The 71,635-nt window shown below is 44.8% G+C and overlaps 1 protein-coding gene and 1 long non-coding RNA gene across 2 annotated transcripts; one reads left to right on the forward strand and one right to left on the reverse strand.

Annotated features, from left to right (window-relative positions):
- The first annotated feature begins 11,848 nt into the window (after positions 1 to 11,848).
- On the forward strand, positions 11,849 to 28,172 carry Gdf6 (growth differentiation factor 6). The gene is made up of 2 exons (NM_001013038.1): positions 11,849 to 12,365; positions 27,114 to 28,172. Exons 1-2 carry the CDS (start codon positions 11,957 to 11,959, stop codon positions 28,061 to 28,063), a joined length of 1,359 nt encoding a protein of 452 aa, NP_001013056.1. The 5' UTR covers positions 11,849 to 11,956; the 3' UTR covers positions 28,064 to 28,172.
- Positions 28,173 to 30,238: 2,066 nt separating this feature from the next.
- On the reverse strand, positions 30,239 to 37,629 carry LOC120102824 (uncharacterized). The gene is made up of 3 exons (XR_005504631.2): positions 37,424 to 37,629; positions 35,315 to 35,392; positions 30,239 to 30,833 (listed from the first exon to the last, which is right to left on the reverse strand). It is a non-coding gene; the product is annotated as an uncharacterized LOC120102824 (long non-coding RNA).
- Between the last annotated feature and the right edge of the window lie 34,006 nt (positions 37,630 to 71,635).

Below are 71,635 nucleotides of genomic sequence, written 5' to 3' on the forward strand. Positions count from 1 at the left end.
AGCCAGAATACAGCAATTACAGAGGTGAATGCCAGCAGCAAACCACTGAACTGAGAATGGGACCCCCGTTGAAGGAATCAGAGAAAGAACTGGAAGAGCTTGAAGCGGCTCGAGACCCCATATGTACAACAATGCCAAGCAACCAGAGCTTCCAGGGACTAAGCCACTACCCAAAGACTATACATGGACTGACCCTGAACTCTGACCTCATAGGTAGCAATGAATATCCTAGTAAGAGCACCAGTGGAAGGGGAAGCCCTGGGTCCTGCTAAGACTGAACCCCCAGTGAACTAGATTGTTGGGGGGAGGGTGGCAATGGGGGGAGGATGGGAAGGGGAACACGCATAAAGAAGGGGAGGGGGAGGGATTAGGGGGATGTTTGCCCGGAAACCGGGAAAGGGAATAACACTCGAAATGTATATAAGAAATACTCAAGTTAATAAAAAATAATAATAATAAAAGCCTTGTGGAAGATGAACGTTGTTCTCCATATTTATTTTTAGTGACACTGTGAGGATATAAATCTATCAAGGGTTACATTTAAATAAAAGAAAATGTGTATCTGTTTCAAGGGGCGGGGATTACTTAATTTTAAGCTGAAAATAAAAGCTTCAGCCCCTTTGAGCCTGAAATTAAGACTAATGTAAACAGAAAAGTGTTTCCAGATAATGTTTTGTTTCTTGGGTTTGTAACACAATTGCATCATTTTCCCGTTACCTTTTCTACTTTCAGCTCTCCCCTGTGCACCAACTCTTTCTCTGTTATTACATACACGCACGCGCGCGCGCGCGCGCGCACGCGCACACACACACACACACACACACACACACACATGCATTTCAAAACACATAAATACAACCCATTTGGTCTGCATAACGTTACAGTGTGTATATGTTTTCGGAGCTGACTGGTTGTACTGGATAACCAATCCCTGTACTCTTCTCCAGGGAAAACTGTTTCTCCTACTCTTAGCATTCCTTAGCTGCCTGTAGGCCAACAGAAAGATTTAAAGTGTACTTCTGGAATTCAAGGAGAAGAAAATAGGAGAGATGGAATGATGAAGGAAAGGGGGAAGGCAACGAGACAGAGGAGGGGTGAGATGAAAACCGAAAGGCTGGGAAAGAAAGCAGTGTGAGCAAGGCTCTGAGCAAAGCCCAGGCAGATGCAGAGGGACCCAGTGATGAAGGTCTCAGGCATTACGGGATCTGAAATACCAGAGCAAGCTACAACTGGCGTTCCTGCTTCCCTGACCTGCAGTAGCCTCGGTTTGACCCTTGATTCTCCTTCCATTTTGAGCTGTTGTGTACCCACTGTGTGCGGCTTGGATTGAGTCTGTTCCTGAGTATTGGAACAGCCAGGCATTCCTGCCCAGAGACTGGCGTGCTCTGTGAAAACTGGCCACGATTAGAACCAGGAAAATTCTCTAGGATGGATTAAAGGAACGAGGCTGTAAGTGCAAACAGTTAACAGTTCTGCAAATTATCACTGGGATTCTTAATTTTATCAAGAGTGAAGGCATACAAAGAGCTACTCATTTGAGAGGCACATAAGGAAAGGACCACAGGCTCTAAGCTCTCGACCTCAATATGGGTGCTTGACTAAGTTCCTTACTACCTCTTGGGCCCTAGGGCCTCGTGTGAGGAGAAGAGATTGGGATATGTGAATCTTCACTGTGCTGCCTTGCCCTAACCAGCTGTGACTATAACATTTACATGGGAAAAGTGACAAGAGCCCAAAGCAAGGACTACTGCAGTGGGGACGCATGAGACTTGCCGAGTGGCTAGGTCAGTACCCATAAGAACTTGTCATTTGAAGCCTAAGGATTTGAAATGACAATATGCCAGCTTGGGTGGGTTGGGTAGATAGATGGCTCAGTCAGTAAATCAATTGCATGCAATTTCAACAACTTGACTTTAGTCCTCTGCATCCACATGAAAAAGCTAGGTGGTGTCCTGTGTGCCTCTAATCCCAACACTGAGGAGGCAGGGACAGGCAGATTCCTGGGGCCTTCTAGGCAGTTGGTTGAGCCTTATTAGTGAGTTCCAGGTTCCATGGAGAGATCTAGTCCTGAACAATACGGTGCCTCGATGCGAGGAATGATGCTCTCAGGAATGACACACAGCATCCACGGGCATGCACTCACGTGCATTCACACCCACGAGCGCACAGTAATGTACCACGTACACACAAACACCTGCTTCTGGACTTCTTTTTAAGCCTGGAATCACTCGTCTCTTGTGCAGTTACCGTATACTAATTGGGAGTTAAGAGAAGAAAGAGAATTGGTACCGTTAGAGAAGACAAGAAAGAAAGATGTTTTTCACAGAAGTCTGTTCTTCCTTAGGCCTTTGCTAAGCATTGAGCAGGGCACACCATGTCAGAACCAACAAAGTCAGCTTTTCGTAAGTGCATAGAAATGTCCTTTACCTTGCAAGCTTCCACAGAAAAGAAACTGATGTAGAGAATTCCAATCTTTCCTGAAACAGTCTTGTCTAAAAAAAAACAAACCATCAAACAAAAGCAAAACGAGCCATTGAGGGTGCTTCGCATCCATAGAGTTGGGGAGGTGACAAAGGGGTCGGATTTTAACTTCCTTAGGGAAAACAAAAGTTTCCCTTGACATTCCTGTAGCTAGGCAGAAAACCTCACTTGTGCCTATTAACAGTTGTCGGTGAGGGAAAGCCCAACAGTCAACAAAACGACCAAAAGCTTGGCCTTTTAGCACATTATTTTTACAAGTGGACAATTCTGTTTATTTATTTTATTATTTTACTTTTAACCTTATTGTTAAAAAACATTGCAAATTAAAAATCACCATATACTAAACTGAACAATATGCTAAGACTAGACCACTAGGTAAGCATCTATGTGCTTAGTGTAGCCATTTGAGCTGGAAGCTACAGTGAGATCACATGAGATCTTACATTTTCACTGTCAGTTACACTTTTATACACTTATCTCGTGCCACAACTGAAACAGCCACAACAGAGTTAAAATGAGACAAGCAACCAGCTTTAATATCCCTTTCCTACTTGTGTTTATTGTCTGGCAAGATGACCTTTCTTGAGCTGTGTTTTATTAAACCTTTGTACTTTTTGGTTTTGTTGGTCGGAGACCAACTCCCTATAAAGCACAATCTAGCCTTCAATAGAAGATGCTCCTGCCGCAGTTTCCAAGATGACAGGTCTGTTCCACATGTCCAGCTAGAATGTCATTCTCTCTCTCTCTCCCTCCCTCCCCCTCTCCCTTCCTCCCTCCCTCCCTCCTGAGGTAAAATATAATCTTCACTGATACATCATAACCATTTTAAAGTGTCCAGGCAGCATGAAGCATGTTGCAGCCGCCACCGCTACCACACACTTCCAGAACTTTTTCATCTCCTCAAATAGGAGGGTTTTTTACCCATTAAACACTAATTCCATGTTCTCTCTCTGCATGGCTGCTGGCAACAAGCAGCCTTCTTCCCATCTTTGTACTCTGTGTTTGAGGCCAGTTCATTACAGTTCTCAGCTGTGGCATTTCATAATCTTAGCATTTGAGAAGCAAAGTCATGAACAGAAGAATTTTTAGAGCAACGTAGGGTTTATGCTAACTTTTCAAACTTTTAATTCTCGTGTTTATTCATTTCAATATGAAATCCCAACCTTCTGTTTAGATCTAAAGTGCTCATTTCATTAGTAATGAATCCATCCGCAACGTTTCTGACTTTATTTTAATGGCTTCTGGAAACAGATACATTGAAGCACTGTTTTCAAAAGCAGGTGGAGCTTTGGTGCAAGACTTTAATTCCGGGTCTGAGTGGCATCTCTGGGACATAGACCAGTCAGGACTGCATAGTGAGACTGTCTCAAAAACAAACCAACCAAACAAACAAAACAGCAACCATTTGTGATAAATAGGATATATTAAAATTTGTCAATGCAGACCTTTGCCTTAAACATTAACATAATTTTTTCGTTGTTGGAGAGCATTTCACACTTTTAGAAGTTAGTTGCATTGTGAAACTACCCCTATCCCCATCCCCTACTCCCCATAAAACCCAATATCCTAACAGACAAGACAACATAAATAACCCAGGAGCTTCAGCTAATTCTGTTTAGAGTTCTGAAGAAAAACAGGTTGGGAGGAATTGATAGTAAACGCTGGATTCTCAGTGCATGTAAATAAACCTGAACCTGAGAACCTCTGTTTTCCCAGAGCCCTAGTAAATAGACTTTTTAACAGCAATCTCATGTAAAGTAGCCATGTGCTTATAATTACCCAAACATTGTAGATCCCCTGTGTGGAATTTTACATCTTTATTGCTTCTATTTTAATGTTTACAAAGTTAGTAGTAATTTATCAAACCAAATCTGATCCAAAACAGGAAAGACGACTTCCTATGTAATTGCAATTTTTCGATGCAAGATTTGTCGAGAATCGGGCTATTCCCAGAATTGAATTATTTCGACTTTCCTAGGAACCCTGCATGCTCATTTGGGGAGGTGCTTTACCCGACTCCACCAAAGTATCCCCATACCTATTAGCAGGCGGCAATGTGTTTTTAATCTAGAATATTTGGACAGACATAAAACATGTCAAATCATTACACACAGAGAGTGTTGCCATGAATTCACAGTGAAATACAGTAAAACTCCTTGCGTCAAACAGACTTAACCTTTGTAGAGACGTTACTTATGGAAAGGAATGTTTTTAAGAGAAAACGAAAACTAGATCAATGAAATAAAATTGTACAGGTAATTTCAGAACAAAGGCAGAAAGATTGAGAATGGCTAAAATTAACAGAGAACTCTGCTATTTAAAAAAATCAAACTATTCATCTACTTAATTATTATTAACATACGCACATCTGTGAGATTTACACAGACTGATTTATCTAAGTCATTTACTTCATGCATGAATTGTATGAGAGGTTTCATCCCTGTTGTACGAGAGGTTTCATTATGACATCCTGTATGTGCTTTTGGTGCAGGCAAGGTGGGGCTTACACTAACTTTGCAAACTGCTCAGAGGGTTAATTGTACAAAAGACCTAATCTAATCTGCACACAAGACCAAGGGCGTACATATTTTCTCTCCCGTCTGGGTGACGAAGCTTGCTAGGAGTTGTTTAAGTTTTACTTTTGTCAATGGCTAAAAGTTGTAGCTATGGGGCACCATAGTGAGAGAGAATGTGTTGAGTTTAAACAACAAAGATATGACAGAGTTAAAGCTCCAGGTCCCTCTGTCACCATCACAGAGAACCAGCACTGGATGCACCTGCAGTCTACTCCCCCACCACTCCTCCTTCAATCTCGAAGCAGACTCAACCTCAGACAATTTTGGAGATCAGTCTGAATTAACCATTTATACCTTGGAATGCTTATAGACCACTAAATCTATCTGGTTCACATAGGGGATGAAAGTTAGTTGCTCACTAGGGATAAGAATCATTAATTGAAAATATAGTTTCACACTACAGATTTTCCTGAGAGTTTTTCCTTAAAAGTTGGGGCACTTCTGGAAGTCCTGGCAGGTCACTTATCCCTACCTGATGGTGTAGGTCAATGCTTCGCCAAGCTGAAGGTGGCTCAGAATACACCCTTGTGCTCTCAGCAGGGCATGCTGAAAAGGGAGATTTCCAGGTCTCCGCTTGGGCTTCTGACTGAGCAGACTGGTGGTAAGGCTGATGCCTTCTGGTCAGGATCACCTCCTGAGGACCACTGGGATGGGCAAGCTGCGGCATGACTGAACGTGGATTGCCTGCAACAGAACAACAGGAGAGCAAAGCTAGGTTGACCTGAGGTTCCCATAGGGACCTTGTCTGTTCTGCAAGTGCTTAAGTGCAATACTCTAACTTCCTGCCCATCTCAGACAGTCATCAGCCGCATGCTACTCAACAAATCTCTGATTCCCCATTGCTGTGGTTTGAGTAGTTATAGGCCCCTGTAGACTCATGGGTGTGTATGCTTAGCCCATAAAGAACGGCACTACTAGGAGGTGTGGCCTTGTCGGAGTGGGCGTGGCCTTGCTGGAGGAAGTGTGTCACTGGGGGCCGACTTTGAGGTTTTATAAGAGTGTCAAGGTCTCTCCTGGTTGCCCGTGGACCAAGATGTAGAACCCTCAGCTCCATCTCCAGCACCATGTCTGCCTACACATTGTCTTGTTTCCCACCATGACTAAAGGACTAAGCCTCTCACCATCCCCAATAAGTTGCCAGTGGTCACGGAGTCTCTTCAGAGTACTAAAACCCTAACTAAGACTCTGGTTAGCTAGCAGGGCAGGAGAACCACGGTTATGAAGTGAATACTTTGTCATCCAGCACAACTCCAAAGTCCGTCTCATCTGCGTTTAAATCATTCTGTTAGAGAAAGCATCAGATACACACGCAAAAGAAGTTAGATTCTGTCTAACAGATAGGTGTGTGTGTGTGTGTGTGTGTGTGTGTGAGAGAGAGAGAGAGAGAGAGAGAGAGAGAGAGAGAGAAAGAGAGAGAAAGAGAGAGAAAGAGAGAGGAAGAGAGAGAGAGAAGGAGGGATGGAGGGAGGGAAGGAGGGAGATCACTTCATATTTATTAGTCTGTGCAAAAAAAACCTCTGGATTTCTGGATTTTTAAAAAGAAGTGGGATGATAAGACTGTATAAGATTGTGTAAAGCAAGAAGAATCGAGGGACTTGTGCTTCCTCTGTCCTCTCCTCCAGGGCCTCAGCATTCTCCACCCACTCAGGACATCGATGTCTATCATCTTTGACCTGCCCCAGGGAATACTGTCCTTCCTCTATGCTAATAGCTTTTATTTCTCTCGCCTTGTTTTAATTAAAGTTTGATGTGTATGTGCTCCTGCTTGTGTAATGAGCTTGCACAGGTGTGGAAATTGGAGCCCCGTTTTCCTCTTCCATCACTTGCGGCACTATTTGTGTGTTTGTGTGTGTTCACACGCATGGGAATAATGTGTGTCCTCTACCACTCTTCATGCTACTTTTCGAGATTATGTCTGCTGTTGAATCTAAGCTTCCGTCTACCTTCTACACATTCTAGGGATCAAACTCAGATCCTTGAGCCTGCATGGCAAAGGTTTTACAGACTGAGCCTTCTTCTAGTCCTCGATTTCTGCACTCAAATTCTGTCTAAAAATATTTTAAAGATGTACGTGTATCCCTATGTGAGTTTACGTGCCTCTTGTGCATAGACACTCAAGGGAGGAGGTCAGAGGGTAGCAGATCTCCTGGAACAGGGGTCAGAAGTGGTCGTAAGTCACCTATTATGAGTGCTGGGACTGAACCTGTGTCCTAGGTGAGTACAGTAAATGCTCTTTTTCGTTTGTTATAGGTAGGGTCTCACTAAGTAGCCCTGGCTGTCCTGAGACTCCCTAAGTAGAACAGGCGGGCCTCAAATATCCAGAGATCCATCCCTCAAGTAGGGGGATGGAAGGGGTGTACCACCCAGCCTCGGGATGTGCTCTTAATTGCTGAGCCATCTCTCAACTCCTTTTTACCTTTTTAAAAATACCTTTTCTAAGATGGGATTTTATGAAAATGTCAAAAACAGAGTAAAGCAGAAGCCCTGGAGTTGACGGAAGTGTGGGGGACACCAGCTCTGCCTGGGCTCCAGGAACACAAAGAAACTGAATTTTAAGTCCACAACCACAGTCATTTGTGTAAGGAGCTTTGTTTTTTCATCAAAACTTACCCATGTTAAACATGTCCTATTAGCTGGGCCGCCTCGTCTGGCCTCAGTGGAAAGGAAGTACCTAGCCCCGCAGAGACTAGAAGTGCCAGGGTTGGCGGATACCCAGGGGGACCCGCCCACTCAGAGAAAAAGAGAAGAGGAGATAGGGGAAGGATTGTGGAAGGGTATGACCAAGAGGGGAGCAATGAGTGGGATATAAAGTGAATAAGTACAAAAATAAAATAAAATAAACCTTGCCCATGTTAAATCTCATTTCTTTAAGACCACTCACGGGATATCTAATCTTACCAGACTGTCGGCTCAACGATTTATTTAGAAGTGTCTGACGGTAAAGCACAAACTCAGAGCCTACCAGATAACGTTTATATTTCTTTATCCTGTCCTCATAAGAACCCTGCCCTAAAGAAAAGATTCTGTTTAGAGGCACATTCCTCCTGACCACTTCCAGGGCTGTATTTTCAGGGCCTCTTAGGACATGGGTTTCTTCCTACAGAGTCTCGTGGGTCAAACACTCCTTAAAGAGGTTGCTTTTCCAATAATACTTCAAATATTAGCTGATTAAAAGGAAGGGTGTTTTGTTTCTGTTTTGAACCAGAGTCTTACCATATAGTTCTCTACATCCTGCAACTTGTTACATAATGGAGGCCGGCCTCAAATTCTCAGAGATCTCCTGCCTTTGCCTCCATAAGTGCTGAGGTTAGAGCCTTTTATCACCTCCCCTCACCCTCACTGGGAAAAATCTCTCTTGTTTACTTGAGAGAAAATGTTCTCCCTGATCCAATATGAAATAATCCTTTAAAAACTGTTAAGAGCAAAAATTTAAGACAGTAATAAATGTGGCAATTTCATCTGGTATTGGTCTTAAATTTCTGTGTAGAGTATCTATAACTTATGAATGTTTGGTGTCATATTCTACATACGCTTTAAGGGTCATCTTCTAAATCATTTAAATAATTTCTTTAAAGAAATTAATTGGAGTTAGCAGTCCTTGTTCCGGCAGTCTTGCCTTCCAGTAGCAATTTTCCATGTGTCCACAAGGGGGCAGGAGATACCACAGATGTCTGTAGATGTGTGAGTGTTTGATCCTGGTATAAAAGCTATGAGGGCCAACCAGGGACCAGAGTTTTCTCAGTTCACATCAAGAATCTCTCACTGCTTCAAAATGTTCCTCCCAGAAGAAACTGCCAAAGAAATGATTAGAGAGTCTAAGTACAGTCTGGGAACTCAAAATTCCCCAGCAGTGTTTCAGAGACTCAGTATATAGTGTGGAAAAAAAGCAAATCTAGTGACAGTTGTTCCTTATGTCTCTACTATCATAATAGGCACATGTGTGCATGAGTGCATTCTCTCTCTCTCTCTCTCTCTCTCTCTCTCTCTCTCTCTCTCTCTCTCTGTGTGTGTGTGTGTGTGTGTGTGTTTGTGTGTGTGTGTGTGTGTGTGTGTGTGTATACAGAGAGAGAGAAAGAGGGGAGAGGTGAGAGAGAGGAGGTGGGGGAGGAGAGATTTGGAGTAATGGCCTTATTGAATTACTGTTTAAAACACACTTTAGAAGGGTAGTTTAAACTGTAGGAAATGTTGGGTTACGAGTCTAATGGCTTGGATTCTGGTTATATTTCTGACTTGCTTGTGACCTCCAGCCCTGTGTTGGTTTGTCAGTCTGTTTCCTCACCTGTAAACACTGGACCCTTTTTGGCAAACAGAACTTTCTTCACACAGATCTGAGGCTGGTAACAAAGACAGCAACACCTGCCCTGGGGTGATCCTGAAGACAGCAGCTCACGTCTTTTTGGTCCCTGTCTTCTGCCTATCTACTATCTAGTCTGTTGAAGGGTTGTATGCCATAGGCAATGGGACCTCTTCCTTGTTTCCTATTTACTGGTAACTCACAACAGATAACTGCTGTGGGCAAAGTGAACAGAGATGAAGGCCAGCAGGAAACATGGTACTGGGAAAGAAGGATTCAGACCAGGGAGTCATCCTTAACAGAGCTGCGCAGCTGGAAGCGTAGAGACTGACAGCAGGAAATATAAATGTTCATTTCCCAGAGGGACAGGATAGAGACAAGCCACAGGATGATGACCCTCCTGGATGTCACTGCAGTGACGGGAAGTGGGGAGGTAGATATTTTGAAGGCAATTGGTTGGGTAGTAGACATTAAGAGATGAGGGTGTCATCTCTGGATAAGAGTAATGTAAGAATGACGAAGGAGAATGAACAGGGAGATCTTTTTGTCTAGTGGGCTAAATATCTGCTAAGTATTATTTAAAACTTCTGTTCCTCTCCTTTCTCATCCTTGAGCTGGTGAATGCTAATCATCTAAATCCCAGAAAGAGGAAGAAGCTGGAGTCCAAGACAGTCCATGGGTTGGCAATCATGAACCTAAGTATATCTAAGGGACATAAAATAGCTTGGGGTAGAATCAGAAACCCTGGTGATCAAGAGCAAAACAGCCACTACAGCAGCGTGATATGGGCCTCAGTTTCTGTCTGTAAAGTAGAGATAATGCAGCCCTCCTCTCAGGCTTGTTATGGAAATTCAGTGAAACTGTTTGCAAAGGCCACAGAGCCAGGCCTGACACAACAGGTGTCCTGGGTGAAAGTCGTTCCTCAGACCTTAAGGAAGTCAGAGTAAAGGGAGGGGGAAAGGGGATCAAACTGCCTCTCCTAGAGCCTGCAGGGTCCCAAAGAACACAAAAGGGGGCAGGGCTCAGAGAAACCGCTGAGACACAGCCAACTCTGATCAAACCAGGACAGGAGCGGAATGGCGGAGCCACTCCTGCCTGGGTCTATCCGTGGCTCTATACCTCTTGGTTGAGTGGCCTTGGGAAACCCGGTTATTTCTGACCCTTTTGTCTCCCCCTCCCCCTGTTTTAAACCCACGAAGGTGGAATTACAGGAGCACGTTTACAGTTGTTGCTTGAGTACCCCGTCAAGACTCTAGACAACTTCTGTCTGCAGCGCTGTGGGAGAAAAGCAACTCTTCACCGCCAAATCTAGCAACTTCCAGGCTCCGAGAACCCGCGGGGCGGTGGGCGGGGAAGACACTGGGAATCTGGGGACAGATAAAGGAAACTCGTGATGGGGCTAGGCTGAGCTGAAGAGAAACAGATTGGGGTAGAGTTGCGCAGGGAGGGGTCTGGTGGAAGGGGGAAAGAAAGGGTGCGGATCAGAGAGTTGGGAGGCCACAACCTAGAAAGAAAAGCAGACTTAAGCGGCAGAGGCAGGGGTGAGGTATCAAATTGGAATGGGAAGGAACTTGGAGGAAGGAGGAAGTCCTGAAGACAATAGCAAAGAGGAAAAGGGAAGTACGGGTGCAGAAGAGGGAGTCAAGACCCCTATGGGGGCAGAGAAGTGTGGTATCCCAAGAACAAGAAATGAAGCATCTGGAGCAAGCGCCAGAGACTGAAGTCTGCGAGAGGAGAGCCTGGGGCCTGCAGGGGAGAGCCGCAGCTCTGAGCACCGGTCCAAACTCTGAAGACTGGTGGCCTTTGCCTGACCTCGAAGGTCGGGAATAGACGCGGGTCTTTGTGGAAAGCAGCAACCTATGGAGAGAATGGGGCTGTGAAGGACTGGCCCCTGTGCCTGGCTTCTCGGGCTCAGGGATGAACTTTACTGGAGGGAGGGGGGTGCTAACCTCCCTCTGGGAGGGTAGGAAGGCGAACAGAGGGAACCATTGCCAGAACCAGGGCGCAGCCTGCGGCAGCAGCAACCACTCTGAGGGAGCCAGCGGCTGCCGCTGTCGCTCCCAAGTCCCTGGATAGCCCGACCAGACTCCTAGGAAAATGCGGGCAGCTGGCGGGGACTGACCGTCTAAGGATCAGGCGGCGGAGGGTTGGCGTCCCTGCCCTTGCCAGCCGGCCCCTGTGCTGCCTGAGGGCTCTGGCTCCCCAGCTCTGGGACAACAACGCTCGGTTCCCGCTCGCCCGGCTCGCGCTCCGGACCGGCGGGGCGCTCCCAGCTCTCACCTCGCATGCTTCCCGCGGGGGCGCTGCGTCTCGCCACCACCCCAGCCCACTGCCGCCCCCCAACTCCACACCTCCTGCCCGCACTACCCGCCGCCCTCCCCATCCCCGCAGCGCTGCTCTCCCCTCCTCTCCCCACCTCCCGGCGAGGGGCGGGAGGGGGCGTGGCAGGGCCTGGATTTGTGTAGCTGCTACCCGGCTCCCCGCACTCGGAGTCTGCAGGAGGAACGCGGCCCCCGCCGCTGTCCAGCTGCTCCGTGCCTTTCGCGCCCGGCGCAGCCACCGCTGTCGCCGCCGCCTCTCGGAGAAACTCAGCCACTCTCTCGCCATGGACACTCCTAGGGTCCTTCTCTGGGCGATCTTCCTCATCAGCTTCCTCTGGGATTTGCCGGGTTTCCAGCAGGCTTCCATCTCCTCGTCCTCCTCCACCGAATTGGACTCCACCAAGGACGTGGAGAACCGCAAGGGAGGGAAGATGCAGCGGACTCCCCAAGAGAGTGCCGAGGGCCGGACGCCCAAGGAGCACCGGCCGCGGCCGAATGAGCTCAGGCGGCGACTGCCGGGACAATCTCTGGGGCAGGAGCCGCCGGGCAGGGGGCCGCGCGTGGTGCCTCACGAGTACATGCTGTCAATCTACAGGACTTACTCCATTGCCGAGAAGCTGGGCATCAATGCCAGCTTTTTCCAGTCTTCCAAGTCAGCTAATACGATCACTAGCTTTGTAGACAGAGGACTGGGTAAGTGGCAAAGAAAGCGCCCGACTCCTCTCCGGTTGGAGCTCCGTTGCCCGGGCTCTGGCAGGAGGCAGCTTTCGCGAATTCCCTTCGCATTCTGGGCACCTCCCCTTTTTTTTCTTTTCCCAAGCCCCAAATTCTGAGTGCAGCTGCAGCTTTTGCTCCATTCCTCAAGCCTTCCCTGCTTTCTTACTTTTCTTCTCTCTTTTTCCTCCCTGTTCTCTTTTTGGCCGAAAGCATCGCAGAGGTCACTGGTCTGGTCGCTAGCAGAGGAGAGAAGGGGTGAGCACAGGAAAGCAGACGGAGAAGGGTCAGAGAAAGGACTGAGAGACCCTGGCTCCAAAGCTTGTGAGGGTCGCGGGCCCTAGAGCATCTGTGAGAGCTTTAGAGAGCCTCCTGTCTTTCTCAAGGAAAAGCCGGCACAAGGTAGTTAATCGGTCAAGGCAGTGAGTGTAGGATCGGTGTCAGGCAGTGCCTAGATCCAGCAGCCTTGTGCGTTCTCCCGGGAGTCCTGCGTAGGGTGTGGGGGAGCATCAGCAAGGTGGGCACCCAGTGCCTTGAGGCACCGTTTTTATTTTTCCTCCGCCCACACCTGATAGTTTTCAAGCCACGGTCCACAGGGTGGGCTGAAATTGGGACTGCTAAAAGTGTGGAGTTGTCGGGGCTTGCAGTACGACAGGAGGGTACCCATCCACCTTTCTCAGCCAGACAGCCCTTCTTTCTATGAGCATCTCGGGGACCCAACCCTCACTCCCTGTGACAGACAGGATGCACTCGTGTCTATAGGATTCTGAGCTTCTCCCTCTTGCTATTCTGGCTGATCCGCAGCAGGGGCAGTGCCTTAGGGAAATCTTCAGATATTCGGGAAAGTTCCACGGGCTCCTAAAGAAGAGAAGTAACTCAGCAAAAAGCACGAAAGGAGAGAAAGAAGGAAGGATGGTAGACAAGAGAGGAAGGTATAGAGAAAGTAAGAGGCGCTTCCCAGACTTCCAGACTTAGCTTCCACTCTATTCCTAGACCCAAGGGTTTGGGTTCAATAAAAAGTACCCAGAAACTCTAGAGTCCTCGGGACTGGGCAGAAGGAACTGCTCATCTACATCTAACTACCGAGACTGTTCGCACATTCTCCACTCTTCCCAGCGTAGGCTAATGTCCCCCTCCCCCACCTGGCCCAAGCCCTATTCAATCTCTAGCCTCCAGCCTTCCCTCCAAGCTGTTTTCCTCGCAGCCAAGGTTCTGGCCCAGCCAGGTACTCAGCTACAATCCGAGGTCAGCTGGGTTATGAGCTGCTGAAAGGTCCCGACGGCAAATTAACGCCGCCGTATTTTATGACGATTTTAGGAATAATAAAGTCACCTTGACAAAGACTTCTTCGTATTGCTGCTACTAGGTCTTGGACCTGGGTACTCAAAAGCAGCGTCAACTTCTTCCTATCGCGCTGCAATGCAGTTTCTCTCCCAGCAACTTCTCTGTTAACCTCCTAGAACCTCTAATACCGTCGCCAAAGGAGAGGTGACTGAAGATCAGAGAATACTGCTTTTTGGCAAGAAATCCTAGAGGCCTAGGCTATCAGGCAATTGGGTACGTTTTTCTTTCCACTGGAAGTAGCGAGCTCTCTCATTTTACCCCAGGCAGACACCCGTATTGGTTCACTACTCCCCGAGAATTCCTAGGCGCAGGGCTAAGGGACAGTGTGGGCTATCCTTAAGTATCTATAGGAGACTTTGGAATTTCAGAGAGCATGAGAAGCTGTCTGTCTCTAGGGTCCCCTGGACCTTGCATAGACTCGAGCACCCATCAACCCTTGTTTGTCCCGCAGCACACACACACACACACACACACACACACACACACACACACACACACACACACACCCATGCTGAAAGAGTCCAGGCACCATGCTGGAAAACCCAGGAGTTCTTTGAGCAAGAGCACCAGGTGAGGTTTGGGAAAGGGGAAGAACGCTGTTCCCTACTCAGGGTGGTAAAGCCAGGAAGACTGTGAATTCAACTTAAGAATGAGTTGGGGACAGGAATGCCAGAGTTCCCTTATCAGAGGAGATGGCAAAAGCAACGGACGCAACTTCACGGGCTCTGTCTCTTCCTCGCTCTCCAAGTTCGAAGAAAACTGTGAGAAGGCAGCTAAGATACTTGGAAGACTGCGATGCTAGACTCAAGCCTCACGGGTGTAAAGGAGCTCGGAGGTGGGGGGGGGTGGAGAGAGAGACTGGAGGGGCGTGCGGAGGAGGGGCTGAATTGCTGGCTACAGCCCCAGCTTGATAAAGGGAAAACCTCACTTTCCCTCTCACTGATTTTGATTTGATGTGTCACCGGCGGTGACCTCGGGTTGGACCTTCCGGGGCTTGCTTAGCATTGGGCCCCTCATTGGAGTGTTTCGACTCAGCGATCTAATTGAGGGTTCATGTCATAACACATCAAACGGTGTCTAGTCTCCCGTGATGGAAGGGACCCACTAACCGCGCATCCTCAGCTTCTGGCGAGGACTTCTGCCCCTCTCGCGCGGGGTTCTTAACGTGCCAAACTCTTCAGCATCCCCTCCCCCCAACCCCTGAGTGGGCAGGCAAGAGAAAAAAGGGGCCAGCCAGGAGCTGAGCGGGTCGTGCTAAGTTGGCGCCTTGCCTAGGGGAGGTTTAAATCACCGCGGAGTGATGTGGTAGGCTGGGCGCTCAGAAGCCAGGGTCCCTCTAGGGGGAGGAGCCTCGAAACTCGTTCACAGGCTCCAAGACACAGAGAATTGGCTAAAGGTCTTGCTCACATGGGGATGTTATACCTGAAGCTGGTGTTTGAGAATGGGAGGGCTGGAATAAGCAAGAGAGTTGTGATTTCATACAGATATCAGCCGCCTTCTGTGCAGTTTCAAGTGCTACTCCCTGTCCCACTCGTCCCGAAGGAGGCCTTGTTGCAAGCTTTGAAAACTCCCTGAAAGGGTAAATACAGTAGCCAAGATTGATTGACCTTTTACTGTAGGCCAAGTACTGTGCTAAAAGCTATGATGACGAGAAGCATCTCGTTTCCTTCTCAGCTACTGTTGCTGTGTTACTTTAGAGGTGAATTAAGAAAGGCAGAGAAATTAAGTCGCTCAAGGTCACACAGCTTGTGAGAGGTGAGACTGGCGCAAGATTCTAGACTCCGAATGATAAACACTATTTGTATGGATGGGACAAGGACAAGAAGGATTTTAAGAACTATGTTGAGATGCAGAAGTTTAAAACAAAAAGAAAAAGAAAAAGAAAACGTGAGAGTTTGCTTTCTGGTTTGACGTATTTCTGTGGTACTTAAAGACCCAATTAGTAGTTCTCTTGGAACTTTGGGTGCAAGGGTCTGGATATGTGTTGCCTGGCTTCCTCTTGTATTTATTTAGCAGAGGCACAAACTACTCTATGGGCGATCTTTTTAACACGCTTTCATGCTGTACCTCGAAAATCAGTTTAGGTAGGTAGAGATGAGAAAGTGTGTTTGTGTGTGTTGGTGGGGAGCTGTGAGCACAGGATGAGAGTGAACCAGGTTAGATATGAAATTACAAAGACCGATAATTCAGGGACCCCGGACTCCCAGCCAGCCAAGGGGGTGGGGGTGGCGGGAATCAAGATTAAGAGAGAGAGGTCCTGATTTGCAATTTATGTGCTAAGTGCCAAATAATTACACACGCACATATACACACAGAGACAGACAGACAGACACATACACACACACACACACACACACACACACACACACACACAGAGAGAGAGAGAGAGAGAGAGAGAGAGAGAGAGAGAGAGAGAGATATCAAAGATGAGGGAGAGAAACAAATTGAGTCTAAGGTTACCTTAAGGTTACCTCTGTGGGTTAGGTTTCCCAGAGACTTTGAAGTGAGAACAGTTGTTATTGTTGTGTTGTTGATACAAGCCTGCTTCCAGAAAGAAGACAGCAAAGAACAGATAACACCAAAGAAGAGGGAAGCCTCCTTTGGAGCTGGGAACCCTTAGATTCCAGTCAAGGAAAGTCTGTTCTCATCCTCAGTTCAGAGATTACAAGGAGGCAGAAGGATGCTAGGAATAGACAGGCTTTGGAGAGAGGGGGGCTATCTAGGGCTTCATAGGTTTCCTGCTCTTGAAGTTTACCTGTTACATTGTGTTTATGCAGAACAGTGGGTTTCTGCATAGAGTAATCAACAAGGCACATAGAGTAATCACTAGCACTTTTGCCTGTACCCTGTTGTGGTTGGCAAACGGAAAATGAAATACAAGCAGGGAAGTATTTTAATGGGGACGGAGGGAATTCGCAACTGTTAATTATTTGGTGACCTTGTATTCGATTTGTTTGAGTCCCTTATAAAAACACTAATTCATACCAGACGTCCAAGTGAGGAAGCTGGGCAGAAGGTTCTAATCTAGGCTTTATTTCCCCGGAAAGAGAGAACAGCCTTGGAAGGGGCTTGCTAAGCGTGCAAGTGAGTGTGTGTGAGGGGCGCAGGCAGAAGACTGGGCACAGAGCTGGCTTTGTGGTTCAGGCTGAAGGATCTTCCTAGTTGGGTTAGTCAGAGGTTCTGGGGAAAGCCCCAGGTAGGACAAGGACAGCTTAAACTCCAAAGTTTGTCCACTCTTCCAGTTGGAATGATTCAGGTACATTTAAGGCCAGAAACCAATTCCCAAACCCATAGGCTTGTGGCTCAACACCAGCTGCTGTCTTTAGATCTTTAAGGGGCAGCAAAAGGAAAAAGGCAAGATGCTAAAAGGACTGGGGATCTTGTGCAGTCGGAGTGCAGGTAGGAGGAACAGTCTTAGCCAGGAAGGCTTATCTGATGACATCAAAGGTTATCCTCTTCTCTGGATGCCCTGGGAATTTGGAGCTTTTGCCCAGGGTGTAATTGCTAGTGGGGGAGGGGAAGGAAAACGTGCTCAAACACCCCCTTTCGTTTTTTGCACGTTAGGGAAAACAAAATTCATCTGAGCCACGGATGCTGGATTCTGTCCGTTTTGTGAATTCTCCTTTTCTTAAATGTATCAGGATTGGAAAGCCATCTGCTCTGACCAGACAGCACCGGTATCCCTGGATCCTCTGGGAGCTCGGTCTTAGTATAACCGCTTTCCTCCACCTGGAGTTCTTGGGTGTCACCACATCTCTTCCATAGTCAGGAGCCTTCTAGGGACTTTGTGTTTGTGGGGGGTGATGGTAGGAATGTGTCAGATAAAGAAGTTTTGCTTCCTGACAGACTGCCATTTGCATCAACCTTGATCAATTCAACCATACCTCCTAGGTGCCTTTAAGATCAATAAAACATTAGATAACCCCTTCGCTTTTTAACAACCCGGCACCAACTGTGCCAGGAATGGAATCAAGGAATAGTCCTTTTGGTATGGAATGTGGGAATAAGGACCTATTGCAGATCCTTTGACAGCCTCAGTTGAAATCCTGTATGTTTATTTTTAAGTTTAATTTGAGTTAAATTATGTCTTCTGTTTACTGGAATTAAATTGATCCCCGTTGACCTAATGGGTTCCAGGTACATTTTCTGCTCTCAGGTACTGCCCCGGTGGAGAATTAGGTCCAATGGTGGGGGAGGGACTGCAGAGCTTAGAAAGGACTGCAAGCTGCTTGGTGGAAGGAGGCCCTGACTGCACAGTTAAAGACTGGCCTCCGGTGCAGGGCAAGGCTTACCGACCACAGTAGGCTGTACAAGACCAGAGAAGGGAGGGCTTATGGCACTAGTTGGTGGCCTCTGAGCTTGAAGGGCATAAGGAAGGACAGGACAAGAAGAAATGATGTATGTTCGTGTTTTGCATAGCAAGTTTCTGAGGGAGAGGGGTATACAGCAGCTGTGCACTTCCCAGTAGACTGGAGCTGGGAAACAGTGGGGTAGGAAATGTCAGGGTGGGAGGACCTCTGGACTGTGATCTGCAAGGGATACCAGGAATCTCATTTTGTTACATTGTTGCACCTCGCCTGATACACAAAAGAATATTCTGGAGACTTGTTCAAAGCAGGAATCTTGGGAAATGGGAACTGAAAAGTCTGCCCACCAACCAGTACCCTCTTTGAACCTTTGCCTTCTGCTACTATAGAGTTAGTTGGTAAGAGGAGCTGCATAAACGTCCACTTATCTTTCTCCTCTTGGGCTGATGAGGCCTGAGTCAAATTGCAGATTCTAGGAGGGCTTTAAGACTCAAGCATCCCCACCACTCTTACCAAGACAGGTGGCATCACTTCCACTGGCTGAGCTTTTTATAGATTTCATTCCCTACATTTCTGGAAAAGCCACCTTCAACAAATCCACTTAGTTCTGGTCCTTAGGAAAGAGGTGCAACTTGGGTCCTTGTGACACTGGCTACCTCTACAGCTTGCAGAGTATAGGAAAGTTGGTTTTGATCTCCTGTATGTGGTTAAATTAAACTTTAAGCTTCTGTAGTTGGAAGCCCAAGGTAAGACCCAGCTGAAAAGACAAATGCCAGGGCAAGTGTCCTTGATCTTGGTTAGTCCCTGTCTCCCCAACAAAGTCTGTGACCAGAACAGATTTTAGGAATTTAGCTCCAAAGTAAAAACTTCGTCTGTCCAGACAAAACTAGGCTTCCATTTGCTGTATTCAGTTCTCAGGGGGAGCTGACTCTTTTCCTTTGTAGCTACCCAGAAATTAGCAAGGCTGAATTTGGAGTTACCACATTTTGAGACTGGACTAAGGATAAATGATGCAGTTTCGGTCAGGCAAGGGCAGGCTCCCTTCTGAACTTCACCTTTCCCCACTGAAGCAGACCCTGAGGTACCAGCATTGGGAGTTCTCTGCAGGGTCCAGACAGGTGACAAGACCCTAACTAAGGAGCCTACAAGACCCAAGTTCATTCAAGAAGGAAAACATAGATCCACCATGCAAAGGAAAAGAAAGGAAGAAAGAAAGAAAGAAAGAAAGAAAGAAAGAAAGAAAGAAAGGAAGAAAGAAAGAAAAAAAGAAAAAAAGAAAGAAAGGAAGGAAGACAGACAGACAGGAAGGAAGGAAGGAAGGAAGGAAGGAAGGAAGGAAGGAAGGAAGACAGACAGACAGGAAGGAAGGAAGGAAGAAAGAAAGAAAGAAAGAAAGAAAAAAGAAAGAAAGGAAGGAAGGAAGGAAGAGAGAGAGAAAGGGAAGCAAAATCAGACAACCCATGAATGATTCCCAGGTCATTCTTGGGGATGGAAGGGACCAAGGAAGCTTGATAAGGCAAGTTGTGAGTGAAGGCACCAAGAAAGTCAAGAGACTCTGAGAAGTTGGACCAGTTAGTGTGTGAGCAGGATATATACCCTGACAGAGCCACCATCTTACTACTGACAGACGTAGCTTACCGCCATCCTCACTGAAACTCAGGTGTTCATTTCTATACCTCCTTCCCTCCACATAGAGAGTAGCGTTTTGTTTTGTTTTTGCTTTTTTAGGTACAAATAGGGAATATCCTTTTTTTTTTACTACCCACGCTTGCTTCTGTGGACAGATCACACCTACAAAACACACCCGAGAGAGGAACTACAGCTTCCTCAGGGCTGTACTTGCTCAGTGACTTATGGGTTAATGCATAAGCTAACACTGCCTTACTGCCTGGTGGAGACGTACAAGAATGGTTTCATCTTTAATGACTGGGATTTAATGAGGAGGGCATTCATCATCTGGCACTGTGGTGGTGTAAATGAATTGGAAAGACTCTATAAAGAAAAGTCAGAAATGTCTCTATAACAGATTTCAAAATTATTGATGCAGAAGCCTTGATTGTCATTAGAACTCAGATGGGTGGGAGCCAGTAGTTTTTCCTATTTTTTTTTACCTGTGTTGCCCAACAATGTTTTTCCTCTACTCCTAGAAATCTATTGGAAAAAAACAGATTATGACTGTTCAAGGAGGTCAAGAAGGTGATAAACCTTTTCCTACCAAATTGTAGATAACTGTAGTAAGGTTGTCAGCAAGCTTCCCTGTACTGGGCAAGGCACCTTGATTCTGACCTTTACAGAATGATTCTCCCATTTTGATACAGGTGATTCTCCCACTTTGCAGATGAGGTACACCAGTCTAGGAAGTCATGTGATTAAGATACCAAGTCACAGATAAGGACTGGAGTAAGCGGCATCTTTCAGACTTTAAGTGGCCATGCTTCATCCCGCATTGTCAGTAGCTAGCATGTGTATCACATTGTCAGAAGTTACTAACATCACCTATGTGTCCCTGTGAGCTGGCACACATAGGTCTCCACTTCATAGAAGAGACACAGATGCTTTTCACATTCTCTCCCAAAAGTCATAGTGTTGGCAATCTTTCCGCTACATTGCTTAGGAAATGGATGGGTCTTAGAGACCAGGTACCGGAGCCATCCCTCCATCCTAGGATGAACAGTGAAGAAGAACCTAGCACCGTCTCAGGGGTTCAAATGCAAACAGAGACCAAGGATTGTGTTTAGAGCGATGGCGCAGGTACAGGAGCCAAACTGCCAGCTCTAACATTTACTGGAGAGCCTCCTGGATTTTCATTTGTAACAATCGTTTTCTCGGAGGTAAATTTTATATTTATTTACAGTAAACATTATATAATACTGTGCAGAGTAATGGACTCGAGGGCTCCCTGTGACACTTTCATATACGTATCATTGCATTTTGCTCAACCTTGTTCCCCTTGTCCTATGTTTCCAGTGGTTGTCCCCTCCATATAGCCCCCTTTCAGCTTCCGTGTCATACACACATTTTCGTGTATTCTGCAACTGTAGAAAGCATGGGATATTTATCATAGTCTACAGGTAGTACCCTCTCCTGCTTATTGTTCTTCCTCACTGCTGGGTTTTTTAAATATGTATTTTTAATTTTTAGTTGACATGGTATTTACATACACTTATGGAGTACAATGTGAAATCCTAACTTACGCATGTACACACACACACACACACACACACACACACACACACACACACCAAGGTGTAATCATTAACTCACAAGTGGCTGTGAGAATTACATAAGCTAAGGATTTATATATTTATATTTTTCCCAGCACATAGTAAATACTACACCACTGTCTGATATTACAGCCAGTGTTCTGGGTAGTCAATCATGGTCCTGGGGTCAAGCAAGAACATGCAGGGGTGCTGTGTAGGATGCTCCCAAAACGTTTTCTTAATGAAAATTCTTAGCAAAAGGCCAGACTTTGCAAGGATGGGCCTAGGAGGTACTGTATCCTAGGGGCATAGTAAATAATTCAGTCATAGATTGTCCCCACAAACCTTCACACCCCCCATAGGAAGGGGCTTATGGAGTATACCTGGAATATTCTGACTTGACAGACTCTTGACACTCAGGGTGGTGATGGATCTAAGACCCCACCACTGTTCCAGACACATCCATGAAGTCTGAGCTTTGAAGTTTTCCAGTAAAGGAAAAGGTGACCCAGCCTGGGGAAACTGCACCACAATCAAGTGTTGATCAGATTGAGGACCAAAAACTAAGTGGTGGCAGGCTTCCCCTTTCTTCTCCTTCACTGCCCAGTCAGGGCCCATGTAGAAGAGAACTGAGAGATGGGGCTCTTGGAACTAGTGTGATCCATCTCTTGCAAGATGCTAAGTTAAATCTTGGTGCTCTGAAGTTTCTTCCCAGTAAATGACTATACCAGTGAAGCTGAGCTTGAATGCTTTGGTGAAGGGATCTGAGAGAGGCCATCAAAGCTCTCAGTTTCATGAACCTGGCACAAAGGCAGTGTCCAGTTAACACCCAAAGCTACTTCTAGGTCCATACTAAGCTAGGGGTCAAGAAGGAAGCTTGGTTTCAAAGAATTCTGGAGTGTTCTTTGCAAAGGTGGGCCGTTGATTATCTTTGCACTGCACAGCCAAATCCTACTTGGGGTGTGTGGGTGGGAAAGGTCACGTATTCTGAACTTCAGGAGCTGTAGGCTAGCTACAGATTCTGTGCCTCCCAAGACACAGGAGACATGGCCAGGCAGATGGAGTTTGACCAGCATCTATTCAGAGAATCTCAGTTAATTTAAAGAATGAGACACCAGTCAATGTTTAAAGGGCCTGCTGATCCATTTGGTTCTGGTCCCTGGGAAAAAAACAAACCCAAGTTGAATCCTCAAGAAGGACATCACATTAACTGTATAGGATCCCAGTGATGTTTTGGGGATCCAGTTTGGTCCTTTTCCCCTGTGAGTTTCAGATTTTTAGAAATCTTATGGAGGCTTGCTGGCTGGCAACCCCTTAGGTAGGAATAACTCTATGGACTAAGCTGGCTTGTATCCTAAGCTCAGAATGCCTGGGGGCTCCCTGGTCACATCTTTTCCTCTCCATTTTAGTGTTTGCCTCTAGAGTCCTTCAGCCATTTACTGTGCCCACCAGAGCCTCGCGCACTTGCCCATCTAAGAAAGACTGTCTCCATAATTGCTGTCGGTCCTTCTCTAGTTAAACCCTCATCTTCTTAACTTATACTCTCTGACTGAGACGTCTTTTGATCAACGCCCTCCTATTTGAATTTTTAAAACTTCTGTATTAAGAGCTCTGGATGATGTAACCATAGTGCCACAAGGAGAAGGTAGGAAGGCCTTGGTTTTCAGACAAACAAGTGAAAACCAAGACACCTTACACCAAAACCGTCAGGATTTGTATCTTTCCCACATTTGTATCGTCGCCGGTTCTAGATGTGTAAAGATTTTCTTCAGATGTACCTGTTATGACTCTTCCTCATCTCCTTCCTCTTCTCTTCTCTACCCATCTTCCTGAGAAAAAAGAAAAAGCAAAAAAAAAAAAAAATCCCCACAGTTATGCCTTGAAATGTGTATGAGTCAGATGCTCAAGAGAGCTCAGTTGACTGAGGAGAGAGTCATGTTGCAAAACAAATTAGCTTGATGCAGGTAGAAGTCTTTCCCCATGGATTATTGATCCTATCCAGATCCCAAGTGCCTAGAGCAGACAAGCGTTTTCAGTATGCTCATGAGATGATTTATGAGGATATGCCATAGATTTAGAAGCCAACAGTGGACATTTTTTGCAAGAAAGGGAGTCATGCGCTGACCCATATTTACATAAGACTTAAAGAGAGGGGGTTGGGGATCTAGCTCAGTGGTAGAGCACTTGCCTAGCAAGCGCAAGGCCCTGGGTTCGGTCCCCAGCTCCAGAAAAAAAGGGAAAGAAAAGAAAAAAAAAGACTTAAAGAGAGGAGGGCTATACAAGGCCAGGGATGGCTTCCTGGCCACAGGTGACCCATGGCAGCTGGGCCAGGCTTTCATTTGCCAGACCAGCTGGTAAAGTGTTTGGAGTAGTCTGTAACTGCTACTTGCTGGTCTCTACATTCCAGACCTACGGTATGCCTCTTCTTGGCTATGTCTCTGTTGCATAGGGCTCCAAAGCAGGTTCAAACATGTGGGAATGTGATCTGGTAGGCATCTCTAGAGAGCAACTACCTTCTTGGGTCCTGTGATTAGGAGTTAGACACTCTGGAAACCTGCTGAGAAGGCATGTGGATGAAATTCCCCAAAAATATCAATGTTTCAATGGACAGAAGGAGCCTAGAGAGACGATGACATGGTTTAGGGGTGGTGTCTTGGATTCTGCCCTGCATCTGGGTGCTTTGCTCTGTCTCTACTGCAGTGATCCTTCTCCTCACAAGATGGGGAATCCAATCCCTACCTGTATCAGTGATTCCCTGAGCCAACAGAATAAGCATCATTTGGACGCTCCTAGAAAGGCAGACCCCTAAGCCACTGGAATCTGAAATAATTTTTTGTCTCTATCAAGTTCCTATGATTTACCCATGATCCTAGGTTGTTTTTATTGTTTGGTGTGTATAGTGTGTGTGTGTGTGTGTGTGTGTGTGTGTGTGTGTGTGTGTGTGTGTGTCAGTGCCCTAGACTGATCTCCAGTTTCCTGGGCTATGGAGTTCTGGTCCTTAGCCCAGTTCAATGGCCCAGGTAGCTTCTTTAGCATCCTGTCTTCTCATGTGTGTGTTTACTTGGGACGCTGAGGTATGCTCACTGGGGAGGCTGTAAGTGTTCAAGTAGGACTCCTACAACCATGAGGTAGACTAGGGCAGGAAGAAAAGGAAATAAATGGAGGCTGAAGGTCATACGTGCATTCTTTGAGTTCTAGAATAGTAGTGTGTGTAGAACAGTCTTATAAGATAGGTCACCAAGTGACTTAAGGTTGAAGGATCTACAAGAGCCTTTCTCTACAGATGACTGTCTCAATTATGATTCAGATGTGCAGACTATTTATTACTTTACTTTTAAAAAAAGAAAGGAAGGAAGGAAGAAAGAAAGAAAGAAAGAAAGAAAGAAGGGAAGGAAGGAAGACAGAAAGGAAGGAAGGAAGGAAGGAAGGAAGGAAGAAAGAAAGAAAGAAAGAAAGAAAGAAAGAAAGAAAGAAAAGAGCAGAGCCAGGTGGTGGCTACACCAGCATTTGGGAGGCAGAGGCAGGCAGATTTCTGTGAGTTCAAGGTCAGTCTGGTCTACAGAGTGAGTTCCAGGACAGCCAGATTACACAAGGAAACCTGTCAAGCAAATTAAAAAAAAAAAAAAACCAAAAGAATGGAAACAAAAGAATGATATCTCCATGCTGCAGGAGCGATAAGTAAATAGTTTATTCTCTATCTGCACAGAGAACCTGTCTATGTTCTCTGGCTAACAACCAAGTATGTCACGTTATGAAAACAGAGATGGAAATGATTTCCCAAGAGAGGCCAGGATTTATTCCCAGCAAGCTCCACAAATATAGTTTGGTCTGCAACCTCCTTCCTGTAGCCCCTTGACACTCTTGGTTGCTTCTAGAATTCTCTATTTGGCCTACAGTGCCAAGGCTATGGGACTTGCTGCTGAACGCTCAGGTGCTGGATCTCAGCACATCTAAGTGGCATCCTTGATTTCATCTCTTATTTAGATTATTAATCCCCCCATCTTCTTTTTTCCCACCATGGAAATGGGACCAGTATCTACCTACCCAATTGAACTGTGCAATGAAATCAAGAATAGAACTGTTGGCAGTTTGCCTGTCCTACCCTGAACTAGGGACAGAGGGAGCAAGGGAAGTCCAAGGTGACAGGTACACCGACCTGGGTAGTGGCCAAGCACCACCATCAGCCAAAGCTTTCTATGAAGGAAAAGAAAGTGTGTTGAATCCCCCCCGGGGCTGGTTTGAAGGTCTTGGCTTCCATAAATCAACTTCCTGCGGCAGCTCTTCCCTTTTCCCCTCTCCAACCCTTCCCACACTACAGTACCGGTACTGGCATGCGCCTTAGAGGCAGCCGGCCAGCAGTTAGCCCGGAGAGCTGGCTGGGTGTGGCTGCGGTTCCAGAGTCAGTGTCTGTGGGCTATATGTCCCCAGGCTACTTCTGAACAGGCAGTGAAGGTTGGAATGGACGTGGCCATACTTTTACTATTGAAATCGACCCAAACTTTACTAGCTTCTGGGGAAGGCAGGGGGCTTTGGGGATTTTTGTATTTGCAGGGTTGTAAACATTTTATGGGAAGGCAGCCCAGGAAAATCTGCTTAGCTTTCCGCCTTGCACGTTGAAGTGATGTTGGCTGCGTGCACAAATGTGTCAGAAAAAGAGGTCTGATATTCCACTCGTCCTGAAGAATTTGCCTTGGAGTTTTTAAAAGTCTGCCTGGCTGTGTGGCTTTATCTCTTTCACTTATAACCAAGAAATGAACCTTTGGGATTTATTGAAGAACAGAATATCAGATTGGGTGGTGGAGAAAAAAGGGGCGGGGCATGTCCCTGCCAGCATCTAGTTATCCCCTCGCTGAGGTTTTCTCTTCCCTGGGATGCCTATTTCCCATGTACAGACAGATCTCAATAGACGGAAGTGCTAGCTTGTTCATGCCCATCTCCACTTCTTAAAGCTGCATCATCCTTTCACTTGTTGGAAGGAAGGAAGAAAAAGATTGGAAAAAAAGAAAGAAAGAAGTGAACCAGTAACTCTCCATTCTGCCTGGGCCTAAAACATCCCAGCAACACTGTAGTGGCGGTGGCAATATGTCCCTGGACTAGTGGGTTTGTAGAATGACTGAAGGAAAGAGACTCATGATAATCACCCAAAGCCTCACGCCCAGGTCCTGTTTGTAGATTTCGATTAAATTAGACAAGCAAACTCTGACACTGATAATTTTATGGGCAGATTGAAAATCATGGTTCTACAAGTTTTGCACCTATTAACTTGTGTGTATCCTAGGTCTCCCAGGTTTCCGGGTCTGTGGTAAGCAGACTTGCCATTCATCGCTTCTATAGGTTGGTAGGAGGTGTCCGGAGCCTGGGAAAGACAGATCTCGTGACAAATATAGACGAGATAATTGTAGATAATTTCAAGTGCCAGAAAGATGATAAGCCAAGGTCCTGTGATAGTGGCCCAGAGAGGCTGTTTTGGACCAAGGTGGTTTGGGATGACATCTTGGAAGAAGGAATATTTGAGAAGTCATTGATGAGAGCTCCTGGACAGAAGGGGTAGGGAAGGCCCAAATTTGTGACCACAAGGCCATATTAGTGGTTACGCAACCTGCTGACAGGGAGCCCAGGGAGGTCGCCTCAATAGAAGTACAAACTTTTGATCCAGGCAGCAGCTGAGCTGAGGCGGGGTCCTCTCTGGTGTGGTTCCTCACCACACAGTGTGTGTATAGTCCAAGCCTGAGCCTGGAGGGGTGGTTGGGCAGCCGAACGGGACTCCCAGGCTGCTTGCCCCCTCCTTCCCACTTCCTCTTGGGGATTGCCGAAGAGCACCGGGCTGATCTCCCTGTAGGTGAAACTGACTGTAATTATTTTTTATCTCGCAGACGATCTCTCGCACACTCCTCTCCGGAGACAGAAGTATTTGTTTGATGTGTCCACGCTCTCAGACAAAGAAGAGCTGGTGGGCGCAGAGCTGAGGCTTTATCGCCAGGCGCCCCCAACGCCCTGGGGGCCACAAACCCGACCGCTGCATTTGCAGCTCTTCCCCTGTTTGTCCCCATTGTTACTGGACTCTAGGACCCTGGATCCTCAGGGGCCAACAGAAGCTGGCTGGGAAGTTTTCGACGTGTGGCAGGTCCTGCGCCCTCAGCCGTGGAAGCAGCTGTGCTTGGAGCTTCGGGCAGTCTGGGGTGAGCTGGACGCCAGGGATTCAGGAGCGCGCCCGAGGGGTCCCCAACAGTCACCGCCCCTGGACCTGCGGAGTCTGGGCTTCGGCCGGAGGGTGCGGCCGCCCCAGGAGCGCGCCCTGCTTGTCGTGTTCACCAGATCGCAGCGCAAGAACCTGTTCACTGAGATGCATGAGCAGCTGGGCTCTGCAGAGGCTGCCGGAGCCGAGGGGTCATGGCCAGCGCCGTCGGGCGCCCCAGACGCCGGGTCTTGGCTGCCCTCGCCCGGCCGCCGGCGGCGACGCACCGCCCTCAGCAGCCGTCACGGCAAGCGACACGGCAAGAAGTCCAGGCTGCGCTGCAGCAGAAAACCTCTGCACGTGAATTTTAAGGAGTTAGGCTGGGACGATTGGATTATCGCGCCCCTAGAGTACGAGGCCTATCACTGCGAGGGCGTGTGCGACTTTCCGCTGCGCTCGCACCTGGAGCCCACCAACCATGCCATCATCCAAACGCTGATGAACTCCATGGACCCGGGCTCCACCCCACCCAGCTGCTGTGTTCCCACCAAATTGACTCCCATCAGCATCCTGTACATCGATGCGGGCAATAATGTGGTCTACAAGCAGTACGAGGACATGGTGGTGGAGTCCTGTGGTTGTAGGTAGCGGTGCTGTCCCGCCTCCTGGGCCAGGGACCACGGAGGAAGGCCTAACTGCTGAGAGAGAAGCAGGAGCTGTCCTGGAAGAGGCCACAGGTGGGGGACAGCATGAAAGTAGGAGCACAGTGGGAGAGGAGGCCGCCCAGCCTTTCCAGAACCTTCCACCCCAGAAGCAGCTAAGGGTTTCACACTTTGCCTGGCCACCCTGGAAAGACTAGACAAGAAGGATTCTTTCTTTTATTATTTTATTATGCTGTTGTTGCTGTTGTTATGTCTCCTTGGTTTTGATAGAACATGGAAGGGAAATAGATGCACATCTGTTCACCAAGAGATCTGTGGGGAGGAGGGCATGAGAGAATAACCAATTACTTTTGCCTGAATCTCAGATTAGTTGTTTCTACCTGTGTAAAAAAGTGAGAGCTTGAGTCTTTCCAGCCTGTCCTTGGCCGCACAGGAAGTATTAGGAGCATTGGCCAAACAAATGAGTCGGGAAGGGTCTTGCCCTTAAGAGAAGCCCAAACGGCCTCCTTTCGCTTCTGTGCGTCCCCAAATTCAGCTCTGTCCTGGCCTCTGCCAGCATGGGGAACTGGGAGTTGTAACCTCTGTGGACTTAGGTCTCAGGATGCCTTTACCGTTGCTGGTGGGGGGAAAGGAGTTGGTATGGATGGAATGACAAGAATTAGTCCATGTGGAACCCCGTGAAGGATAATGAGAAACCACAAGGCCTACCTCTGACCGGGTGACACGGGGCGTACATTACCCAAGGCTGGAGGTAACCCACCCGAAAGCTCTTGGTCACGTCCGTTTCTCATTGATTTCTTTAAACAGAATTTGCCAAAATTCCAGCACCTCCTTCTAAGGCAGCGACTTTTTCTTTTCTTTTCTTTTTTCAATGGCAAGGAGTGGGAACTCTATAATTAAAGGAAGAAGGGAAGAGAAGGAAAGGACCTGAAAGGTGGAAGGGCTACATCAGGAGGGGAGACGACGGCCCCACAGGAGGATGGAGATAAAGGGCCAGGCCCCAAGCAGGGAAGGGGGATGAAAGGGCCAGGAGCCTCTGCCTCTGAAGTTTCTTAAAATTTAAGTCCCCTCTCCTCTTTCTGACATTCCTGAGAGATTACCAGCCAGCAATAGCCCAGGGCTCCCCCTAGAGAATTGTTTTAGATTGTAATTACCAGTTAGGTGGTGTTTTTAAACCTTAGTAATGAGAAGCTGTGAGTCAAGTGTTACATTGAGCTTGGGGTGGAAACTGGGATACAGGGCATGGGGAAAGAAGCCAGAAGGAACCAGAGACAGCACACGGGAAATACCTGATCCCAGGTAGTTGAAACCTCAATCCTTCCCACAGTACGTATGACAATTATTTTCAAACACTGCCCAGACAAAGTCCCTTTGGAAAGTAAACTTCTTCATCTCTGTCCATGGAATAGTTTAAACCGAGGACCTTGTCTGTGTTAATGATTACAGAGTGTTTTTGGGTTACCCCAACTGGTTTGTTCTCTCTCCATTGAAATCTGTTTCTTACCTGGTTCAGAGAGCTACAAACTGTCAAGGGAAGAATTGGACTGCTAATACACGGTAATATAAACTGGTAAGAGAGAAAAGACCAGACTCGGCCAGGAGAACTAACTTAAATGCACATTTGTTTCGGATGCACTGTTGTTCTGTTAAGGCTGTATATATTTGTTTATTTAAGATGACTGAAAGTGCAAAGAGAAAACATGCAATTCATCTTAATGTACAAAACGTTATATGCACTCAAATGTTATAATTTCTAATATTTTTAAAGTTTATATTCGAGTTGTACAAAGTTAAGCATTAATCAGATATTTCATTCTTTCCTAATGTTATCGTTTTCTTAAATATTATTACAAAATTTAAGTGTGTCTAATGGAGAGTTTTTTTTCTTGGAAACTGTCTACCTCACTATAATACAAATTTTGACAACACTAAAGTTACCAGAGGTCGATTGATATTCAAAACATTTTTTTTACAGTATACCTTCTTGGATGATACGAAATCTGGTTAATTCTGTCTTATTAAACTCATTTTCCCTTAATAACTCAGCCTGGTGTATGTGGATCTATAGAAATCATTTTCTGAGGAAATTTGTTCCAATTGGAAGACATTAATTGTCCTAAAGGCTACTGTTATGAGCGTCATTTTACTTTAAAACTGTTAATAGCTGCTTACATAATTTTTTAATTCATTAAATTAAAGCCAAAGCCCGATCAGCTGTTTAACACTGTTTATAAACCTGTGCCCTATCGCACAGTCTCAAGGATCCAAGTAGGAATTTGAGTCTCCTGTAGTTTCTTCCTGAACCCAGAACTCCCATAGACCAAGTATGTGCTCTATAACTGGTTGCACCTCCAGGTCCTGCTCACTTCTTTAATTACTGATTAACACTCACATCTATGATGGACCACGGGCAATATATACAATGTGGTTTTGTTTTGTGTTTCCTGCCCATTGGCAGACTCTTGTGTAAGTTCACATCTGAAAGTTCCTATGTCAGGCACAGAAAACCTCTTACCTCAAGCCACTCAGGTAGGCATCATTGCAGTCTCTCATTGAAGGGTAACTGAGGGGCAGAGGACCTACATGGCTTGCTAGCAGCTGTCCATTCAAGCAGTGGTTGTTCAGGTTTGAATTCAGTCTTCCAGATGACATAAGGATCGACTTGTCTTTTGGTCCCCATATCCCTGCACAATGCGTAGTTAGCCACAGTGTAGAAGGATTGCCAGCTGTCGGTTGGAGCAGAACCTGTACAAGGGCTGGCAGCAATGTTTTTAGTCTCCATAGCATGTTACAGCTGAGGTGCGCATGGTGACAGCTCAGAAAATGACATAAAATTACACAGGGGGTTACTCAACTCAGAGTTCCTAGCTTTGGGTTGTCCAGAAAAAGTGATGGCTCAAGTCATTGTTGGGCTTTGGAATTTTCTAGACTTTACCACTGCCCTCAATGCGATTTTTGTGAGTTCTGATTATTAAAATATAATGATCGATTTACAAATAGGAAATGTTTCAGAAGATTGGATATATAGCTGTTTAAACTTCTCCCCATGAAATCAATGTCTCTTGAACTCCTAATCATTTTGCAAACACTTTATTTGCCCAAACTGAAAAAAATTTTTTTTATTAACTTGAGTATTTCTTATATACATTTCAAGTGTTATTCCCTTTCCCGGTTTCCGGGCAAACATCCCCCTCCCCCCTCCCTTTCCTTATGGGTGTTCCCCTCCCAATCCTGCCCCCATTGCCGCCCTCCCCCCATAGTCTAGTTCACTGGGGGTTCAGTCTTAGCAGGACCCAGGGCTTCCCCTTCCACTGGTGCTCTTACTAGGATATTCATTGCTACCTATGGGGTCAGAGTCCAGGGTCAGTCCATGTATAGTCTTTAGGTAGTGGCTTAGTCCCTGGAAGCTCTGGTTGCTTGACACTGTTGTACTTTTGGGGTCTCGAGCCCCTTCAAGCTCTTCCACAAACTGAAAATTTTGAAGGCATAGTTAATCTTCTATATTTTGCAAAGGATCATCTGGGAAAACATCATGGGCTCCTTCCACTTCTTCCCTGCAGGCCTTTCCCCAGAGCCAAGACGTTTTTGCATTTTTACCACTCTTCCTATCACAATATCCAATACCCTGACTTCCCAATTCCAGCCCCAAGCCTCCTTATACAATGGCCCCCCTACACTTTTCCTTTTGGTACTGTCGAGCTTCCATTATTGGAAAGTCTATCAGAAAGTTTATACCTTAACTTAGGGAAACAAAATCTAACTGAATTATCTAAAAGACCGAAATCTATCTTAGCCCTTTTAAAAAAAGATTCATTTATTTTATTTATATGAGTACACTGCCCTTGTCCTCAGGCACACCAGAAGAGGGCATCAGATCCAAATAAAGATGGTTGTGAGCCACCATGTGGTTGCTGGGATTTGAACTCAGGACCTCTGGAAGAGCAGTCAGTGCTCTTAACCACTGAGCCATCTCTCCAGCCTATCTTAGCCCTTAAGATTAGAGATATTTGCATTTTCAGAAATATCTTGCTTTATTTGATTTTCTCTGAATGGTAATAGTAGTAGTAGTAGTAGTAGTAGTAGTAGTAGTAGTAGTAGTAGTAGTAGTATAGTAGTATAGTAGTAGTAATAGTTGTTATTCTAGACAACACACCATAAGATTCAATGTACAAACCAGTTAGTCACTGATGATACATGGATGGATAGAGACACTGTCACAGGAGAATTTAATGTAATGAAAAATGAATTATGAACATTCTTTGTCCTTCTCTTTGGGAAAAGTCTCACTGTGTAGCCCAGGCTGGTCCTGACTTTATGATCATCCTTCCCCTGCCTCATAAGGGCTGTGATAACAGGTATAGGCTCAGTGGTTTCCTGACCAAAATAAGTAACATTGGTTTTGGTATATAAAAGCAAAATGTTCAATAGTGGCTCTTTCTAACTTCTTAAGCTTAATTTCACAGGGCCCACTGAGATACGTGTTTTGTCTTTGTTTTATTCACTGCTATATTCCTAGCATTCAGTACTAGATCTGACGTCTAAGAGACATTAAATAAATGAATTCTGCTGAGTTTAAAAATATATTTGTAGCAGTCACATTCAAGGGAATGTGTGATTAATGTCTCTTCGACACAAGTTGAGTTAGTCAGTGTTCCTTAACTGGTAATTCTAGAGGCTGTAGAGATGGCCTAGTGGTTAAGAGGATGTACTGCTACTCTTCCAGAGGATCTGAGTTCAGATCCCCACATCCATATTTCATAGCTCACAATCTCCTCTGACTCCAGTTCCAGGTGATCCAATACCCTCTTGTGGCCTGCAGTAACATCTTTATATACATGCTGATATTCACACACACACACACACACACACACACACACACACGCACACAAACACATTCATAGACACACAGACATACACAAACAGACCCACACAGACACACACATATGTGTGATGATTTTGAAAAATGTTAAAAAAATGAATTCTAGGTTTAATAAATGGTCTTTAAATCTTGCAGACTGTTTTTAAAATCATATAACCCATATTTATTTTAAAATCCTCAACTTTTCTAACAGGCAATAAAACAAAATAGACCCTTGTTATGTAATACTTTTTATGTAAAACCAGTGAAGTCAGTTTCTAAAGATGGTAAATTTCAAGCTACAGTAAGTATTCCAATTTTGTTTGTGTCTTTTGTCTCTGCACTAGAAACCCAATTACTCAATTACTCATTCAGAGTCACGAGAGAGAACTTGTTAGATACTTCAGCAACCCCATTTCCTACAGTTTAAAGCTATTTCAACTACCAAATACACATATAATATTTTATAAATACCAAATATACACAGACTTTCCAACTAATTAAAAAACCAGTTTTAAGTTATTGATATTGAGGTCTCATTTATCTAACATTTTGTACTATAATTGGAAATTTCTTTGAGTTAAGAACACTGGCCAGCTAGTCAGGATGGCCCGTGCTTACAATTCTATCACTCTGGAGGCTGCGAAGGAAGAAGAAAGGCGTAGTGGATTAGAGCACTTCTATGGAAATAAGCAGAAGGATCCAGATACAATTCCAAGCATCTACCGTGTAACATGCAGCCAACAACCTGTGGGGACTGGGAGATCACCGCTGCTACAGGAGGATTGCTGGGATTTGCTGTCCTGCCAGCTTAGCTGGAGAAACATGAAGTTCCTGGTTCAGTGACAGACACTGTCTCAAGGAAGTAAGGCTGAGAGTGACAGAGCAGGACACTCAAACATCCTCTTTCGGCCTCTGTATAGTCTACACATGGATTTACTCACATGCACCACATGCATATGTGCACATATACACACACATACCAGATGCATATATACACATACATACATACAGGACATGCATATGTACACACACAAACACATATACTATATGCATATATGCACACACATATACCATATACGCATATATGCACACACACATATACCATATATGCATACATGCACATGCACACACATGTACCACATGTACACATACACACATATACCACACACACATATACACACACGTACACATGTGTACCACATGCATATGTACACATGTATACACACAGGAACACACTTAGAGTTCAAAGTCAGCATGGCTATATAGATCAAGGCCCTGCAAACAAGCAAACAAGGGAAGAAACAAACAAGCAAACACAGAGTCTGTCCAATTAGTCCACTGCTAAAGAATTAAAACACAAGGAAATTGGGCTGGGGATTTAGCTCAGTGGTAGAGCGCTTACCTAGGAAGCGCAAGACCCTGGGTTCGGTCCCCAGCTCCGAAAAAAAGAACCAAAAAAAAAAAAAAAAAAAAAAAAAACACAAGGAAATCTAACCAATGGACAGTAGTTGCAAATCTGCTTGTGGATTTGATCAATAAAAGAAGTAAATTTCCCCTCCAATTAAAAAAAAAATCAAGTCTGCCCTAAAAGTCAGTGTAAGAACAAGAGCCCTCAAGCTCCTGCTTTTTGGGGGTTCCTCTCCGAGGTCCCAGTAGACTGTTTAACCTTTTCAACTGATTTGAGTACTTGAGTCCCACATTCTCTATGAAGAGGATAGCTAGTTTCCCTCACTGGTTAATATGGTTTTACATTTTCCAGACTCTTTTAGAGCTCTTTCAGGTGTTTTTACTCTATTGAATTAGAAAACCCTTACATAATTCTTCAATACCTCTTTTAACTTTATCACAAAGGTTTCCTAATCAGAATTTCGTGTCCTCCAACTCCTTTATTTTTCCCCTGGGGATGAGCTACGGATTGATGTCTAATGGAAACTGCCCATTTCCTGCCCACTCCCTGCCTGGTTGTAGGGTCTCCATTCCCAGCTGTGGTCATGAAGACATGGTCCTGTGCTTGAGGAGTTTAGGAGCTATTTTGTGAGTTACCACTGTGTGGCAGGCACTGTTCAAGGCTCTGGGAAACGTTCCTGCATAGAAGACAAGATAAAGTTCCAATCTAAAGCTCAGCTCCCAACATTTCTTAGGTTCTTGGAAGCCAATCCCTCTACCTGAATCCTGACTGCTTCAGCTTGTTTTTTCTAACTCACAAATCCTCTTGAAGTTCAGTCTGGACCCTGCTTCATTCCTTCCTTTAAAACTTCAGTGGAGATGGTAAGTCAAGGTGGTTGGAGAAAATGACACTTGAGACTGCCATGTCTCCAATTCAGTCCTCTGAAATCCCTCAGGTATGGTTATCTCTCACCACAGTGGGGAATTCACCTGTCTGTGCTGCGATAGTCTCAAAAGTCCACGGGGTTCAGGGTCTATCACGGAATGCCTTCATCTCCAGGTTTGTGACTATAGCACAGGAGAAATAGAGAGAATTTCAGAGAGGATTTTCCCCCTGAGATCTGTCAGTATCTCCTCTTCACTAGTTTCTAATCACTGGGTGCTCAATCATGCCAAGCTGGGCAGAAGAGCTGACGCTGTGCTTTGGCTATATGAGAAAAAAGGTTGTTTTGTTGACTTTCGAATTTCTCTTCAGAGTGAGCAGACTTTATTCATATAAGAACTTTTGGCTTAGGCTTACACAAAACTGTGCATTTATTTCAAGTTTCCTCTTTTACTAGAAATGTTCTACTGAGGTTTTGTTGGTGATGACATCGCAGGTGCCTGGATCCCTGCCATCCAGTGAACAAATGATTTGTTTCCAACAAACAGGTTACAGTCTATTAAGAAGCAATGCTCTAATTTTGCAAGATTATTTGTACTAGTTGCAAAGAGACTTTGCACCTAGGCTCCCTAGTTGGCAATGAGAATGACTCAGCTGAGTGATCAGAGACCCCGTGGGGGTCTCCTGGGTGTTTGTCTCAAGGCTATGTCTACGACATGTTTGCTCCACATCTAAAATGTCTCCATTGTTTGTGATTTAACCTTTTGGTCTAAAGGGAAAATGGCTTACATGTATAGATGGTACCTATGGCTTATCAGCAATGGAGTCCATTCTCAGGCCAATCTTCGCATACACACGATGAAACACATCAAAGTGTTTCTTCCAAGAAGGAGGCATTCAAATAGGTACAGAAAGTCTCTATATAGAAATGATCTCTATAGGAAATCTCCTCGATAGAGAATCTAGGTCAGGCACTGTAGCCATGGCACTGGGAAATAAAAGTGAAGAATGGGAAATGGGGCGGGGTGAGGAGGGAGGAGTTAGGAGAGAAGTCAGCAGAGGAGACCCTTCTGATGATCTGACATGAAATGCTTTTTTAGAATTGGTGTGACTGAAAATATAATATGGGATCTTTCTCTGTTTCTCTTTGTGTCTGTGTCTATCTCTCTGTCTTTGTTTCTGTCTCTGTCTCTCTGTCTCTCTTTCTCTCATCCTCTCTCCCTCCCCCCTTCTTCCCCCCCCACAGATTTTAAAATGCATAATGACCATATAGACAGGACTCAGCAATTATTGATTGTAATGATGATCATTATTTTTTGATAGATTTTGGAAAATGACATTCATTAATTTTTACAATTTTAACTGTGTGTGCGCGCGCGTGTGTGTGTGTGTGTGTGTGTGTGTGTGTGTGTGTGTGTGCTTGTTCCAGCTGTGTCTGGAGGTTCCGAAGGAGTTAGTTCTCTGTTTCCACCATGGGAACCAAACTCAAACAGTAACACTTGGAGGTGAGCATTTTTACCTGCTGAGTCGTTTTTTTCTAGTTATCAAAAAATGATTTATTTTTATTTATGTGTGACCGTGACTGTGTATTTTTACATCCATGTAAGTATCTGTGGAGCCAAGATAACATCATTGGATCCCTCAGAGATGGAGTTACAGGCAGTTAGGAGTCGCCTGATGTAGGTTTGGGGAACCACATCCTGGTCCTCTGCAGGAGCAGTATGAACTCTTAACAGCTGAGCCATTCCTCCAGAAGTAACATTCCCTTCTGACTGATGATATAATAGTGTTAAAAATGCTCATTTTCATGCATCATCCTTTCATTAAATAATTCCGCATATCTTTTGTTGGTGTGCCAGTTGGCAGTTTTGGGAGCTTAGCACTGTGAATGAAGGCAACCTTTAATAGCACTGTCTCCTAAAAAATGAGCTGCTGAAATAGCTGCACAAAGAGAGAGATTAACAATGTTATTAACTCCGAAGAGCACGTTGACAAGGAGGAGGCACTTTTCCCTTATACAAGAATGACACTTCCCTGGTTTTTAACTCATTATTTAATTTCCCATTGTTGGGACAAGTGGTCAAGATGAGTAAGGATGTGTGATCACCAAACTATTTTCCTATGCACATTTAATGGTGCCCTTTGAGAAATAGTTGGTGATGTGCATTGTATTAGCATCACAGAACACACTCTAGACTCACGTTTCAATAACTCACCTTAAAGGTTTGGACAGGACCATAGCAATCAGTCACACTACACTACATTTGGGAAAGTGAGCTCTGTAAATAGATTTTTCTTACAGGCCAAAGCAGAAGATTTGTTTTGAGACCAAACTAGAAAAGCAAAAAGGAAATATGGCTCACAGCTTCAAGTTCATCTGCTTCAAACTGAAACCCTGCGGACGACAGCAGCTTAAACAGAATCCTCCATTCCTCCCATAAAAATCAAGAGCACGGCCTAGAGCTCACCTTTTCACTGTTGCTATGGTGATTTCTTAGTCAACAAAGTATCTTTTACATCATTTAAATGACAAGGTTCCGCAGTCAAGTTTGCTGCATAGTCCAAAGTAGGAGCTGGAGTTCTGGGCATCTCATAAGCAATGGAGTAGGCAAGAAAGACAAAGATGAACGTCAAGAAGAGTACAGGTCAGCAGCCCAGCCGGATTAGCTGCCTCTAAGGGGCAGGTCAGGAAAGCTCATCAGACACACTCCCATCTCATTGGCTGTCTTTAGTCTTGGGCTACAGAGTAAAGTGGGCAGTGCTGTGTGTTCACTGGCCATAGGGAAATACATGGAGGCTCTGTGATCACGAAGAAAAAGAGCAAAAGGAGGTGCATGTGCAGACTGCATTGAGGGGTGAGGGTTGGGGGAGGGCAGATTGTTAAGGCACTAGGCACTTAGGAAGAGGGAGGAAAATGACTGAATCTCAAGACAAGCAGGAAACCCACAATAATATTACCAGCAGCCCTATCTACCTCCCTATCTATCTCCCTATCTCCTATCCATTTATCTATCTATCTATCTATCTATCTATCTATCTATCTATCTATCTATCTATTGACTGAGAGCCAATGAGACTACCATGTATAGCTAGACTCCAGGATTTTGAACCCAGGGCCTCATCTATTTGCAAGTGTTCTGTGAACAATGCCCCTCTCCTTTTATTTTAAGTCAGGGTCTCACTGAGATGTCCAGACCAGTTATGACTTATTCTAATAGCCCAGCATGCCTTGTCCTTCCAATCCCCCTGCCTCAGTCACCCATGTGGCTGGGTTGATAGGCCTGGACCACTCCCCAGCTCCATAGTTTTTCAGAAGACAGTTGACATAAATTTTTCTTGCTTGTATGGGACAAGTCCTTGGGAACATAGAAAGAACAGCCAGAAACATAGAGGGGGGTTTTATTTTCCGTAAAACAAATCTGACAAATATATACTCTTCTCATTTATGAAGATGAATTATCCTAAATGATGATTATTACTGTGCAATGCATCTCTAAGATACTGTTTTTTTGTTGAATGCCTGGGGAATCATGGCCAGAGAAGAGGATACGGTCCCTGTCACCTGTGGGAAGCTGAGGCCCCCTTGCTCACGTGTGTGTTTTCAAAGAGCACTGTGGGTGAAAGGGTTAAGGACCTGGGGCTTCCCTGGGGCTAGCAGATGAAAACCAGTAGGCTGGGATATTATTTTTATTGTGTTGACACAGATGCATTTTCTTAAAGATTTATAAGAAACTTTTAATTTTTAAAAATACTCTGTTCCTTGCTTCCCCAAATTCCATTTTACTTATGTATGTGTCATCTACACTGCAGCCTCACAGGGGGAGAACAATCACAGAAGAATTCTCTTTACTCTGCGCTTTTACATACACAAGGAGCATGCTTACTGAGTCCATAAATTGCTGCTTACCAGCAAGTGTTCCCCAAAGGAGCTGATCCTCAGAGAAAAACATGGAGGGGTGAGGGTTGGGGGAGGGCAGATTGTTAAGGAACTAGGCACTTAGGAAGAGGGAGGAAAATGACTGAATTTCAAGACAAGCAGGAAACCCACAATAATATTTCTAGCAGCCCTATCTACCTCCCTATCTCCCTCCCTATCTCCCTATCTCCCATCTATCTATCTATCTATCTATCTATCTATCTATCTATCTATCCATCCATTTATTATCTAAGTATCTATCTATTAATTTATCCATTTATTATTTGTCTGTGTGTCTGTGTGTCTGTGTGTTTGTCTATCTATCTATCTATCCATCCATTTATTATCTAAGTATCTATCTATTAATTTATCCATTTATTATTTGTCTGTGTGTCTGTGTGTCTGTCTGTCTATCTATCTATCTATCTATCTATCTATCTATCTATCTATCTATCTATCTATCTATCTTACCTGTCAGTAGTAGGCTTGAAAGAGGTCAACCTCAGATGTCATTCCTTAAACAGATTAGTCTTTCTTTCCCCCATTTTAGGCAGGGTCTGTTAATAGAACTCCCCTATTCAGTAGTCCAGCTGGCCAGAAGGACTGGAGTTACCAGCAAACACCACCACATGCCTTTTTTTTTCTTAAAGGTGAGTTCTGTGGATAAAACGCAGGCTTGAGCACCAGGCATCTCCCTTACCCTACCCACCCATTTATTAATTTACCACATTAAGTGCCCTTCATGCACTCCCCTCCCATCTTCCTCTGTTTACCTGTGCTATATATCCCTGGTTAGAGAAGTTACTTGAGTTAGAGAAGTCCTGTGGCTATAGCACGAGAAAGGTCAAACTGGCCCTACAGTAGGTCACTCGATCCCTACCCCCACAGCCCACTAACCACGGTATAATATAGTCTCAAAAGCATCCCCAGAATCTGCCCCATCGCTGACCACCGGTAAAGCCTGGGAATTGCTGAAGGAGAAAAAAAAATGCGTGCAATCTAAAAGCGCTCCTCCGGTATCTCTTTTGACAGCCGAAATTAATCGTGCACTTTCGGAGCGCTTTTTGGCAACTCTTTCTAATGTCCCGAACTGTCGAACTGTCGCCTCCTTCCACCGCGGTTTGGCAGGGCTCCGGGCCTGGGGCTGACAGCCGGCGGGTGGGAAGGGATCACAGCGGCCACCGCGTTGGCTGCGTCCGGCGGGAGAGGGCGCGGCCGCTCCCCACACGTAGTGGCAGCGAACGAGGATGGATACACTCCAGCTAGGAAACGCACAAAGCCGATTAAAGTAAATGTGATAATTGGCTTGAAGAGCGGCTGATCTCTTGTCCTTGCCTTTGTCTTCCAAAGCCAGGAGAGCTGCTTGCTTACCCCGTTGCTCCTCGCCAGGGAGGAGACTTGAGCCTGTCCCTTCGTGCGCTCTCCGAGTTGGCCAGAAGAGGGAGCAGGTTTGGTTGGGAGAGGCAGCTCTCACCAGAGGCTGAGAATGGCACCCAGCTCCCAATCCGCTGACTCTGAGGACTAACAACTGTGAAACTGAAAAAACAAGCAGAGAGAACAGAAAAATACTGAATTTTGGTTTTTGGTAGCAAGAAGTTTTAACTAGATGTACATTAATTATTTCAAAGTCCCTAGTCTCTGGTACTGTTGTAAAAATACGGTCCCTAACAGCATCCAGCTCACCCAGCCAGGAACTTTCACCTCCCCCTATGTCTTCTCAGCTCCTGCCATGGTTTGTATAAGCTCCTAAAACAGTCAACGTGTAATGGTTTGGTCCCTGAAATGGGGAGATCGGGGAGTTAGTACAGACCTTTAAAGGCTGGAGCCCAGTGGGAGGTCTGTTGGGTTTTTTTTTTTTGGGGGGGGGGGGATTATGTCCTCAAAAGAGATTGTTGGATTCCAGCCTCTTTCTATCAGTTCCTGGCTTGAGCAGAAAAAACTTTCTGAGCCACACAGGGTGATTTAGGATGTGTCACTCCCTTCAGAGGCACAGATTACAGAGATCTCTTGATGATACCGTGAACCTCTGAAACCGTGAGCCTTCTTTCTTAAAAGAAAAGTCACCTGTATTAATGCAGCTGTTAGAATCTGAAACATACAGAGGCGTGAATTCTGACCGCGAGATGCTTAGAAATTTCAGTGTGAGGGGCGTCCCAAGGAAGGCAGGAGCACCTCCTCTTCCCTGGTTTCGCTTCTAAATAGTGTGGGAGGAAAGTAGACAGAGGAGGAGCTGACATTCCGCTTTGGGGAGGAGTGTTTGGTCCTTCGGGTCTTCAAAGTCTTGGGAAGAATTCCTGAAGAAGATGTATTTCAGTGTAGGATTTGATTGTGAAGAGAGAAGTGGAAGTGTAGTTGCTCCCTACAGGCAAGGACAGCATGGAAGAAGAGACACATTAAAAACATCAACACCAAGCGTCGCCAACGCCAGGGATCAGATGTGTGGGGTGTGTGTGTGTGTGTGTGTGTGTGTGTTTCGTGTGTTGCGTGTGTTACATGTGTTGTGTGTTGTGTGTGTGTTGTGTGTGGTGTGTGAGTGTATGTATGTGTGGGTGTGGGTGGTGTGGTGTGTGTGCATGAGTGTGTGTATATGTGTATGTGTGTGTGGTGTGTATATATGTTGTGGTGTTGTGGGTGTGTGTGCGTGAGTGTGTGTGTGCTGTGGTGTGTGTGTATGTATGTGTGGGTGTGGGTGGTGTGGTGTGTGTGCATGAGTGTGTGTGTGCATGTGTGTGTATGTGTATATGTGTGTGGTGTGTATATATGTTGTGTGTGTGTTGTGTGTATGTGTGTGCATGAGTGTGTGTGTGGTGTGTGTGGTGTGTGCATGTGTGTGTATATACGTGTGGGTGTGAGTGGTGTGGTGTGTGTGCATGAGTGTGTGTGTGCATGAGGATGTGTATGTGTGGTGTGTATATATGTTGTATATGTGTGTTGTGTGTGTGCATGAGTGTGTGTGTATGCTGTGGTGTGTGTGTGTGGTGTGTATGTATGTATGTGTGGGTGTGGGTGGTATGGTGTGTGTGCATGAGTGTGTGTGCATGTGTGTGTGGTGGGTAAATATGTTGTGTGTGTGTGTGTGTGTGTGTGTGTGTGTGTGTGTGTGTGTGTGTGTTGGGAGAGACCACTGGAAATGGGGATCATTTCAGGAGTGAGGTAAAAACTAGTGCAATAGAAGCTCCTTGGATTCTACAAGGGTGACCACAGTGAGGTCTCCTAATAATGGGGGAGCCTGAACTGGCCGTCTTCTGTAACCAGGCAAGGCTTGGGACACCAACCCAGCCACAAAACCTTTGCCCTACAATGTGTTCCGCCTGCAAAATGTGCTGGAGTAAAGGTGGCACAGGAATTGAGGAATGCCAGTGACAGACAGGTCTAGCTTGAGATCCACAACACGAGAGGGCTCCCAGGCCTGACACTGCTGGATGCCAGGAGGCAGAGGCTAGATAAGCCAGAGACCTAGGATAGAACCAAACACAACTGGCAAAAAGGAAAAAAGTCGATGAAATAACTCCTAATGATATTCTGCTATACTCCTAGACAGGAGCCTAGCTCAGTGGTCATCAGAGAGGTTTATCCAGCAACTGATGGGAGCAGAAGCAAAGCTCCATAGCCACACATTAGTCAGAGCTCAGGAATGTTGAGGGAGAGGGAGGGGGAGGAGGAGAGGAGGGGGGAGGGGAGAGGGGGAAGGGGAGGGGGAGAGGAAGGATTGTAAGAGCCAGAGGGGTTAGGGACACCACAAGAAAATGGACCCATGGAGTCACCCTAAGCAGGGCTCATAGGGGCTCACAGAGACTGAACCAATAATCAAGGAGCCTGTATGGGTCTGCCCTCTGCCCTCTGCCCTATATAATATGGCTGTGTAGCTTGGTGCTCTTGTGGGACTCCTAACAGTGGGAGCAAGGCTGTCTCTGACTCTTGCCCACTTTTGGAACCCTTTTCCTCCTACTGGGCTGCCTTTTCCAACTTTGATATGTGAGGATGTGCCTAATTATATGGTAACCTGTTATGCCCTATTTGGTCGACAGGCATAGGATGCCTGCCTGTTTTGCAGGGAAGTGGAGGAGGAATGGGAGAGGGGAGGTAGTAGGAAGGGACTTTGAGGAGAGGAGAGAGGAGAAATTTCAGTGGGGATGTAATAAATAAATAAATAAATAAATAAATAAATAAATAAATAAATAAATAAATAAATAAATAAATTTAAAAAATCTCCAATACCTTTGATCCAGCAGATGAGATAAAGAATTTGGACTAGGGAGTCTTGTGGGTAAACTCCGGAGGGATAATCCAAACCTAAGGGTAAAGCAGTGACGACTTCCTGCGGAGTATTGCGGCCAGAATGAACACCACACAATGGAAATGCACGAGTGCTGGGTCCTCACCTAGGAGAATTCAAGAGACAAGTTCATGTGTGAGGAGGACAGATGCACTGATGGGCCAGCGAAGGCCCCGGTTCGTCTCTCTGCCCTGGTAAAACTATTGATTGCTCCCTGTTTACTGCCCAAGGATACTCATTCTATTAGCGAACCCACCCTAGCCTTAGTTCACAGGTGACTCGTGGTGGAGGACAAATGCATAGAGAAGGAAATGGATAGATTTAAGAAGGGAGGCTGTTAAACAATTAAAGACAAGGGGACAGTGCAAAGGGTCCTACGTGAAACTGACTTGTTACAAGGGAGGGCGTGCACGGTCCATGAGAGAGACTATGTGACGATGTAAGACGCCAGGGATGTTTGCCATTGTCTTCATAGGGACACACAATAAGAAGCTAGCGCTTGTGAGCGGACGGTGTTTCACACAGGCGTAGGAAGCAGAACGGATACAGATGAAAAAGAGGGGCGATGTCTGAAGCCTGGGCTTGGGGACAGAGTTTCCAGGAAAACATTGTCCAGAAGGAAGTATTGAGGGTTTATGAGTTCTGCTCCTTGTGGTTCAGCTAAAGGGGACAGGCGGGACAGAGGAGAGGGCGGTAGAGAGTGGAGGAAGGACAGAGCAGATGAGGCACAGTGGAAGAGTGGGAATATTTAACTTGTGGTCTCAAGTGGGGAAGGCAGATGCCCAGGCGCTTGTGGTCTGGAGGGTGACGACAACCACAGGCATTTAAAAAGAAGTGTGTGTGTGTGTGTGTGTGTGTGTGTGTGTGTGTGTGTGTGTGCACGCACGTGTACATATTATGCAAATGCCCCTCGAGGACAGAGACATTGTATTCACCCCGAGCCATAGTTACAGGCATCTAAAGTCTGCCAGCACATAGGTGGTGGAAACTGAACTCATGTCCTCTGCAAGAACAGTGTGTGCTGCTTTAATCTGCACAGCGATAGCTCCGATGCCACAGCTATTTAAAAATCGGAGTGATAAGTAGTAAGGGGGTCCAGTCAAGAAGGTATTTTGCTTCAAGGTGGGGAGACTGATCCCTCTGGCAAAGCGAAAGCTGGTTTGAAAGCCAGACAGAGGCACACATGAGCAGTTCCAGCACCAGGAGGCTAAAGGAGGAAGATCATGGCCACCCAGAATATTTCCATCCTCCTGGGCCACACAATAGAACTCCGTCACATAATATAAAATAAAATACAAGACAAGTTAGTGTCAAAGAATTGAAGGGGGAAGTCATGAAGAAAGTAGAGATGTTCGCAGTCGTAGAAGAGATGAAAGGGAGAAAGCGGGGAGCTGCTCCAGACAGAAGGAAGAGTATGAGTGCACACAGGGAGGGACAGCCAGAGCCAGAGCTTCTCCAGGATTGCAACGGCAGCCGAGGGCATGTTCGTTGCAGACCAGCAAACAAAGCTGCAGTGCATGGGTTTTCTTCCATGAATGACAGACAGTTATTCAGAAGGGTGAGTGTGGGCACTGCTGGGAAAGGATGATGATGGGAAACTGAACAGTAGGAAGAAGACACAAGAGCTGAGAGAGGGAGAGAGACAGAGAGAGACAGAGAGAGACAGAGAGAGAGACAGAGAGAGCAATAAGAAGAGGAAGAGGACAAGAGGAAGAGGAGGAGGACTAGGAGAAGGAGGAGAAGGAGAAGGAGGAGAAGGAGAAGGAGAAGGGGGAGGAGGAGGGGAAAGGAGAGGAGGAAGGAAAAGGAGGGAGGAGGAGGGAGAGTTTGGATCCCTCACATGGCAAAATGCAGACTAGAGAGTGGCCAGAGTGCAGGGACACTTAAGAGATCCATTAAATGGCAATTTGGATGCAGAAGGTGAGGGAGAGAGAGTACTCAATTATTTTGACTATGAGGAACTCTTTGGGAGGGCAGTGAAAGGAGACAGCCAGAACAGAACTTCAGGGATGTAAGAAATGAGTCTGATGAAAGAAAGCAGAGACAAGTTGGGAGCGCTTAAGCCTGGAGGGAGGGTTGAGATGGAGTGAGAATCTGATGGTGGGGAGGGGCCAGGGAGCAGGAAGGAGAAAGGTGGGGGCGGGCGTGCTGCCAAGGCTAAATGAGAGTGGTTTTGTCTTGTTTCCCAAGATGGATGGGGAGGCCTGGGTATATTTGGTTTTGATGGGGTTATAGAAACAGAAGGAAAAAAGCTGATGAAAAATGAGGGCGTTTCCGTGGTCACCAGAGAAAGCAAACACTCCCAGCAGATGTTTCGGTTCTGGTCTTAGGCTTACCACCAGCAGGTCCTGATTCCTGGAGATGGTGATGGGGAGCCAAAACCTAGGAAAAGCTGGGAGAAACAAGGGAAAGATGACAAGGTGGCAGAAAACAGTCAGACAGAGGAATGCAACAGATGGGTCCCCAGGTCAGAATCAGTAGAGAATGAGAGAGAGGAGAGGTTGTGGGTGGCTCAGGTGGCATCTCCATGGCAGACGAACACAGAGGAAGAATATGTTCCTGCAGAATGTCCGGGCCATGGCTTATTGAAATCGCTGCTCTCTAGGCTTTTTCTAGGTGAGCTTTGTTCTCTTTTGGAGACCTGGTCTCACACTGGAAAAGAGGAACCAGATGAAGGTGTTTCTCTATGTTTTCCTGTTCTGTTTCTCTTAATGTGAACAGACACTTGCTTGTTAACCGTGTTACCCTCTGGTTATTGTAGAATGCTGTGCATGTAGGCAGCCAGATGTGGACTTGTCTTTCTTTAACTGGCTGCCTTCTTATGGTTTTCTCGCCAGTATACTGCCTGTCTCCTATACACAGCAACGTATCTACGTACAACATTGCTTCTGAGCAGCTGCACTGCATACTTGATGTAACGAAGTAGCAATTTTTGTCTTTAAAGTAAATACCAATGTTTCTTCTGCAAGCCCGCCCCCGATGATCAGAAGCCAGATAAGGCCCTGGAACAAATTCTCCTTTACCATCTGCAATGTAAAATCCTCCTTGACTCTTGCCAAAGCCTCCCTTTGCATTAGTGGAAGCACCGCTCTTATCTTGATGTATGTGGGGCTGGTGCTTCTTCAGTTCTGACAAGGAAAGTGAGCAACAGAGAATAAAGAGGTCCTGAAAACCACTATTCCCAATACCACAAAGATTTCTTTTCTCCAGCCCAATCACCCGGGAGTCACAGCTGAGCAGTGGAGAGCATGGGAGATATCTGTCAAGATGACAAGCTGCAAAGCTCTTCTCTTTTAAGTCAGTCTTACTGCTGATTCATTGGCCAGCCTTGACCGCTCTTCCACATGTAGTGACATTTAGGAGAATGAGAATGAGACAGACTTTACTTTTTTTTGTCTTTCAGAGGCTTCTAAGTAAAAATGGGTAGAAAATTAGAAACAAAATCCCAAGAATCAGGGCCACAGTAACCATAGAATTTCTGCATTCACGTGCTGCAACTTCTTGGCCCCATCTACTCTTATGCTTGCATTAAACATAACAGAAAAGTTACTGTCTGTGCTGTGATGTGAGTGGGAAACCAGAATAAATTCTACTCCCAATTGGAATCTTGCACATCTCAGGTATTAAGTGTGGTGATCAATTAGGTATCAATACTGGCAGGTGCTATGATGAGCTAACATGAGCTCTACCAGCACCAGAATATGGGTCTGCGGCCACATCCGATATCCTTCTCTGCACTGAAGCTAAAGGTGGTGGAATTGTCCCTGGTGACTTCCTGACCTACCACAAGCCAGAGACTATGGAAAGTGTTGCTTGGATTCTGTTGGCTACATCTTCGGGCCAGATGCATCATCTTTAGTTAGTCTGTAGCAGGATAGAGCCACAGAGGAGGAAGAAGAGCCAAGAGGCTCTGGTATGAATTGGTATGAGATCCTATTCTGATAAGCAGAACGAACCATCATTAAAAAGCAGCTAAAGCTGTTTACAGAGCTCATTGCCTCCTAAAGACTCGTAGGAGATGGGCTGTAACATAGGCACCGTTCTGAGTGGCAAAATCTGTCACCAGGATTTTGGCCATTTCGTGGCCACCTGTAGCATGGTGTCCTCATAAAAAGTTTTATGCATCTTTGCAAACACCATCTTCTATGTCTACTGATGGATGGGGACTCTCAAGAACGAAGTATTCTGCCAAGTGGTGGCTCCTGCCTTTCATCCCAGCACTCAGAATGTCTCTGTGGGTTTAATGTCAGCCTGGTCTACAGAGTGACTTTCAGGGCGGTCAGGGCTCTACAGAGAAACCATGTCTTGAAAAATAAAATAGAACAACAGACAGACAGACAGACAGACAGACAGACAGACAAACTGAATGGAGCACTCTAATGAGCTCCTTAAACCAGAGAGATGGCAACTCAAGCCATATTATGTAGGAAGCCTGGGTCCATTTCCCTGGCCATTTCATGGCTAACTTCCATGAGCAGGTAGGTAATTCTCATTATGCCCAGATTTTATTTCATGGCATATGAGGCCAAGAAAATGCTGTTTCTCATCTCTGATTGCTTCAGCCTTCAAGAAAGGTCCCCATGCCAAAGCCAGGTGTAGCACATGATTGTGCCAGGCTGCTCTTACCACCACCGTCATTTCCAGATGACCAACTTTGTCCCTTGCCTACTCTGTGAATGTGTCCCCCATATTTCAGTTTCTTTCTTGGGCATCCAAGAAGCACACATGCCTTGGTTTAGAAGCCTCTAGGCAGGCCATTTTTCTTCTATTCTATTTACTCCTTAAAACCCTCAAGAACAGAGAGAAATGCATTGACATGTAAAAAGAAAACAAATTTTCCAGAGTTTGGGGGTGAGCATCAGAAAACAGCTACAATAACTCCTTTGTCACTTTCTTTGACATTTGGCTACTTCCCACATCAGTGTGTGCATGTGTATGTGTGTGTGTGTGTGTGTGTGTGTGTGTGTGTGTGTGTGTGCATGTGTGTGCATGTGTGTATATGTATGTATGTGTGTGTATGTGTTTGTGCATGTGTGTGCATGTGTGTGTGTGTGTGTGTGTGTGTGTGTGTGTGTGTGTGCGTGTGTGTTTTCTGTTTCCCCGTTGGGCCACCTAGATTTCCATTTTATATAGTATATGCTGCTTTTGAACGATGATGATGTTCTATGAACCAAAAACAAACAAAATGTCAGTAAGGAGGCCAGAAAGACATGCTGAGAGCAGCCAGACTCAGCCTTCTGCTTTCATTTACTGTGCTTTCCTCAGGCACCAAGCACTGCAGGTGCTGTGCTCCTCAGGGATGCCCACGCCTGCACTCGGCGGTCTAGCGTACACGAGAAGCTCTTCTTCCCCTTAGGTGGCTGTTTGAGCCAAGTAGTAGCTACTGAGTGGTGGCCCCCATTTGGAGGGCAGGGAGTGAGGCTGCGTACATCTGCCAGAAAAGGCTACTCAGGACCACAACGTTGGAAGTGTCCTAGGATTCTTTTCTTTAGACTTGCAGCCTCCGGAGCCTCCTTGGGAGTACTAAAACTCCAAGTGTAAGGAATGTTGCCATGCCCCCATCCTAGCTGACACATCCATCTGCACTTGGCTTTTTATCTGAAAGCAGCAGTTTTCAGTCCAGTGGTTTTTGACTGTGAGCTGTATCCCCTTTACCTCCTCCTCCCACTCGTTTGTTGAGAACACTTGGGGCAGGAGGCATTTTTGGTTGTCATAAATGGGTGGGGGTGGTGGCGAGAATTAGGGACGAGTGATTGCCACTGGCATTTAGTCGCAAGGAACTAGGGATGCTGTTAAACGTCCTTCAACACACGGACAACCTTCGATGAGCAAGAAGGATCAGGCCCCAATGTCAACAGGCTGAGGTTGAGAAACTCTGTTCTGAAGGAAGAGACCTCTGACCCTGCCCTAATTGTGCAACGATAGTCACAACATACATTTGTCAAGCGCTTACTTCATGCCAGACCCTGTTCTTTGGTTCTCACAGGCCAAATCTCATGTGTTATTTTATAACGGATTTCAGGGCAGTCTTTGAAGCATCCACCTTTTTTCAGACAAGGTGACTTTGAGAGAGGAAATGGTTTGCTGAAGTCCCAATGTGATAAAACAGCCTGGTTGGGATCCGAACTTCAGTAGTCCAAGTCTGTCTTCATATGCTGCCTCTGGACAACAAAGTTGTGAAGCAGTACCTCTTTTGGGGGGTGGGGGTTTCGGGCAAACATAGACCTTCGGGAGTAGAGAAGAGGCAGACTCTCTTTAAATGGCTGCCCTGAAGAAAGCGGCTACTGGTAAACATGACTGAAGAGGTACACCTGACCAGACAGGATCTCATTTATGACAGGGCACACTGTCAGGCATACCTTTTGGAGCACACACCTCCAGCTTGCTGAGCTCCTGCTCTGAACAGCCAGTCTGCAGCATCAGCCAGCCCCTACACCCTTCCAACCACCACGTTGCAAACTTCTTGGCACAGTTTCCCTTGTGGAAACCATATGCAGATTCTAATCTACCATTATCATTAATCGGGGTTGACGTTGAACTGCCCCCCTCCTAAGTACTGTTCAATCACTGCCCTCCTCATTCCTTTCCCTGAGATTCCCACAGGCCTCCTTAGCGTGAAGAGCACCTGAGCCTGCCCTGGTGTGTGGTCCCCAGTGAACAATGGAAGCAAAGTAATCTCTGACAGAGCCAGCAAGACCTTCGACATAAAGCAGATATGGGGCCACGCTAGAGAGGGCCTTGGGGAGCAGCTCAGAGCGGGGAAGAGGATGGGCTAGAGGCCAGGCTTGGAGAGCAGGGTGGGGGTCAGGCAAACCAATAATCTGGTGGTGGGGGACACAACCCAGCAAAAGGGAGCCTGCACTTATCCAGACTTGTCACTTTAGTGGATTCCAAAGAGAGGCACAGACAGAATTTCCATCTAGCCTGGGAAACTAGCTACCCACGAGAGAAGAGTTTCAAAAAAGCTTTTCATTCAGGAAATCTACTTGATGAATTCTATATTTTGAAAACTATTAACTATTCTTTGAGTTTTATTCATTCTTGTATTGTTTAAGGGATTTAGGAAGCACGGAGAGCCCGCATATCTTTAAGCTGTCCAGTCACACATGCATTCATTCTGCAAATATTTGTCATAACCCACCAAGTGTCAAGTGGTGCTCAGAGGGTAGCAGCTACAGCAGTAGGCAGAATAGGCATGGCTACCCTGAGAGAGTTGGCATCCTAGACGCAGAGGACAGGTCACTGAACTCTGTGCATCAAAGGGCACAATCTACAGAACGAAATGTAGCCTGTGGACCAAGGAAATATCGACAAAGTATATATGTCATCAGGAGTTAAGATGTGGCATATATAACAAACTCTGATAACAAAACAACAATGAAACTCCCATTTGTCAACTGGCAAACAGACATTTCTCCAAAGAAAATACATGGTTGGACAGCAGACACATAAAAAAATATGCTTAGCTGTTTTAGGGAAAGGTAATTCAAAGCCACAATAAACTACCACACCATACCAGTTAGGATATCTACTATACAAGAAAAGACAGTTAGTATCAAGTGTTGTCAAGGATATGCAGAAATTGAAACCACTGGGCACTGGTGTTAGAACTGCATAAAGTGTGTAGCCACCATGAGAAGAGTAAAGAGATATACTGAAAAAAGTAAAAATTGAATCATCATCTGTCCCAGAAGTTCTACTTCTGGCATCTAGACATATAGCCAGAAGAACTTAAAGCAAGATCTCAAAAGAATGTAACTCCATGGCCAGCCACTGCAGCCACTGACAAAAGTCAACGAGAGTAACTCATTCACGTGAGTTAAAAAGTAGTAGCCCTGGGTGTGGTAGCACATGCCACCTGGCACTGCTGTAGTTACAGAGTGAAATATTACTCAGCCTTTAAAAAGAAGAAAATTCCCATGCATAATACCACGTGAGGTTGGCCTTGACAATATTGTGGTGATACATTCTAGTTGTAAAATAAAACAAAATAAAATCCAATTACAAATATACGAGTTATCGCTAGGATCATATTTGATTATCCAAAAATATAAAATGGTAGTTGCCAGGGGCCAAAGAAACTTGTGAGTGGGAAATTGCAGTTTAATAGGGAAAGGTTTGGTTTCATCTAAAATAAAAGGCGTTCTGGAGATTGTGCAACACAACCGTGTAAACAGACACGATGTTGGTGAACGAGCCCCTGAGAAGAATTGCGGGAAGTTTTCTTATTCCGTGAAGTTAAACATAAATTAGTATGTGGCGACAGTTTGTTAGAAGATGACACATGAACTGGAGACGACGTAAGGCTCAGGGACATGGGAAATGTCTCCAGGATGAATTGAGAGCTGCATCCTAAGATGATATCTTCAAGATTAGATTCACTGGCAGAAACAGTGGTGTGGAGGCTCTGGAATCATGGAGTGGAAGGGCATGCGAGGCTGAGGGTGCAGCTAGGACAGTGCCTAAGGGTGACTTGGTATCTTTAAAGGAACCAGGAGGTGGGGCGAGCTAAGGTAGGCAGGGTCTAGAAGCCTCAGCTTATTCTGGGTGTGGGAAACAGCCTGAGGATCTGGCTTTCCTCCAGCCTGAGGAACAGACTACAGAAGGGCTTGGGATCCTCCATCTGCTGTGCTGAGGGAGGACTCTAGTGGGCAACAGAGAAAGCTGGGAGAGTACAGAAGCTACTACAAAGATCCAAAGGCAAAAATGCTCCTTGGATCCAAGGAGGATTCACAATCAGTAAAACACTCCCACAGGAGAGGTGGGAGAGTTCTTTCTTCGTAGTTAGACAGCGTGCTACATGTTGTTTAAAATGGAAGATAAAGTCCATTGAGGTTTCTGATGAATTAGAAATATGTGAACTGAGGGTGATCCTAAGTTCCCTGTCCCAAAGAACAGGGCTCCTGTTAATTGAGGTAGGCAGAGCCACAGGGGAGCAGTTTAGTCATATGAAGTCGGTTACTATAGTCACATAGTCAAGAGTGACCCGACAGGATGTGTGGTGGAATTGGATGATGAGGTCCGAGCTGGCAGAGTCAACTGAGGAATCACTAGCAGAGAAACAGAGCAGGCAGAAACGCAACCGACTTGCAAGAGATCATCTTCAAAATAGCTCCGGATAGAGGCTCAAAGATCTGCCTAGAATCCCAATGCTGCCAATTCTGAACCTGGAGAAAAGGAAGGGCCCTAAGCAAAGAGATAAAGGCCCAGAAGACTGGTATAATCGACAATCTCCTGTAACAATTTCCAGACAAGGACAATTATCAGGTCTGGAAGGAGAGCGACCTACTTGGTCATAGACAGTCAACAGTGAACCATATGGTAGCCTTCCCCCCAAGAGTGTGCCTGGGAGGCGTCTTATAGGGGGAATAGAAAAGTTCTTTCTTCGTAATTAGATGGCACCTTATGTGTTGTCAGACGGATAATGCACTAAATACAGCTGAGAGAAAGAGCTGCTGACTGTGGGTCCCATCAGTTTACCAGGTGAGCAGGTCGCCTGTCAGTGGGAATGACACAGAGGTTGGCTTTGAAATCAGCGTTTCCAGATGTATTTTCTGTTCAGTCCAATGAAATAGTTTCCATTTTCCCCAAATCCTTTTTGTTATTCCCAGGCAAACCCAATATCTGGTAGTGTTTTGCACATTCATGGTGAAGAGTATAAATTGTCTGATGCTCTGAATAAAGTTGGCTATTGGGTGAGAATTTAGCCTGCCTTGTCTATCAACTCTATTCTCCCAGGTTCCATCACCTCTAGAGCAGCAAACACAGGTTTTTTTTGTTTTTGTTTTTGTTTTTGTTTTCATCTTTAGTAACTTGGGTATTTCTTCTTTACATTTTGATTGTTATTCTCTTTCCAGATTTCCGGGCCAACGTCCCCTTAACCCCTCCCCCTCCTCTTCTCTATGGGTGTTCCCCTCCCTATCCTCCTTCCATAACCCCTCCCCCTCCTCTTCTCTATGGGTGTTCCCCTCCCTATCCTCCTTCCATTACCGCCCTCTCCCCAACAATCACGTTCACTGGGGGTTCAGTCTTGGCAGGACCAAGGGCTTCCCCTTCCACTGGTGCCCTTACTAGGCTATTCATTGCTACCTATGAGGTCAGAGTCCAGGGTCAGTCCATGTATAGTTTTGGGGCAGTGGCTTAGTCCCTGGAAGCTCTGGTTGGTTGGCATTGGTGTTCATAAGGGGTCTCAAGCCCCTTCAAGCTCTTTCAGTCCTTTCTCTGAATCCTTCAACGGGGGTCCCGTTCTCATAAACAGGTTTTTTGATTGTTGTTTATGTGTCTCTGTGTGTTTGCACCCCTGCTTGTGGAGAACCTGCAGAGGCCATAAGAGGGCACTGCACCATCTTGGCTGCAGTTACAGTCAGTTGTGAGCCATCTGATGGTGGGGGCTGGGAAGTGAGCTCTGGTCCTTTGAAATAGCAGCAACCAAGAGATCTCTCTCAATTATACACTTGGTGATTTTTCTTTTTAGATATCTTTGTGTGTATTAGTGTTTTCTTTGCACATATGAATGTACACGTATGAAGAGTGTGCTTGGATCCTAAGGAGGTCACAAAAGGGGGTCTTCATCCTGAGTTACTAATGGTTGTTTGTCACCATGTGGGTGCTGTAGTCCAAACCTGGGTCCTATGCAAGGACAAGCGCTCTTAACCGTGGAGCTTTCTCCCCAGTGCCTCATCCTTTCCCAGAGTCCTTTCATGAACTCACTAGGTTGCATCCTGTTTCCACCATTATCACAGTTCTGTGAGGAGAAGCCCTCTTTAGATCTTCATGAACTTCTCTACGCACAGTTGCTTTCTTCAGAAAGTGGCCAAACGTCAAAGAGCTGGAACAAGGAAAAGATAGGTGTGTTGAACTTTTATTCTAAGATGATAGAAAATTGCCTTCTAGGAGATTTGTATTGTCAAATCACTCAGGGAATGCACGGACTTTTTCAAAACTATGCAACCTTTAAGTATCACAATGTCTAACCATCTCTATCCTTTCACAGGCCCCAAATCTTGGTGGTTTATATGTTTTTGGTCAGTAGCAAAATTAGCTAACTCTTTGGGTGCTAATTATTGTGGCTTTCTGTTTGTAAATTCTCTCTTTATGTCCGTCTCTTATTGAAAGTCCTGTTACACGAAGGGCAAGATGATGCAGCTCATTGAAAGATCACCTGATGGCTTCGTTAAGTTACATTAGATGTCAACTTGTTAGTTTGGATATCCCAGGCTGAGGTTTTCTGAGGGAACTTGAAGTGACAATGGTTGCCTTCAAGTTCCTTTTGAAAGGTGTTTTTGCAAAAGCTTAACAAATATACAGATTCATGTGTGAGAGTTTATTGTGATATTGGGCTTTTTTAGTTTACTTGGAATTTTACACCATTGTTTCATTTGACTGACTCAAATGAGTGGTGTAAAATAGTATGTTGCTTCCAGAGGCTCGAGTCCCAGTGGTTCAGAGCACTGACTGCTCTTTTAGAGGAGCCAGGTTCGATTCCCAGCATCCACCTGGCAGCTCACAACCACCTGTAACCCTAGTTTTAGGGGACCCCAACATCCTCTTCTGGCCTCTGTGGGCACTGCATACAGGTGTTGCATAGACATACATGCAGGAAAACACCCACACATATAAAATAAACATGAATAGATCTTTCAAAGGTGGGGGCGCTTTAAAATGTTGACTTACCTGTTGTTTTTTAGGGACTATCCCAAGCTCTTGGTCTTTAAAAAGGTTAGCATCATCAGATCTGATTTACACTTATCTGAGAACTGAGGCTGGATGTTCCTTTCTTTGTGTTATCACCCTTCCCATCTATGCTAAGTTAAACAGCCTACTGTGTTCTGATGATTGGATGCATTTAATCTTTAATAAAATGTGCTATGCGCACCAGAAAGAAGCAAGCAGTAAACAAAGCTGAGAGAAGAAATGACATGTGTGGTACCTCACAGACAACAGGCAAATTCAAGCTCGTTTCCTGAGGATGGTAAGAGATGAGGCATTAGCCCTGCAAAAGCCAGTGAAACATGGGTACTGCTTTTGTGTCACAACGACTGTTTATCAAGGCTCCTCTTGGACTGTTTGATATCATCTACCTAAAGATCCCCTTTGAGATGGCTCAGTGGGGGAAGGTGCTTACCTGGAAACTCACATGGTGGAAAGAGAGAACTGACTCCTGAAAGGTGCCCTCTGATCTCCGTGTGTGTCCCGTGGCACATACCCCGATCCACAAGAGTAGTTTAATAAGTTCATGGACCCAAATGGGGAACACTTATTAATCTCAGGCAGATTGCACTGTGAGATTTCAGCCCTAGAAATCTGATTATAGACAGGGCGTTCTAGTGCAGGACATTGGTCTTGAATGGCTTATCATCAGGAGATTATTACAAAGGTGTAGATCTGGAAAAGGCCTTAAGCTTGAATTTTTGCTTTGTGGATTTAATCTCTACAGACCTTCAGTCCTCTGAGTCATACAGAGCCTGATGCAGTGGCTGAAACCACGGCTTCTCAAAGCATCTCCTTCCGGCTTGTGATCTTAGGACCTCTTTTCTAATTTACCAGTCAGCAAAGTTTTCCTGAGTTATAGGACTGCTGGCCAGCCCCACCTCAGATACCTTCCCCCTCCCTCATTTTTTTTCAAAGAACTGAGCAAGAGTATTTAAAAAAATCTTATCAGATTACCCTTACTTAGTGATGAGCTTGCTGTCCATAGCCTCTTCAATGGACCCTCCCCTCCGGCAGTTGCTAAATGTTCAATTTAGGCCAGTAATTGCTTTTCCTTTCACTTTCTTACGGGGTGGCCAGTTTAGAAAGCTGTCCCATTTAGTGGAACAGCTTCTAAAGAGGCAGCCTTGCCTTCAACAAAGCAAGCCAGGTCAATTCCATCCAATCCTTGCAGTGTGTGGGCGTTTTTTGGCTTCAAGGCTAGATCAGGTAATGCTCCCTGTCTGACCCAACTTGACCCGACTTGCAAGAGTGTATTTACTTGATGCATTCAAAGCGCATTTTCTCTTTGGAGGCACTGGCTACTGAAAAGCATGCACTGACCCGAGGGGAGAGACCTGTGGCCTCCTCCTCTTACTCAGTCATAGCTCAGGTAACAATAAAGGTTTAACTCATGTTACTGGTGGTATTTTTACAGCAAGATATTGGTTGTATGGCTATGTTGTGGTTAGGTTACACAATGAGACTACCTATAAAATTCTTGTGTGTGTGTTTAGTAGTAAGATTGAATTACTATTTACTAATTAGTCTTTCAGAAATTAGGCAGACATATTTAGAGACTTGTCCTTCCCTTCTCAACCTCTCTGTAGAGATGTCAGAGAAACCTTCGGTCAATTCCTTCAGGAACTAAGAAACTCAAGTGAGCCAGGCTTTTGTTTAATTTTCTTGTGATCAAAACAAATGTCTTAGTATTTAGAATTTCCTTTAGGTGTTCCGTTAGCTAATTCTCCTTCAGAGAAAAGAGCTTGAAGGTCACCCCAAAGAGAAGGAATCGGCAGGAGAAAAGGGAGAGGAAGCACTGTGCATAGGATGTCTCCCAAGTTGTCCATTCCCTCAAAGAAGCATCTATAACACAACAGGCCAGCAAGGGGACTTTGGGTTTCTGACTGACTAAGGACATGGACATGCCCTTACTACCATATGCCCAAATATACTCACACAAACGTGTGCACACGGTCACTCTGATGTCTCTGTCTGGATACACATACACAAGGAGTCAAGTGCTTGAGATTAGAACAGACAGTATTTGGGAGACTCTTGGGTGAACAATTATAATTAGCCTTCATTGGGCACTCACTGTAGACTGACCACAGAGCAAAGCCTTAGATATGTCACCAAGGGTCTGTAACATATGGTGAGTGCTATCAGTGACTGGCCCTTTGCAGATGACAAAAATGAGAGCTCAGAAGATTAAGTTACTTGTTCATTTAGCTATCTGGTACAGTCAGAATCAGTCCCCTGATTCCAAAGTCAGACTTCCATCACAGTGTCAGTGGTTTGCTTTCATTCGTTCGTTTGTTTTGAAAACTGACCTTAAAGGGTTATGGTATCACCTTGAGACCTGGGGTCTCTAATTTGGTGTGGATTCTGAGAATGTAGTAAGCATTTCTTGGATCCTTGAGGATTCTTCTTTTCTTTTTTTCCTTTCTTGCATCCTTGAGGCAGACCTCACTGGCTTAGCCTTCTGCTTTCAGTCTCTCAAGATCTGGGGTTGCAGGTGTATGTCACTATGTCTCTAAGAATGAATTTGACAGAACTGGAAGTGCAGGTCTTAGGTCTTGGCATGTGCCTGACCTCATTCTCACTTCCTACCTTGTCCCCTCAATCCAAGCCTGCAGATTATCTGTGGATGCCCCTTGTGTGCCTGGCACTTGGGAAAGAATGGCAATGCAGTACTCTTGTATGGCAATAGTTCCTGAAGACTCTTCTTACACCTAGGTTTGAGTGGGCTACTCTGAAGAGTTGCTTTTCCTTCTTTGTAGGCTGGTTCTCCAGTCTCCTTCCAGAACATTGCTTTGCTTTTTTGTCTTCATTGCAAACACCCTCGGGACGTCCCTCCTTTCTTACCTCTCCAACCACAAATGCACCTTTGTAAAGGCTCTTGGTATTTCCTAGCATGGCTTTCCCATGTCTAGAAAATCACCTCACCCAAGCTGGACCTCAAGGAACTGTAGGAGAGTGAATAAATGAAGAGAGAAAGGAATGTAGTTCGTGTTAAATTTACTCAGTCTGAGAGTCAGGGGTGTGCAGGTGCATGCTGTCCTACTGGTGAAAAGAGAGTAAATTGCACATTTTTGAAGGTGCATTAACTCTTTCAGGCCCCTAGGGTATCATTTAGTTCACTGGAATAGTAATTTACTAAACAGTACCTTAGGGGACTGAAAAAGTTAATGCACCTCCAAACGGTTCTAACTGACATCAGGGAGTAGTTTATTTACCCAGCAGGATTTGACCTAATAGGTCTTAACTCTGTTTAAGAGAGTCTTAAGGACTTTCTCACTTTTCCACCCTCACATTCCCACTGTTAGCACGTATCTGTTTGGGGGGTTTGGTTTCCAGTTGATGGTGTGAGTGTGCACACAAATAGCAGAACCTTAGAAAGACCGACACCCGCAGCCTGCACACACTTCTTCCTGCATACTCTAATATCTTACAAATAAACATGCATGCATTGCAGCCCATTTAGACAATGCTGTTTTTAGTAACTTCTTGATGTATATTATGAAATTGCTTAAATAGTTCTAACTTTATCCAATGGATACATCCTAGATATTAGAGAGTGTCAAGTGCTGCATGCTTTGGGTGCTCAAGCCTCCTCTATAACCCCAACTTTCCTACATTATGTCTTCATTTCAAATGGAAAAAACACTGTCTGCCTAATCTCAGGCATCTTTGCCAAGAGCTTTTCCGGATTTAGTGTAATCTTTTGTCCTTTGCTCACTTTGTTAATGCTTTATTATTGGAGCACGTCAAAAATGTGTTCCCTCCTCACCCTAAGTTTTAGGGAAGTTGGCTCTTAGAATCATAAGGAATTATCATTATATGGATATTATAGGACCTGGTCATACATCCCTTCCCATTTTGGGAATAAATGGGTTGTGATTGTCCCCAGTAGTACATATCAGATTTCTTTTTCTTTTCTTTTTTTTTGAGAAAAACAATTATGGGTAGAGTTTTTCAAATGTATAAGAAACCACTCAGTTGAGGGTGTCCTATTTTAGACTTTGTGACAGTACCGTATGGAATAGGCTTAAATTTACTTTTGACACAGAACAAGGGGGTTAGTCCAGGGGTATGGTGCGTTCAATTGTAGAGAGCAAACTGGTTTTGAAACCAGTGCTCTTGTATGGCATAACCTTCATAGGGTCATTTAGTCTTTTTTTTTATGGTTTGCATTTTTATTGGATATTTTTATTTACATTTCAAATGTTATCCCCTTTCCCAGTTTCCTGTCCATAACCCTGTATCTTTTCCCCCTCCCCCGATTCTATGAGGGTGTTTCCCACCCAATACTTCCGACCTCCCTGCCCTGAAATACCCTATACACTGTGGCACCCAGCCTTGGCAGGACCAAGGGCTTCTCATTCCACTGGTGCCCAAAAATGTCTATCCTCTGCTACATATTCAGCTGGAGCCATGGGTCTGTCCATATGCATTCTTTGGATGGTAGTTTAGTCCCTGGAATCTCTGGTTGGTTGGTATTTTTGTTCTTCTGGGATTGGAAACCCCTTTAGCTTCTTCACTCCTGTCTCTAACTCATTATCAGTTCAACGGTTGGCTGCAAGCATCTGCCTCAGGATTTGTCATGTTCTGGTAGAGCCTTTTAGGAGACAGCTATATCAGACTCCGGTCAGCATGTACTTCTTGGCATCAGCAATATTGTCTGAGTTTGGTGGCTGTATGGATATGGGCTGGGTCCCCCAGTGGGGCATTCTCTGGATGGTCTTTTCTTCAGTCTCCACTCCAACCTTTTTCTCTATATTTCTTCCTATAAATATTTTTGTTTCCCATTCTTTTTTTTTGTTTTTTTTTTTTGTTGATTTTTTTTTATTAACTTGAGTATTTCTTATATACATTTCGAGTGTTATTCCCTTTCCCGGTTTCCGGGCAAACATCCCCCTCCCCCTCCCCTTCCTTATGGGTGTTCCCCTCGCAAACCTCCCCCCATTGCCGCCCTCCCCCCAACAGTCTAGTTCACTGGGGGTTCAGTCTTAGCAGGACCCAGGGCTTCCCTTCCACTGGTGCTCTTACTAGGATATTCATTGCTACCTATGAGGTCAGAGTCCAGGGTCAGTCCATGTATAGTCTTTAGGTAGTGGTTTAGTCCCTGGAAGCTCTGGTTGCTTGGCATTGTTGTACCTATGGGGTCTCGAGCCCCTTCAAGCTCTTCCAGTTCTTTCTCTGATTCCTTCAACGGGGGTCCTATTCTCAGTTCAGTGGTTTGCTGCTGGCATTCGCCTCTGTATTTGCTGTATTCTGGCTATGTCTCTAAGGAGCGATCTACATTGGGCTCCTGTCGGTCTGCACTTCTTTGCTTCATCCATCTTGTCTAATTGGATGGCTGTATATGTATGGGCCACATGTGGGGCAGGCTCTGAATGGGTGTTCCTTCAATCTCTGTTTTTAATCATTGCCTCTCTATTCCCTGCCAAGGGTATTCTTGTTCCCCTTTTAAAGAAGGAGGGAAGCATTCACATTTTGATCATCCGTCTTGAGTTTCATTTGTTCTAGGCATCTAGGGTAATTCAAGGATTTGGGCTAATAGTCACTTATCAATGAGTGCATACCATGTATGTCTTTCTGTGATTGGGTTAGCTCACTCAGGATGATATTTTCCAGTTCCAACCATTTGCCTACGAATTTCATAAAGTCGTTGTTTTTGATAGCTGAGTAATATTCCATTGTGTAGATGTACCACATTTTCTGTATCCATTTCTCTGTTGAAGGGCATCTGGGTTCTTTCCAGCTTCTGGCTATTATAAATAAGGCTGCTATGAACATAGTGGAGCACGTGTCTTTTTTATATGTTGGGGCATCTTTTGGGTATATGCCCAAGAGAGATATAGCTGGATCCTCAGGCAGTTCAATGTCCAATTTTCTGAGGAACCTCCAGACTGATTTCCAGAATGGTTGTACCAGTCTGCAATCCCACCAACAATGGAGGAGTGTTCCTCTTTCTCCACATCCTCGCCAGCATCTGCTGTCACCTGAGTTTTTGATCTTAGCCATTCTCACTGGTGTGAGGTGAAATCTCAGGGTTGTTTTGATTTGCATTTCCTTTATGACTAAAGATGTTGAACATTTCTTTAGGTGTTTCTCAGCCATTCGGCATTCCTCAGCTGTGAATTCTTTGTTTAGCTCTGAACCCCATTTTTTAATAGGGTTATTTGTCTCCCTGCGGTCTAACTTCTTGAGTTCTTTGTATATTTTGGATATAAGGCCTCTATCTGTTGTAGGATTGGTAAAGATCTTTTCCCAATCTGTTGGTTGCCGTTTTGTCCTAACCACAGTGTCCTTTGCCTTACAGAAGCTTTGCAGTTTTATGAGATCCCATTTGTCGATTCTTGATCTTAGAGCATAAGCCATTGGTGTTTTGTTCAGGAAATTTTTTCCAGTGCCCATGTGTTCCAGATGCTTCCCTAGTTTTTCTTCTATTAGTTTAAGTGTGTCTGGTTTGATGTGGAAGTCCTTGATCCACTTGGACTTAAACTTTGTACAGGGTGATAAGCATGGATCGATCTGCATTCTTCTACATGTTGACCTCCAGTTGAACCAGCACCATTTGCTGAAAATGCTATCTTTTTTCCATTGGATGGTTTTGGCTCCTTTGTCAATAATCAAGTGACCATAGGTGTGTGGGTTCATTTCTGGGTCTTCAATTCTATTCCATTGGTCTATCTGTCTGTCTCTGTACCAATACCATGCAGTTTTTATCACTATTGCTCTGTAATACTGCTTGAGTTCAGGGATAGTGATTCCCCCTGAAGTCCTTTTATTGTTGAGGATAGTTTTAGCTATCCTGGGTTTTTTGTTATTCCAGATGAATTTGCAAATTGTTTTAACTCTTTGAAGAATTGGATTGGTATTTTGATGGGGATCGCACTGAATGTGTAGATCGCTTTTGGTAAAATGGTCATTTTTACTATACTAATCCTGCCAATCCATGAGCATTGGAGATCTTTCCATCTTCTGAGGTCTTCTTCAATTTCTTTCTTCAGAGTCTTGAAGTTCTTATTGTACAGATCTTTTATTTGCTTGGTTAAAGTCGCACCGAGGTAATTTATTTTATTTGGGTCTAGTATGAAGGGTGTCGTTTCCCTAATTTCTTTCTCGGCTTGTTTCTCTTTTGTGTAGAGGAAGGCTACTGATTTATTTGAGTTAATTTTATACCCAGCCACTTTGCTGAAGTTGTTTATCAGCTTTAGTAGTTCTCTGGTGGAACTTTTGGGATCACTTAAATATACTATCATATCATCTGCAAATAGTGATATTTTGACTTCTTCTTTTCCGATCTGTATCCACTTGATCTCCTTTTGTTGTCTGATTGCTCTGGCTAGAACTTCAAGAACTATATTGAATAAGTAGGGAGAGAGTGGGCAGCCTTGTCTAGTCCCTGATTTTAGTGGGATTGCTTCAAGTTTCTCTCCATTTAGTTTAATGTTAGCAACTGGTTTGCTGTATATGGCTTTTACTATGTTTAGGTATGGGCCTTGAATTCCTATTCTTTCCAGGACTTTGATCATGAAGGGGTGTTGAATTTTGTCAAATACTTTCTCAGCATCTAATGAAATGATCATGTGGCTCTGTTCTTTCAGTTTGTTTATAGAATGGATCAGGTTGATGGTTTTCCATATATTAAACCATCCCTGCATGCCTGGGATGAAGCCTACTTGATCAACGTAGATGATTGTTTTGATGTGCTCTTGGATTCGGTTTGCCAGAATTTTATTGAGTATTTTTGCGTCGATATTCATAAGGGAAATTGGTCTGAAGTTCTCTTTCTTTGTTGGGTCTTTGTGTGGTTTAGGTATAAGAGTAATTGTGGCTTAGTAGAAGGTATTCAGGAGTGATCCATCTGTTTCAATTTTGTGGAATAGTTTGGATAATATTGGTACGAGGTCTTCTATGAAGGTCTGATAGAATTTTGCACTAAACCTGTCTCTACCTGGGCTCTTTTTGGTTGGGAGACCTTTAATGGCTGCTTCTATTTCCTTAGGAGTTATGGGGTTGTTTAACTGGTTTATCTGTTCCTGATTTAACTTCGGTACCTGATATTTGTCTAGGCAATTGTCCATTTCCTGAAGATTTTCAAGTTTTGTTGAATATAGGTTTTTATAGTAAGATCTGATGATTTTTTTTGAATTTCCTCTCAATCTTTAGTTATGTCTCCCTTTTCATTTCTGATTTTGTTAATTTGGACACACTCTCTGTGTCCTCTCGTTAGTCTGGCTAAGTGTTTATCTATCTTGTTCAGTTTCTCAAAGAACCAACTTTTGGTTCTGTTGATTCTTTCTATGGTCCTTTTTGTTTCTACTTGGTTGATTTCAGCTCTGAGTTTGATTATTTCCTGCCTTCTACTCCTCCTGGGTGTATTTGCTTCTTTTTGTTCTAGAGCTTTTAGGTGTGCTGTCAAGCTGCTGACGTATGCTCTTTCCTGTTTCTTTCTGCAGGCACTCAGCGCTATGAGTTTTCCTCTTAGCACAGCTTTCATTGTGTCCCATAAGTTTGAGTATGTTGTACCTTCATTTTCTTTAAATTCTAAAAAGTCTTTAATTTCTTTCTTTATTTCTTCCTTGACCAGGTTATCATTGAGTAGAGGATTGTTCAATCTCCACCTATACGTGGCCATTCTTCCCTTATTTTTATTGAAGACCAGGTTTAGGCCGTGGTGATCTGATAGCGTGCATGGGATTATTTCTATCTTTCTGTACCTGTTGAGGCCCGTTTTTTGACCAATTATATGGTCAATTTTGGAGAATGTACCATGAGGAGCTGAGAAGAAGGTATATCCTTTTGCTTTAGGATAGAATGTTCTATAAATATCTGTTAAGTCCATTTGGCTCATGACTTCTCTTAGTCTGTCTACGTTTCTGTTTAATTTCTGTTTCCATGATCTGTCCATTGATGAGAGTGGGGTGTTGAAATCTCCCACTATTATTGTGTGAGGTGCAATGTGTGTTTTGAGCTTTAGTAAGGTTTCTTTTAAGTATGTAAGTGCCCTTGTATTTGGGGCATAGATATTTAGGATTGAGAGTTCATCTTGGTGGATTTTTCCTTTGATGAATATGAAGTGTCCTTCCTTATCTTTTTTGATGACTTTTTGTTTGAAAATTGATTTTATCTGATATTAGAATGGCTACTCCAGCTTGCTTCTTCCGACCATTTGCTTGGAAAGTTGTTTTCCAGCCTTTCACTCTGAGGTAGTGACTGTCTTTGTCTCTGAGGTGTGTTTCCTGTAGGCAGCAGAATGCAGGGTCCTCGTTGCGTATCCAGTTTGTTAATCTATTTCTTTTTATTGGGGAGTTGAGGCCATTGATGTTGAGAGATATTAAGGAATAGTGATTATTGCTTCCTGTTATATTCATATTTGGATGTGAGGTTATGTTTGTGTGCTTTTCTTCTCTTTGTTTTGTTGCCAAGACGATTAGTTTCTTGCTTCTTCTAGGGTATAGCTTGCCTCCTTATGTTGGGCTTTACCCTTTATTATCCTTTGTAGTGCTTGATTTGTAGAAAGATATTGTGTAAATTTGGTTTTGTCATGGAATATCTTGGTTTCTCCATCTATGTTAATTGAGAGTTTTGCAGGATTCAATAACCTGGGCTGGCATTTGTGTTCTCTTAGGATCTGTATGACATCAGTCCAGGATCTTCTGGCCTTCATAGTTTCGGGCGCAAAGTCTGGTGTGATTCTGATAGGTCTGCCTTTTTATGTTACTTGACCTTTTTCCCTTACTGCTTTTAATATTCTTTCTTTATTTTGTGCGTTTGGTGTTTTGACTCTTATGTGATTGGAGGTGTTTCTTTTCTGGTCCAATCTATTTGGAGTTCTGTAGGCTTCTTGTATGCCTATGGGTATCTCTTTTTTTAGGTTAGGGAAGTTTTCTTCTATGATTTTGTTGAAGATATTTACTGGTCCTTTGAGCTGGGAGTCTTCGCTCTCTTCTATACCTATTATCCTTAGGTTTGATCTTCTCATTGAGTCCTGGATTTCCTGTATGTTTTGGACCAGTAGCTTTTTCCGCTTTACATTATCTTTGACAGTTGAGTCAATGATTTCTATGGAATCTTCTGCTCCTGAGATTCTCCCTTCCATCTCTTGTATTCTGTTGGTGAAGCTTGTATCTACAGCTCCTTGTCTCTTCTTTTGGTTTTCTATATCCAGGGTTGTTTCCATGTGTTCTTTCTTGATTGCTTCTATTTCCATTTTTAATTCCTTCAACTGTTTGATTGTGTTTTCCTGGAATTCTTTCAGGGATTTTTATGTCTCCTCTCTATGGGCTTCTACTTGTTTATTTATGTTTTCCTGGAATTCTTTCAGGCATTTTTGCGATTCTTCTCTGTAGGCTTCTATTTGTTTATTAATGTTTTCCTGTGTTTCTCTAAGGGAGTTCTTCATGTCTGTCTTGAAGTCCTCCAGCATCATGATCAAATATGATTTTGAAACTAGATCTTGCTTTTCTGGTGTGTTTGCATATTCCATGTTTGTTTTGATGGAAGAATTGGGCTCCGATGGTGCCATGTTGTCTTGGTTTCTGTTCCTTGGGTTCCTGCGCTTGCCTCTCGCCATCAGATTATCTCTAGTGTTACTTTGTTATGCTATTTCTGACAGTGGCTAGACTGCCCTATAAGCCTGTGTGTCAGGAGTGCTGTAGACCGGTTTCCCTGTTTTCTTTCAGCCTGTTATGGGGACAGAGTGTTCTGCTTTCAGGTGTGTAGTTTTTCCTCTGTACAGGTCTTCAGCTGTTCCTGTGGGCCTGTGTCTTGAGTTCACCAGGCAGGTCTCTTGCAGCAGAAAATTTGGTCTTACCTGTGATCCCGAGGCTCAAGTTCGCTCGCGAGGTGCTGCCCACTAGCTCTCTGTGGCGGCAGCAACCAGGAAGATTTGCGCTGCCGTTTCCGGGAGCTTCAGTGCACCAGTGTTCCAGATGGTGTTTGGTGTTTTCCTCTGGTGTCCGAGGTGTGTGTGCAGAGTGCAGTCTCTTCTGGTTTCCCAGGCGTGTCTGCCTCTCTGAAGGTTTAGCTCTCCCTCCCACAGGATTTGGGTGCAGAGAACTGTTTATCTGGTCTGTTTCCTTCAGGTTCTGGTGGTGTCTCAGGCAGCGGTCCTGCCGCTCCTGGGCCCTCCACCATGGGAACCCAGAGGCCTTATACAGTTTCCTCTTGGGCCAGGGATGTGGGCAGGGGTGGGCAGTGTTGGTGGTCTCTTCTGCTCTGCAGCCTCAGGAGTGCCCACCTGACCAGGCGGTGGGGTCTCTCTCCCACGGGGTCTGGGAGCAGAGAGCTGCTGTGGGCCGGGACCCGCGGGTGTGGGACTCCCGGTAAACACAGGACGTGCCCGGTCCTAGAGGAATTCTGCCTCTGTGTGTCCCGAGTTCACCAGGCAGGTCTCTTGCAGCAGAAAAGTTGGTGTTACCTGTGGTCCCGAGGTTCAAGTTTCCTCGCGGGGTGCTGCCCACGAGCTCTCCACGGCGGCAGCAACCAGGAAATCTGAGCTGCCGTTTCCGGGAGCTTCAGTGCGCCAGGGTTCCAGATGGCGTTTGGTGTTTTCCTCTGGTGTCCGAGATGTGTGTGCAGAGTGCAGTCTCTTCTGATTTCCCAGGCATGTCTGCCTCTCTGAAGGTTTAGCTCTCCCTCCCACGGGATTTCCATTTAGTCTTTTTAATCACATTTTTTTGCTTATTTTCCTTTTAAATGTAGTAAAGTAGCTTCCATTTTTCTGTGTCAGTTAAGATGATAACTGAATACAAGGGGAGAAGATTAACACTAAGGGCCATTTGTGGGGTCATATAAAGACCTATGGAAGTGAAGCTTCTTAAAATATGTACAATTGTGAAAGAAATGTAAATGGAATCACAGAATAACAGAGGTGACAAAACCCCAAACAAAGCTCCTTCACCATTCAGTGAAATCTCCAGTGCTAGGAATGGGTTACTACGAATTGAGTTGCTGGCCAGAGAGGCCCCAAGGAAACCCCAAACAATCCAGTGCATTGCCAAGGCTATTGTTTGCTCTCCAAAACTGATTGTCCCATTGATGAAGACAGCACTCACATAATCATTGAACACAGAGAAGTGCCATGCAACTAGAGGAGAGTGAGAACCACTGGCCTAACTAAAGTCCCTGCAATCTGCAATGGTGCTGCCTGCATGACACTGGCTCAACAGGGTCACAATGCAGTGGGAGCTGATTGCATTTAAGGCCCACTCCATAAGAAGGAACCCATACCTAATAGTGGTCTGGTGGCCAAGAACCTGAGACCAGATAGGCCACGGGACTATAGGAAAAACAAAATGCTATTGTTCTGTTAGAGGGACATAATAATAAAGAGTAATAAATGACTTTTGATGATATTTCACCATGTCATAGATCAGTGTTTCACTTAGCCATCATCAAAGAAGCTTTCCCCTTCAGTAGATAAGGATTAACACAGGGTTTTACAACTGGACGGTGTGGAAAGTGTGAGAGAGAGACCAGTGCTACATTTGATGTCTTCATCAATCCCTTCCCCTTTCAGAAAAATATGTGGAAGTAGAGGCAGAAAGACTGAAAGAGCCAAAGAGGATGAAGGACACCAAGAAGATAGTGTCTTGCAGACACAACAGGGCATGCGCACATAGGAATTCACAGAGATATGCAGCATGCACAGGAGCTGCACAGGTCCAAACCTGCTGAGGTCCCACTACTGAGAGGGGGAAGCAGACCCAGGCTTCCTTCCTTAACCATAACCATGGCACTGTCTCCAATTGATTGCTACTCACAGAGGAAGAAATTTTTTCTCCACTGTAGTCTAGCAGTAGATGGCCAACACATAATGAGCTCAATGATATTTTGGGAGGTTTATTTGTTTGTTTGTTTCTAATACTGCCTTTAGTTTTTTAAACTTTACCATTTTTTTCCTTGTTTATGATGGGTTCTGATTTTGTGTTTCTATGGGTTGTGTGTGTGCGTGTGTGTGTGTGTGTGTGTGTGTGTGTGTCCATGAGTATGTGCGTCTCATGTTTTTCATTTCACTTCTTTTTTTTAGAAGAAATTCCTAAAGAGAGGGCAAAAAGTCATGGAGTTGCAAAGATGGGGAGGTGGGAAGGATTTGGGAGAAATTAAGGGGGGGATCCGTGATCAGAAGATATTATATGAAAATAATTTGTTCTTAATAAAAGAAAGATGGTAATTGAATTCAGTGAATAGGTTCTTTGACTTCAAGGATGTCATCCTGGACAGAAGTGAGAAATTTATGCCTTGAAAGATAAGTCAACCAAGAGAAATCGAAGCACTTGCCATTTAACTGTTCTCCCCTAAACTCCTCTGACCTCAGCATGTATGTCATAACACACATACACACATGAATACTTGCATACACATGTACCCACTAAATAAATAATAAAATAAAAATGTATGCACAAAATAGTAAAATCAGTAGAGATGCTGAAGAACCACCTTTAGTCTAGTCATATCAGTATGGTTCTCTATATTTTATTCATAAAAGGCATTTTCTAACACAGACTTGTGGTTGAATCATTCTTCTAAAGCTAGACTGCATCAACAAACAAATCATCAAAACCAAGCAAACCCCTCCTGACTCCTGAGTGATGGGAACTGGCTGTGGGTCTACCGTTCACAGGGTTCTTCTGTTTTGAGTAGATGTAGTTATTCATCTTGGGTGACATTTCAGGATTTTTACTAATTCAGAATCTCTTCTCCTCATTGGATAAAATGCTGCCCAGACCACTGCAGTACTAAGAAGGGATTTTTAGCAAGTGGGTTTCAGAAGTGGAGCTCTCCCGCAATGCTTCCTTTGTATCTTGTAAGAACAACATGACTCTGCGATGAAGATGGCGTTTGAGGGATTTGCCCCTTGCTTCTGTCCTTCTTTAGGGACTGGCCTCTGTAGGTACAAACAATATTGAAAATACCTATAGTTTTGCTTTACCAAATGTCATTCTGTAGGTCAGAAACTCTTAGCTCCTTAATGGCTGAACCTGACTGTGGGAATAGCTATTGTCCTGTAGTGTTGCCAAAGCTTTATGTTTGAAGACTGCTTGTAACTTCATTCCCACTATGGTTGAGTTTTCTCTGACAATGGGAACTGACAATGGGCTAATAATCTCACAGTCGGTGAGCAGGCTCGTCAGGAACTCTCATTCGAGTTGTTTTTAAGAGTTTTGTTTAATTTTATTTTACTTTTATTTGGAGTCCCCAAATGAAAGACTCTCATAGGGTGTAGAAGTTGCATATCAGATACATGCCAGAATCAAGGCAATGATTGATAAGGGGGTCATCCATTGCTCATACATTAAAATGTGATTGAATCAAAATGACTAGTTTGGGGATACCCTATGTGTCTTAAAATGTACCCTTACATTTGCATAACCCAGAGACCCTTTTAGCTGAATCCCTCTGCTAGATAAAACATTCAATCTTGGGGGAAAGTCTTGGCTACAGCTAGAAAACAACTCCCTGTAGACCAAATAAGCACAAATAAAATCCATAGGTAAAATCCTTAAATTTACTGGGTAGATGCCGAGGTCTAGGGCTTCAGGAGCATTGGGCACCTTTGGCTTTATTTATTGTTAGACACTTCATGCTTCAGAGAATTTGCTGGTAATTTTCCTAAGACTTCATTACACAGGAGAAATGCCTATCTATGTGTGAGAAACCCACAGTTAGCCTCAAGTGACAAATAGTAATCATTATTTTACCCTCGTATTTCAATTAGCCGTAATCTTTTGTTTGTGCAGCCTTGCAAAGCTGTAAAAATATCAGTCATTATAGTTTAATTACTAACTATCATCCCAGGTGGCTAACCCCACTTCCTTCTAAACAAGCCCTTTCTTCTACCTCATTTTGCAAAGCTGCTCCCTGTCTTCTGTAAGGACAGTGGTCAGCTGCCATGCTGGGCCCTGTAGGACACACCCAGGCTATTCTTAAGTCTGGGTTCCTTCTGGCATTGGAGAACTGCTGCTGCTGTCTTTTGCTGTGAGCTGCTCTACTTCAGGACAGAATTACACGGGGGTTTTATATAATGACAGAAATTGAATGTTTCCTGCTCTATTGTTTATTTAGTAAAACATTTTACATTCCTGGATAGATACCAGTCTGTCATTAATGGATTCTTGGCTTTGGGCCAATAGCTAATAGTTTTATTGGTCCTCATAACATAGCAATGTGATTTTTGTAACTACATTGCTTTCTTACTCCTCTCTCTCTGTCTCTATCTCTCTGTGTCTCTTTATCTCTGTCTCTCTGTCTCTCATACCTGTCTTTCTATCTCTCCTTCCTCCTTCTGCTCCTTTAAAAATACCCCAACAGCTCCAGGAATGTGTGTGCCATTTTTTTTAAATATTTCTCTTGAATCATTATCTATCTGATCCACCCTATTTTTCTTTTTTTTTTCTCCTGGAAAATTCTCACATATCATGTGATATTTTGGATAGTTTAAATAGGGCTCAGGACACAAATGTGCAATGCTTGTTACTGGGCTTTCTTACTGCTCTAAGGAGGCCCTGTGAGGCTCCTGTTCTCTGCTGTGTGGTGTCTATGAGCCTCCCAAGTTAGTAGGGATAGATACCTAGTATCGAGGGATAGTGTAGGAATGATCATTTCTAGAGAGACCATCAGACTTTGTTGGTTTGCTTTAGAAGCACTCTGTATCTGTCAGTGTAGTATCGCTGCGAAGAGACCCTGTGACCTAAACACTTCCTAAGGAAAACATTTAACAGAGGGTTTTCATGCAGTTTCAGAGGAGCATGGCAGAAAATATGGAGCTGGAATTGTAGCTGGGAGTTACATCTTGATCCGTAGGCAGAGAGGCAAATATTGAGAATGGGCCTGGCATGGCTTTTCCAACCTCAAAGCCCACCCTCAGTGGTGTGCTCCCTCCATCAAAGTCACGTGTCCTAATCTTTCTAATCCTTTCAAACAGTTACACTCCCTGGCGACTGAGCATTCAAATATATAATCTGATGGAAGGAACATTCTTATTTAAACCACCTCCAAATCCATTGTTGGAGTACACCTCTGGTTCTCCTCATGTGTCCTATCTTGATATTTGAAATTTTTATGGTTAAGTTCCTTCTTGAGACAGCATCTCAATATGCATCTCAGCTTGACCAGAAACTCACTCTATAGCCCTGGTTAGTTTTGACCTTGAGGTCTTATGTTTCAGCCTTCCAAGTGCTGGGATTATAGGCATGCAAAACCACGCTGCTTTAAAACATGTTTGCTGTCTTGTCATATTCCTGTAGTTAAAAGTACGTGGGAGGTTGAGGTTAGAGTGTAGATTGAACCCAAGAGTTCAGGCCAGTCTGAGTAGCATAAAGATGTAGTCTCAGAGTTACTCCTCACCCTACAACGAAAGGTAAATTGCTCTGTGTCTCTTCACACCCCCTCATCCCCTCTCTTCCCTAGTGACAAGTTACTATGCTATCTCATCTTAAAGCCCACTGGAAATTGGACTGTGAGAGCAAGGCTGAGTCCCAGGACAGCAGCATCCGCCATTCTCCTTCACCGTGTAGCCACCAAACAGTGCAT

Source organism: Rattus norvegicus, chromosome 5, assembly GCF_036323735.1.
Source record: "Rattus norvegicus strain BN/NHsdMcwi chromosome 5, GRCr8, whole genome shotgun sequence".
NCBI lineage: Eukaryota > Metazoa > Chordata > Mammalia > Rodentia > Muridae > Rattus > Rattus norvegicus.

Excerpts from the sequence above, each read along its gene's own strand:
- Gdf6 (NM_001013038.1), top strand. The coding sequence starts at position 11,957 with ATGGACACTCCTAGGGTCCTTCTCTGGGCGATCTTCCTCATCAGCTTC. Across the intron at positions 12,366-27,113 it reads CTTTGTAGACAGAGGACTGG|ACGATCTCTCGCACACTCCT; the intron begins GTAAGTGGCAAA and ends TTTATCTCGCAG.